The sequence below is a fragment of the Lactuca saligna genome, chromosome 7 (assembly GCF_052625555.1).
Source record: "Lactuca saligna cultivar CGN05327 chromosome 7, ASM5262555v1, whole genome shotgun sequence".
NCBI classification, from domain to species: domain Eukaryota; kingdom Viridiplantae; phylum Streptophyta; class Magnoliopsida; order Asterales; family Asteraceae; genus Lactuca; species Lactuca saligna.
Window position 1 is genome coordinate 176,779,241 of NC_136423.1, and position 60,948 is coordinate 176,840,188.

Here is a 60,948-nt window from a genome sequence, read left to right on the forward strand (position 1 = left end):
GACATTAAACCTGCTATAATGAGTTAACGTTTCAAAACAAACACATGAACGACCTTTTAAAACACAAATGCCCATAAAAAAACATTACTTTGACCTTTAGACTTTTTGGCTGACTTGGACTTATGGTTTTTAGGTAAAAACAAAGTCCATGTCCATAAAAAAAACAAACACATGAATGACCTTTTAAAACAAACATAAGAAATTTGTTGGGTTAATATGATATTTTTCCAAAAAAACAATACTTTGACCTTTAGAGTTTTTGGCCACTTGGATTTATGGTTTTTAAATATATATATTACATGAAACCAACCAACATGTTACTGTACCAAATAAGTTGGTAGTCAATATGTTTTATGTTGGTGATTTTAGTATTATCAACATATTTTACTGTAATTATTATTAATGATGAGATAAGCCGAGTTCATTTACTAACCGAGTTTAAAGGTGCACACTCGGTGTGATAATTGTGAACTCGGGAATACCGAGTCAGCCCCTGGCGGTGGTTCCGCTAACCGGTCAGCGGATGGGGTTCCAAACGGCAGCGCCCCAAAACCTAAACGGATTTCTATAACGAGTTAAGCTCCAACCATGCATTTCCCGCCAAATTATAAGTGTTGAAATCACTGTGATGTTAGAATCGATTATGTCTTATAACCATATATCCAACCACTTGTTTTGGCACCACCAACTACTTTTCCCTCTTGTATAAGAACATATTGTATGTTCTAGAAAACGGGTTACAAACTTACTCTAAAAAACGGGTTACAAACTTACTCTCAAAAATCGTACTTCTAGTTCTCTTTATCTCCGAAAAACACAAAACAAGGTATATTTTTCTGTGTTTTGAATTTGGAAGTGACTTGATTTCCAAATTGCATTTTTTTTGGATTATGCAAAATCAGATTCCGTGATATCCTAGGCGTAAGGGTCGAAATCACAGATTTTGGAAAGTGATTGCAATAACGGTCCTATAAATTATCCAAGTTAATTTATATTCTAAGACCCCAAAATCTTACATTTTATAATCAAAATTATACAAAATTTGAAATATAATGACACGGTAATATATAAGCAAAATCGTATTTTTCAATAGTCAACTATATTTATTAGCTACAACTTTAAGAGCATGTGTACAAGTCGTTTAGCCACATTAGTCACAGTCCTGCAAATCTAATTAAACCATAGCAAAAACCAAACACAAACCATCCATCATACCATTTCTAGGTCTTTATTGCTTAAATTTATATCATTTATAGGTTGCTTAAACTCAAACTTAAACAAATAACACATAATTCAAGAACAATTTCACCAACTTATTGCTTAAACTCAAGTGAATTCAAAAAACCATTTCACAGTCCTGCAAATCTAATTTGGGAACATCATATACATTAGATCTTATTTTCAAGACTTGAACATCAGATCTTGCCAAATCCTCCAACTCTAATTAGAGAACATCCAGTAGAAAATATACATGGAGTCTTTTTTCAACTTAACAATCGGTCATTAAACATATAGTCTTTGTTTCTGAATTCCCTGTTATTTATTATGCTCCAGCAATTCCAAGAAAACAACCATAGAAAACCAAAAACCATGTCTTATCATCATCTTCTTCATCCATTTAAATACGAGAAAACCACCATTAAGAGAGAATGATAAAAATATTGTAATGCCTGTAAAACTTTGATTTAAAAAAAATACATTCTCTTATATAAAATTTGACTAAAACTACATTCTTTATGTGAATAAACAAAACGAAACTTCATAGTTATATCTCAAACATATGCTAATAGTAAGTAAAAAAAAAAACATATTTCTAAATTCTAACTCCCCCCAGTGAGCAAACTGAAGAACAAGTCTTCTTTCTCACCATTGGCATTAACCCCATCATTTGGCTTAATCAGAACTCCCATGGTGTCATTAGTTTTAAGAGGTTCAGGTCTTTTCACTGATACAAAAGCCACTTTCTTCTTTAATTCGGGTTTAGGTTTAAAAGAATCTAAATTATTATCCAACAATTTCAAACTTGTAATTTGTTCTTGTTCTTTGTTGTTGCTTGAAGGCTCTGAATGATCTTTTTCAGCATTTTGATCGTTATCTTGTATGCAATCGTGAGTAAGAAGATTCTCTACTGAAGAAAGATTGTCCGCTTTAATGGTGGCAGGGTCTTCTTCAGAAGGATTGTCTTCTGTTATATCCACCGGTTTTTGGGCTAAATGCAAGAAATAGCAACATACTTTCGTTCATTTGTTTATTATATTTATAGCATATCATAATTTTGTTTCTTTATATTACACCATTGTAGTTTGAAAAATATATAAGGAAAAAAAAAACAAAGAGAGTTTTGTTTACCTCCAAGAATAGTTTCAATGCTTTGATATTCCACTGTTGATAAACCTTCTTCACATATGACATCAACATTTGTTGCCTCTGGATTTTTGTTATCCAATTCACTCTTCCTCTCAACTAAAACAAATTTATCTGTTTCCCATACACATTCCAAAAACACAACTTCTTGCTCATTTTTCGGGTAATATTCCCTAAAGACCTACATGTCACTCACACAAAAAGATTATATTAATCAAAAAATTAAATAAAATTACATTAAAACAGAAATACAACAAAGGAAATACCTCAATTCCTTCTTGGTTAAGTTTCACGGACTGCTGCTTTTGTGAAACAGAAGAAACCATGTTGAAGACTAAAACAACATCGAGTAATATCTGTCGAAACAAAATAAAAAAAACTAGTATGCATAAGGATTAAGGAATTAAGCCCAAAATATAAAAATATAAAAAAATAATAATAATCATTATAAAGTTTACTTGCTGAGTTAAAACTCGAAGACGTGCAAGTATAGCCAACACAGTCATGGAGAATCCCATAAAAAAGGATCGAGCAAGCAAAGTAGATATCTCTCTATTCCAATGTCAAGGAGATCAACAATAAAAAATGTATGAATAACAAAAAAAAAAAAAAGAGAAAAAAAAATCGTATTATGCAGTTTCCACTTAAAACACTTCATTTGGTCAAAATATAAGGTAGGATACATAGCTGCCTTCACCATTGGCTCAACCATCTGCAAAAAGAAAAAACAAAAACAGATATTGAATGTTAATGAATGGAGCTAAATTCTATTAAATGAAGAGCTTAAAACATATAAATTTTGTAAGAATTACCTGTGAAAGTAAACGTGCAGCACCCTGAAGTCGAACCAGAAAATTATGTTTAACACCATCACATTTTCTTCTCTTTAAACTATGAATTATAAAAGTATCAACTTGAATTCAAACAGATTGCAGTATATAATATATAGAGCAAAATAAGTTTTTCTTTAGTAATAATATTAATACCTTTCCAAGAGCTGAACTTTTTGCTTAGGTCGATTCCCATTGATGACAAGAAACGAAGAGTTAACAATTTCCTCCAAGTTAGTTGATTGAAGAAGCTTGCAATCTCTTCTCACCTACTTTGCAAAAGAACTCTGGTTACATAAACCAGATATAGCACACATAACATAAACTTATGTGCAGTTCACTGAAACTAGAGTTTATCCATGATCAGATAAGAACTAAAAGTGGTTTAGAAAACATGAAGCAATACCTTCAACAGGTATTGGAAATATGAGCTTCTGCGATGCTGGTTTTTATTTTTGTGGATGATTCTATCAAGAACACCTAATTCTGACTGGAATTGACTAAGGAAAGATTGCAATCGTGCTTCAATGGTTTCAGACTGAGCATCCATGTCCTCAGCTATTCATAGACATATGTTAGCAATATCATGTACCTAAGAAATGTGAAGGCAGATAGTTATCCCCTTTGCCAATGTAATACACAATTTCTACTTTATTTTCATGTAGAGAAACTCTAAATTGGTACATGTAAAAACATTGGCCCAAAACACACAAAACAACAAGAGAAAACAATTCAGCCAATACATGAATATATTAAACATGTAACTGATCAGTGAAAACATGCATATTACAAAAGTAATCCCTCTCAGGCATTTGATCGAACAACTTGCATGCAATCTGATTTCTAATCTTCTGATCATTCTGAGCAATCTGATTTCTATCCTTCAATTAACTTTGAGCGGTTTTTTCATCATCAAAACTTTGGTTCGGAAGAAATATAAGCCATAAGACTAAAGAACTCAAGACACTTCATAATCGAGAAATCTAGATGAACATGGATTATTGACATGAATCCATGAACCCAAACAACAAACAATTAGAAACATGAACAGCAAGTGAACAAACACGAGTTTTGTATACGAACAACCAAAATAAGCAATAGGCATCACATCATCACGAACGACATTGATAACCTTGCAGTCAGTATCAGTATTGTCGATTTCAAAAGAAAGCAGAAAAAAAGGAAGACAAATGGAACCTACGGTGGGGTGCGACGGTGTAGCTGTGGGGTGCAAAGGTCTCCGGCCGCTGGCTTCACAGGTGAGGCGATGGAATACGGCGGCGAGCAGGGGAGGAGTCGACGTGAGGAGCAGACGCGATGGAGTCGTAAGTATAAACGCTGTGGTTGAAGTCGAAGGTTTTATTATGTATGGGGTATGGCCAATTTTCAAATATGGAACTGATAATAAGTTTGAAAAAAACTTAGCCAAACACCCTCTTAGTAGGTTTTGGAGAAATGAAAAGCGCCATGTTGTTTCACAGCGAGCATGATCAAAATTTTGAAAATTCAACTCTAGCTTGCAGAGGGAAAGTGTCAAAAAGTAGGCCCTAACGCAAAAGATTTCAAACTATGAAGTTGTAAACTCATAAATGCGTGCGTGTACGAGAATCACAGAGAGGACGTACCTTGTCCATCTATCGGAGACGCCATTGGAGGTCTTGATCGGAGAAAATTCAGGGATGCGGGAAGCGACGGCGAGGGGGAGGGAAAGGAAGAGGGATGCAGGCGCGGGCCTTAAACGTTGTGATGTTCATATATTAATGGGCCTGAGTAAGTAACTGTTGGCCTATTGGGTATATACACTATATACGAAACTTCACATTATATTATATATACATTGATCAGAAAATGTTAATTTTGTGGGTCTGTAAAACGAAAAATCAAAAAAAAAAATTAATTATTATTTTCGTTATTTTATTTATCTAAAAATAAATAAAAATATTGTTTATTTTTAATATGTACTGTAAATATTAAAATGTGGATTTTAGAATTTTATAATATTTTAGTATTCTACTAAAACTTGTCAGATATGTAAAATATTCTAATATTCTACAAGAATATTTCATTGATATTTCAAAAAAAATGATAATTTATTTATTTATTTATTTTGGAAAATATAAATGATGCAAATAATATTTAAAAAAAAAAAGCAAAAATTTTAAATTATTTTGTATTTTAAAAATGTTTTTTATCTACAAAATGAGTGGTTGGGATTGCGTCTCACATCCTCACAAAATTAAGTCGAACCTAACTCTATATATATATATATATATATATATATATATATATATATATAGAGAGAGAGAGGGGGGGGGGGTGATCAACCTATAGTTTTTCGAGAACACAAAAACTAAAAGTGAAACGTTAGATCAAAACTTCTAATAACCTAGATCAAAAATGACATGTATGTAAATATGATCAACTTTAATGGTATATGAGGATTTTATAAAATTATCATATGGGCAAATCGGGTGTATGAAAATTTTATCCCAAAAATCATATAATACACTCTTTTAGGTACCAGTGATGGTCGCGGGAAGGCGTCGGCATGATTTGTACACACATCCGCGGAGTTTATTATGATTTGATCTTGGGAAATGTTTTGTGAACAATGATATGATACAATGAGATTTTATTAATGAACGTGTTTGGAAATGTGTTTTAAAATGTGAAAATTGTCTTAAATTTTACGGTGTTACAACCTCTCAGAATTGCACAAATTTTTCCATATTTCATTACTAAGTCCATGGCGAAGAACTCATTGTCCAATTTTTGTCATGACTGAAAGTTGAATGAATGATCTAAAACTCTCCTAAACACCTTCAGGGCCAAGTCCCACCCAGAATCCTATCTATTTTTAACCATAATACATGCAAATTTGATTTTCCAAGGTTCATATCCTATCTAGCATACATGGGGAACTTTTAACACGACAGCTAGTAAGAAATACATACCTTTTGTTGCTGGAATTCCTTTGAGAACCTTGTGAGCCTAGCACCCCAAATGTGATACCTCAAATGCTTCGCACAACACCAAGTACACTTGGAATAACTTGGAGAGAAATGCAACACACTTAGAAATTAGCTATGCCCTTTTGTTCTTCACTAGTGGCCGATTTTGGTAGCTAACACATCCAATTTATAGTGTGTCACAAGTAGGGTTACACCATGTAAACCTAAAATGACATGACTTTTCATTTCTTGGATCCATGGGTTCAAATCCACCATGGAGCATCTCATGGGTTTTAGCCCAACTCAATACACCATGGACTACAAGCCTACTATTTAAAGAAATGGATGATTACACAATTGGTCCATATATTTAATTAGTATTCTTTTGATCACAAAATTAATTCTAAATTAATTCTTGATCAATACTAATTAAATAATATTATTAATATATAATAACCTATAATATATTAATAAACCATAAGTGTGTTTTCTCTCATGTTAGTCTACCCAAGTGCATGATGCCATTCAACCCAAATGGACCATGTCAAACCGGGTCAAGTACATACCAGAAATAGTTATGGACTTAAACACCTTATCCAACAGTCTCCCACTTGGATAAGTCTAACAACTTGATGGGTTTTAGTCATAAGACATCCTATGTGCTCATACAAACCCTAATGCTTGGATCTAGGTTTCTCTATTGTACATGCTTTGAATCCAAGACTATAAACCCTAATTCTAACATACAAGTAATCATATTAATATGTAATTAGGTTTAAGATCATACCTTGATTGTTATGTAGCAATAACAATCCTAATTCCTCCTTGTATTGACTTTGGAAGGCTTAGAGTCACAAGTGTCACTCCTCTAATGGTTCAAAAACACCATAAGCAAGAGGATGAAGAGGAGAGAGGTTGGAGGCTGCCAAAACGTGTGTAAACCCTTACAAGAACATTAGCCACGTTTTTGAGCCTTAAGGGGTCTTTATATAGTTGGGCTATTAGGGTTATCTAACAAGGAAACCCTAATTTTGATGCTTAAGCCCTAAGCAACCCATAGACTCCTTTAATTAAGCCCATGGACGATTTCCTTATGGGTTTCCCATTAGAATTCGTCCATCCCTTAATACAAGGCAATCCATGGCCCAAATTGCAATTATCCTATAATTACAATTCCAGTCCCTTAAGTTTAATTAATCTCTTTTAGTCACAAAACTAATTACCAATTAATTATTGACTAATATTAATTAAACAATATGATTTCTCCTTTAATATATTATTCCCATAATATATTAATAAATCATATATAATCCTTACTCTCCATAATTCATCCTATCAAGTTGCTTTAGTGAAGGCAACCCAAAAGGACCATGCACCATCGGGTCAAGTACATACCAAAATAGTTATGGACTTAGACACTAATCCAACAGTCTCCCACTTGGATAAGTCTAACAACTATTCTACGTATGACTTCAGATCCCGATCTGCAATCGTAGCTTTCCAAAGCCGTTGTCAACTCTGATCATATCAGATACGCGTGTCCTTAGATAAGGGATCATATATTCCTCCATTCTAGATATCGTATGAGATATGATTTCAAATCATTCTCTTTGTACTATATCTCGATTTCCGATTTATGACAACAGACTAATTGAACAAATCAAATTAGCCCTAGCCCGGCCAAGCATTTACGTATGTCATCACTAAACCATCGAGGGGGCCAAAGATATCGCTTTTATTCTTAGAATAAAAGGAACAGATAAAATTTGATACAATGCTTGCTTGCACTCACTAACCAAATCACACACAACAATATGTTTTATAACACCAAGTTACTAGTGCGTTTACATATTATCAATGTGCAACCGATTAGCAAGATACAACTCACACATCTCGGTTTCAAGAATATAAGATGTTATCGTCTCACTAATCACTCGAGATAGTGATCCAAGTGAGCGTGGGTTTAATCCAATGCTCAAATCATATTCATAAGCACTCATGAACGTTGCAGCAAACATTTGCTTATGTCTAATACTTTTCTAGACAATCCACACACCAATTCATGACAGTCTTCATTCATATCTACTTCCAACATATGAATGACTGTGGCCCGTTTGAATAATTCGATTATTCTTAATAAACTCAATTATTCTGGAAGTCAAAACATGCAAGGTGAAACACAAGAATAATACTAATCCCATATGGCCTCAAACCTTTGAGTATAAACAAAACACGTTTTATTTATCACCATATCGATTACTCATTATCTGTCGTTTCGGGTAATCAACTTCTTACTTGAATTCCAACACTTGTCCCATGCTCCTAGCATGCACACAATGTTTACCTATGGTTCTTACTTTTGTGAAATAGACAAATTGAACACGTTTCTAATCCTTCTCATTTTACAACTCCAAATCCATTTTCTTAAGTGTAAGAATATCAAATTCTCGCTACTTATAGAATATGCTAGATTCTAACACTTTATGCAACGATCCTTTCGTAATGTCACTGCACCAAGGTCACAAAGACTATTACCAATGATATTACAAAGTCCTCTATCGGAGATTGTTACAAGACAATTCCTTAGATACGATGTCTTTCACTCAAAGTACATTCCTTTGAACATCCTTTTGCATAAAGGTTTCTAATCTAGACATAGATTTTCAATATTTACTTCCCAATATGGACACGCTTCCATATTTTCCATATGACAACTAATTTCTTAATAGAATCTTATCTATTCGTAATGATGTCGATATTGTCCATCCAATATGGAAACATTTCCATAATTTCCAATACTATACTTCCAACTACTCACAAGCGACCAATCCTCGTCGAACTTTGGATTGTCCTTTGATAGTTGTTTAATTATTTTAGTCAAAACCGATTCTAGTCCCTTTTCTCTCTAAATGCGCTAGACATTTGGAAAATTTTAGAATGGTAAAACATTAAATCATTTGCAATCGATCCTATACTCGAAGCGTATGGGACACGACGCATAATGTTTTATTTGCTATGTTCTCAAAATTCGAATTGTGAAGAAGAATGCCGTAATCATAATCGAAACTTTAAGAACACACTATGTACCCTTGACTAAATTTATTAACATTCCACAACCTAATCCTTTAGATTTGAAATGAAGCAGAATATTCTCTCCCTTAATTATAGCAAAACAACTATACAACCCTTACAACTTTGCAAAGTATGACTCTTGTTTTCTATAATTAATATTGCCAACTATGCAATACGTGCCTTAATAATCATACAATCATAACATTTACGCTCCCACTATCATGATGATTATTATAAAACATAACACTTATGCTCCCACTAGCTTCGACATGTATTCATAAACATCTTAACTTCCAGAAAAAACAATACTTATTGAATTTCTTAAGTTCATGTTTCTAATACTTAGTGCTTTGATAATCTTTTATCAAGGCTTCCTGAACTTATACACTTTTGTCTTAGATAGTTCATATGTGTGTCTTAACAATTAAGACTAATTGCCAAACCTCACAATTCAAATTATGGAAAGGGATGTCGTAACCATGATCGAATTCGAGAATGCAATTTTACAATCACTATCTTTTAAAATCTTTCGTAGTGAAAGCATTTTCTCAGAATCATTTTCATGAAGGAGGAAATCTTATGACACTTAGATTTAAACGGTGTATGTGTTCCTATCCATGTGAATTTGTTAAAACCAAAGTTTACGACAAATTCAAACTCATATGGATCGAACTTTCTTAATCTTGATTTCTTGCCTTATGGTAGCACAGCTGCCCACCACGTCTTCCAAGTAGTTAAGCATCTCACCTTTTTCCTATCAATGTACCTTTCATTGATCAAGGTGCCTTGCCTTTTATGCGTTCAAAATGAGAACTCATAGAACTCACATGCATAATTAACTCGGTTGGAAACAGCACAGAAACAAGATAACGTCAACACGATAGGTTGTAAACCTCAACTCGTGTGCTAGTGACTCCCACTGACTCCTTGACATATAATATTCTTTTGTCAATAAACATTTCTTGACAAATATTCAAGAGTTAGTGTAGTTTTTCATCAAAACACTTCATAAATTGGTCTTAGTTGGTCTTTGTCTTATCCAAGACATCACAACTTTCCACAATTGATGAATGTTATAAACCTTCTTAGTACTATTCACTCAATGTCACAATCTTGACTTTAAGACTTGTTTTGGAACGAAGTATGATTGACTTCTTGATTTGACCATTTCTTCAATCTTTGATTCCTCTTCTTGGACATACAATTATACCAAGACTCACTTAGAGGATCAATTGAGATATGGTTCTTAATCATTAAGACCTATCATAAAGCATAAAAGGTACTCTCCCTTCTTCTTAGAATGGAGAAACTCTTATCTTTCTGCCTACTTGATTCTTCTTATTCGTTTTGCTATTGATCTAAACCCTTTAATCAATTCAAAATTACACTTAATCTTGAAAGTGTAATCATATTTACTAAGCCTTTAGTAAATCATGACGAATATCTTTGTTACTCTTATGGTGAACTTGATCAACACACAACTTTGTGTACTCAATCTCCTAGTCCTTCACTTGACACTTTGTCAATGAATTAGTCTAATTTCCAAATATGAAATTTCTCAGTCATCATGCAACCAAGTTGCGTGATTCCAAGTTTCTGTCCAATTGAAACTTGGGCGATGAGAAACTCTCCCTATTTGGTAAATTCTTGACATTTCCATAAATAACATAACTAAGAATCATATCCATTCGCTGTAGAAATATGCAAACATCAATTTTCATAACAATTTCATTGCAAGGAAGTAAACAAATAAATAAGTTAAACAAAATTTGTTTTATTTATAAAAAAGCAGCGGAAAAACATTTTTCCTTACAATGCAAAATCTATTGAAAACTATGTAAAAGAAAATTTCTAACAACTCTATCATAACTATCTAAGCTCAAAATCCAATCTTCAAGTCCATGAGATCGAGATCCATCTCTTGTGATTAGATTCATCTTGCTCTCTTATCAAGCTTCCTTTCTTTTCACCGATCCTTCAAAACATTCAAATGCAATCTTATCACATCATGTATTAAGAATCAATGAATAGGAACTTAATGGAGTTAGATAGTGGATTCTTACCTAAAGCGTAGTCATACTTTTGACTCTCCCATCTCTTAGATCTTTTAGGTAAATAGGGCAACTTCGTCTCCAATGCCCCTTCTCTTGGCAATAAAAGCAAACTGACTCTTTTGGAACAACACATGGAACTACCTCAGACATCGCCTTTCTCTTATGATCAAACTTTTCGATCATTTCATGTCTTTCATTGCCATTGTCTATATCCATAGAGGTCTTGAAGGCAGATTCACCAATCAACTTTGCTTTTCTATTGCGCCAAACCATTGTTGATTCAGCAGCAATAAGCATATAGGTGAGATCCATAAGGGTCACATCGCGGTTCATCATATAGTACTCTCTTGCGAACTCACTATATGAGTTAGGAAGTGACTAAAGAACCCAATCAACAGCCATCACTTCACCGACAACGGATCCCATCATTCTTAATCTATCAATGTGTGACTTCATCCCTAAGACGTGTGCACACACCGACTTGCCCTCTTTATGTTTACTTGCCAAAAGGGCTTGAGTGATATTGAACCTTTCAATTTTACAATCTTGTGGGTTAGGGGGAATAACTGGAGGAGGAGGAGGAAGTGAAGCATGATTTCTTGTTCCTCGATCGAATCGTGGAATATCATCTTCATGTGGAATGCTTGTTCCACGGGATTTGAGAAGACCATAGTTGTCAAACTTTGACATCGGGAGAAAAACAAATTCAAGTTAGTTGATTGATTGAGTCCCTGGTAAATCACCCAAATGAAATTCCAAGGCTAGGACCCAACACAATATCCTACAACTCAGGAGAGGGATGCCGTAACCCAAATTGCAGAACATTTGAAGGTAAGTGAATGACGATTCACTAATTTCCACCATGAAAAACGAAAAAGAAATTTAAGTTTTAAATCTATGAAAACTCCTAGATCCTTTGAGATTCATTGAACATTTCAATGGCATGTTTAAATCTCGATATGCCCCTATTGTTTGTGACTGGGATGCCGAGGATCACAAAGCGGGTGTGAATAACCATGCAAACTACATGGTGCCCTCACATGTTACAATCACCTATTCGATGTGCCGGTAAACCACACACGCTCCACCGAACTATGACAAACATTGAGTCAGCCTTTGCTACCTTTGCTTAGAACCATTTAGTGTGCCGGTAAACCATACACGCTCCACTAACGTCTTCGCAAGGGCACAAAGTGTAATTTCATGGAATTGCATCAATTCACTTTTGCCTAAGTAACTAAGATTTTGAATTAGAAAAACATTTAGTTACTTTAGTAATTCATTATACTTATAATGGAAGGTTTCGTCCTATCCTACCCGTTCGGCTAACGACCCTCCACTAGTCAAGAGTGCGGTGGGTAAGAGTGGATACCCATTCAATCGCCATTTTATAGGTAATTTCCTTAAACACCCCTTATAGACCAGCTTCGTGAATGAGGCCTACTAACGGTAAGACTGACTTTTACTCATACATATATATAATGTTAGACTTTTAATGTTATATATAGTATAGGGTGTATTTTATAACTTTTAAAATACTGTGTGGTTAACTTTAATAATTACACCTTTAATTCTATTAAATATTTAACCTAAACTTTTATGGATTTATTAAACCTCTTTTAATTATACTCCTTAATTAATTAATAAAACCATAAGGGTGTGATTTGAACTTTTCAAAACATTACTAGGGTTTTAGAATTTAACATTTCTAATTAAACCTTTAATCAACTTTTAAATTCCAAAACTTGAGGGCAAGTTTTGAAACCTTTTTCAAAACATTATGGTTTTAACTATTTAAATTTCAAAACTCCAAAACTTTTGGGTTCAAATTTAAACTATAAAACCTAAAGGGGAAAATATGAAACCTTTCATAACAACAAGGATCAAATAACAAATAATTTTAAATTAACATTTAATCACATAATTATCCATATTTGATTTATTTAATGATTTCTTGCAAAACAGTTTATCAATTTACTCAAAATAATTAATCAATTATCTTATAAGGAAACAATTATCTTGTTAATTGATAATTATCTTTAATTAGATCAAGAATATAGTCATATATATCATAAAATCGGATTTATATTGATCTAACATGATAAGGTAACTATCCATATGCAAAAACAGCAAGAAATCCCGAGATAAGCATATCTTACGAGTTGACTCATCGAGTCTGCATGGACTCGGCGAGTTCAGCCTCCACAATCCAAAAAATCGAATTTTTTAGTTATACAATGCATCAATACAATTGAAACCAAGCTAGGATTTGATACCACTGATGGGTTTTAGTCATAAGACATCCTATGTGCTCATACAAACCCTAATGCTTGGATCTAGGTTTCTCTATTGTACATGATTTGAATCCAAGACTATAAACCCTAATTCTAACATACAAGTAATCATATTAATATGTAATTAGGTTTAAGATCATACCTTGATTGTTATGTAGCAATAACAATCCTAATTCTTCCTTGTATTGACTTTGGAAGGCTTAGAGTCACAAGTGTCACTCCTCTAATGGTTCACAAACACCATAAGCAAGAGGATGAAGAGGAGAGAGGTTGGAGGCTGCCAAAACGTGTGTAAACCCTTACAAGAACATTAGCCACGTTTTTGAGCCTTAAGGGGTCTTTATATAGTTGGGCTATTAGGGTTATCTAACAAGGAAACCTTAATTTTGATGCTTAAGCCCTAAGCAACCCATAGACTCCTTTAATTAAGCCATGGACGATTTCCTTATGGGTTTCCCATTAGAATTCGTCCATCCCTTAATACAAGGCAATCCATGGCCCAAATTGCAATTATCCTATAATTACAATTCCAGTCCCTTAAGTTTAATTAATCTCTTTTAGTCACAAAATTAATTACCAATTAATTATTGACTAATATTAATTAAACAATATGATTTCTCCTTTAATATATTATTCCCATAATATATTAATAAATCATATTTAATCCTTACTCTCCATAATTCATCCTATCAAGTTGCTTTGGTGAAGGCAACCCAAAAGGACCATGCACCATCGGGTCAAGTACATACCAAAATAGTTATGTACGTAGACACTAATCCAACACAACTATTACTGCAAGTATGACTTCAGGAACCGATTAGCAATCGTAGCTCGTTCAAGGTCTCTCGAAACTGAGATAATGATGTTACGCCATTTAAGACAAGTGATCATAGAATCCTCTGCTCTCATTATATCAGCCAAACAAATACATGGAACAATGTCGTACTTATTGTCCAGCAGATTGTTTCCCGATTTTCGATTTGTTTGACATAAAACTTAATCGAACACATCAATTTAGTTCTGACCGGGCCCGGTACATAGGTCAAAACAAAATCATCGAGGGGCCCATATATCGCTTCTAATCCAAGAAGGAACATACAAACTTCGACTCATATGCTTGTTCTACAACTTTTTGAATTATACACAAAGGCACATTTTATAACATCGAGTTACCAGTGTGTTTTCGTACAATCAATGTATAACCAACTCATAGTCAACAACTCATATCTCTAGGTTTGAAGATCTATATGATATTACCTTCTCACGATCACTCGAGATAAATTCCATGAAGTGATACAAGTGAGTGTGGGTTGAATCCGATACTCAGAACTTATTAGCACTCATGAGTGTCGTAGCAACTATTGTTATATCAAACTACTTAGACATCTACAAGCCAACTTCATGACAATCTTGATTCATATCTACTTCCAACATATGACCAACTATGGATATTTTGAATAAAGTAATTATTTTGGAAGTCAAAACATGCAAAATGAAATGATAGTAAATGATTGACAAAAGATAGCAACACGTATACTTATAAATAAACAATGACTTTTATTTATCATCAAATGTCAATTACATTTTATAAATTTCAGAGCTGTCTAAGTACTAAAACTAATATCATCCTTCAGCCCTATGCGCCTCGCATGCTGGAGATGCTTAACCCTACCCAGTCCCTTACTGAGGGGATCTGTTGGGTTCTCATCCGATGATACCCTCTTTGCCACGAGGAGTCCTTCTTCTATTCGATGTCTGATGAAATGATATTTTCTGTCAATGTGTCTGGATCTCTCGTGATCCCTTGGTTCCTTCGTTAAGACAACTGCACTTTCACTATCACATCAAATTTCCATGGGCTCCTGTATAGCTAGTACAACTTCAAGGTATCTGATGAAGTTCTTCAGCCATATAGCCTCCTTCGCTGCTTCACTCGCTACTATGTAATTTGATTCACAAGTCGAATAAGCTACCATATCCTGCTTGGAACTTTTCCAAGTAATTGATCCTCCGTTTAAGGTAAAGACCCAGTGTGACTGAGAGCGGAGATTATCCCTATTAGTTTGGAAGCTAGCATCACTATACCCAACCACTCTCAAGTCATCACTCCCACCGAAGGCAAGGACCCAATCCTTAGTCATCCAAAGATACTTGAGAGTATTCTTTACCGCAGTCCAGTGAGCCTTGCCAGGTTTCTGTGACATCCCTATTTTTCACAGCCAGAAAATACCGATTTATTTATGCTTGTTTAAAAATCAGAGTAATTGTTTACAGAAAACAGTTGCGGAATTTGTTCCCGAAACAAAATATGATAAGAATTTATCAAAGCATTTCTTTAAAGAAATGTATTTTCATTAAATAACAAAATCTCGGGATGCTATGTTCCGATACAGACCAAAAGCATAAACAATATAAAATAGACCTTACAACAGTTATTTATAACTACTGATCTATAATCCAAAATCTCTCGTCAAGTCCACCAACTTATACTCTTGTGCCATTACCTGTAATGCAAAGAAAACTGAGTGGGTCAGGCTTGGGAGCCTGGTGAGCATATAAGGTTTTCAACCCACAATAATATAATTATTATATTTAATCATCAAACAATCAACCCAATTACCCATCCCCATTATCTTCCTTACTCTTAAGGGTCTACCCTAAGAATCATCTATCCGTTCACTCCGTATTAGGTACTAAGACAATAACTGCTCGGATTCTTTATTAGGCACTAAGACAATAGTTGTCAGGATTATTTTTTTGGCACTAAGACAATAGCTGCCAGGGTTCTTTATTTGGCAATAAGACAATAGCTACTAGGATTCTTTATTTGGCACTAAGACAATAGCTGCCGAGATTCTTTATTTGGCACTAAGACAATAGATGTCGGGATTCTTTATTTAGCACTAAGACAATAGCTGCCAGGATTCTTTATTTGGCACTAAGACAATAGTTGTCGGGATTCTTTATTTGGAACTAAGACAACAGCTGTCGGGATTCTTTATCTAGCACTAAGACAATAGCTGTCGGGATTCTTTATCTGACACTAAGACAATAGCTGTCGGGATTCTTTATTTGGCACTAAGACGATAGCTGCCGGGATTCTTTATTAGGCACTAAGACAATAGCTGCCGGGATTCTTTATTAGGCACTAAGACAATAGCTTCCAGGGTTCTTTATTTGGCATTAAGACAATAGCTGTCATGGTTCATTCATCGGGTACTAAATCCATAACTACCGGTGTAGGTACTAGGTTCATAGCTATCATCGTCTGTCTAACAGTACTAAATCCATAGCTACCAGCGTTCATCTATACGGTACTAAATCCATAACTACCAAGGTTCACCTTTCGTCTCATCCTCAAACTCATCATCACACACCAACTATTTCGACTACCCATGTTCTACCCAACATATTTGTAGATATAAAATACATATATAGTTTAAATCATTTAAAAATCTGTATAAAACATTCATTCGACAACCATCTCAAGTAAACAAACAATGTATAAACACATAGCATGTATTTCATAGCAAATACTTCATATCTATGCGGTAGAAGAAAGTAATTACATACTCACACCAAACATATACTTAATACATTCAAACAATACTTTTATTAAAATCGTGTTTATGAAAGGGACTATACACTCACACATATAAACAACAATATATATACACATAGCTCGTATTTTATAAAATATTTCATATCTATGTGTAAGATGAAAGTGACTATACACTCACACATATAAACAACTTTATATTATACACATAACACGTATTTCAGAATAAATACTTAATATTTATGTGTTAGAAGAAAGTGACCACACACTCACTTGATTAGACGATGCTCGGACAACACTACGACTTGTAAAATTAGTATTCTTCGGTAGATCTCAAAGATCTTCACAAAAATTGGCTTCCCGCGGGCAGAGCTTCTGCTCGGGAATTTTACTTCTCGGGATCTTCGGGACTCGCTTCGGGTCTCGGGATGATACTGGGGCTTCGGTAGGTTAAAATAGGGCTTAAAGAGAGTATCGGGAGTGGGAGAGTAAGAGATGAGCAACCAAACTCGGCTGACCCTCGATTTCTATTTATAGGGTGAATTTTCTGAGTTCACCTCGTGAGTTTCTAATATTCACCTCGTGAGCTCGATACGTCATTGCATTCGTCATGGCAACTTTTCCTGGAAGACGTCCATCATCTGTTCACCTCGTGAGTCACTAATGCTCACCTCGTGAACTACATATGTTCACCTTGTGAGTTCTGACAGTTTTGGGGTTTCGCACCCCGAACTTCAGAAATTCATAACTTTCGCATACGAACTCCGTTTTTGACGTTCTTTAGATCCACGGTAGGTAAAAACAAGATCTACAACTTTCATTTAGACTTCGTCGGCTAATTTTGACTTTAATTTTAATATATTATTAAAATATTATTTTTAGTAGGCCGGAACAGGAAAACTTCGTTCAAAATCATAACTCCTTCGTCTGACGTCCATTTTCATCTATCTTTCCATCGTTGCACTACTATTGATGAGATCTTAAATTATCATTTAGAAAGTTTTGGCTAAATATCGCTTGATCTCATATTCGAATTTCGGGTTGTCTACTGCTAATGCTGAAACTTCGAAAAATCATAACTTCCTCATACGAAGTCAGATTTAGACGTTCTTTTTATGCACGCTCTCGGTTTAATGTATTCCAAGAATTTAATTTAGATCTATAAGGCCAAATATTGATCTAATGTAAATTCACGATTTACGTCGCGCTGTGTTGTGCCGGTTCTGTTGTGAAACTTCGACATGTCATAACTTCTTCGTTATAACTCGGATTTCGGCGTTCTTTATATGTATAGAATCCTTGTAGCATATACTAAAACATATTTAAGATTACCCCTTTTAAATAATCTTCCATCAAAAAGTCATTTTTGATGCTTATCATCTCTAATTTGAATAGCCCGGATCTATGGGCGTTACAGTTTCCCATGATATCTGTTGACCATGCTCAAAGCAAAAGCCACATCAGGACGAGTACAAGTCATAGCATACATGATCGAGCCTACAACAGAAGCATACAGTGCTCGACTCATTTCAGCTATCTCAACCTTTGTACTCAGACTCTGAGTCTTACTCGGCTTGGCGTTACTCTGGATCGGTAAATCTCCTTTCTTGGAGTCTTGCATGCGGAACCTATTCAACAACTTATCCAAGCATGTACTCTGATTAAGTCCAATTAGTATTTTACCCCTTTATCTTAATATCCTCATCCCTAGGATATATGCAGCTTCTCCAAGGTCCTTCATAGCAAAGCACTTCCTAAGCCAGTACTTCACTTCCTGCAAGGTTGGGATGTCATTTCCTATGAGAAGTATGTCATCCACATACAATACCAAAAAACTAACTATACTCCACTAGCTCTGACATATACGTAGGACTCATATTCGCTTATCAAGAAACCAAACTCTTTGACCTTTTCATCGAAACAAAGATTCCAGCTGCGAGATGCTTGTTTCAATGCATAAATGGATTTCTCAAGCTTGCATACTCTATTTGGGTATTCCGCATTGACAAAACCCTCTGGCCGACTCATGTAAACATCCTCAACCAAATTTCCATTAAGGAAAGCGGTTTTGACATCCATTTTCCATATTTCATAATCATGAAATGCAGTAATGGCTAGCATGACCCTAATACATTTTACCTTCGCTACTGGTGAGAAGGTTTTATCATAATCAATACCCTGAGTCTGAGTAAAACTCTTCGCAACTAGTCATGCCTTATAAGTATGCACTTTACCATCCATGTCGGTCTTCTTCTTGAAGATCCACTTGCACCCTACTGTCTTACGCCCGCGTACATTGTTAACCAAGTTCCAAACTTGATTGTCATACATGGAGTGTATCTCGCTGTCCATAGCCTCCTTCTATTTAGCAGACTCCGGGCGTGCCATGGCTTCCTTAAAGCTGTTAGGTTCATCCAAATTTACCAGTGTACTATCACTGATAAATGTATCACCTTCCGCAGTAATATGGAAACCATAGTAATGCTCAGGTGCTTTCCTAACCTTCGTGGAGCGCCTCAGAGGTACAGACTCATCAACCGAATCAACAGGAGTTTCCTCATCAGGTTGATTGCTAGGATTTGAGGTTCCTTCATCACTTGACTATTGAATTTCTTCAAGGTCAATTTGCCTCTCACTATTTCCTTTTCTTATGAACTCTCTCTCTCTCTCTCTCTCTCTCTCAAAAGACCCCTCTTCTTGCCACAAAGACCACATTCATATTGGGTTTGTAGAAGAGGTAACCAAAGGATTTATGTGGGTAACCAATGAAAATACACCTCTCACTTTGAGGTTCAAGCTTATCTTGAGTTTTGTGTCTCACGAAAGCCTCACAACCCCAAATCTTGACGTGGTCCAAATTGGGAACTTTCCCAGTCCACATCTCATGAAGTGTTTTGGTAACCTTCTTTGTAGGGACTAGAATAAGAATATGGACAACAATCTCTACGACATACCCCCAAGAAGAGATTGGTAGCGAAGCTCGACTTATCATGGAGCGAACCATGTCCAAAAAGGTTCGATTACGCCTCTCAGCCACACCATTCAACTATGGTCTCCTGGGAGGTGTCAATTGTGAGACAATCCCACACTCCTTAAGATGCTCACCACCTCGATCGAATCGAAGCATCTTAATATTCCTGTCCAATTGATTTTCTACTTCATGTTTAAACTCTTTAAACTTTTCAAAAGTATTTGACTTATGCTTGATTAAGTAGACATAACCATATCTACTAAAATAAACAGTAAAAGTCACATAATAGCGATTAGCATCCCTTGTGGTGGTTTTGAAGGGGCCACATACATCCGTATGTATAAGGTCCAACAAACCCTCACCCCTTGCACAAGAACCAGTGAAGGGTGATTTTGTCATTTTTTCAAGCAAACAAGACTCACAACTATCATCTGAATTTAGGTCAAGTGACTCCAAGACTCCTTCCTTTTGGAGTTGGCTTATGCGTTTCTTGCTTACATGACCAAGACGACAATGTCATGATGATGCTTTATCCAAGCTAGTAGAAGAATCAATACATAACACATTATTTCCTAGGCTATCTACAATCGACACAGTTTCATACACACCATCATAAGGTAATACTTTAAAATAAAGAACGTTATTAAAGAAAGCATTAATACTATCATATTCATTATTAAAAGAAAAGGTAAACCCTAGTTTATACAAGCATGAAAGAAAATAATATTTCTCGCCATTTCAGACGAGTAAACACATTTATTCAAATATAACTTTAACCCACTACTTAGCAAAAAAGTATAAACTCCAATCTTGGTAATAGGTGAAGTCTTCCTATTCCCCATGATTAGGTTTATCTTCACGTGCTCCACATCCTCACTTCTTCTTAGGCCCTGCAAATTAGAACATATATGAATACCACAACCTGTATCAAGGACCCAATAGTTAGAATATGGTGATTTATTAGACAATATAGTGTATATACCTGCATGGGATGGTTTTACTTTCCCATCCTTGACATCTTGCAAGTATTTTGGGCAGTTTCGCTTCCAGTGCCCCTTAGTCTGGCAATAGAAGCATTCAGCCTCTTTGGGGTTGGCAGAATGAGTGATAGAACCACTTTTGGTTCCAGACGACGAGCCTTCAAGAGACTTTCCCTTGGTACCCTTCGAAGGGGTCTTCCTCTTTTTCCCTTTGTCTTGCCCGATAGCCAAAACAGAGGTAGGTGTCAGAGTAGGAGTAGAAGTAACAACCGACTTACCTTTAAGACCACTTTCTGCGGTCTTCAAAAGTCCCTGCAGTTTGCTGAGAGTAACTTCCTCCTTGTTCATGTGGTAGGTAATTCGAAATTGGTCATAACAAGAAGGTAAGGAGTGCAAAATGATTACAATTGCTAACTCCTCAAGAAAGTTAACATTCAGTTTCAGCAAACGGTCCACATACCTTTGTATCTTTTGCATGTGGACCATGATGGGTTCACCATCCTTCATTCGGGTTGTGATCATGGAGGAGATTATTTCATAACGCTCTTGACGAGCACTTTGATGGTACCTTTCCATCAAATCTTGGTGTATCTCAAAAGGGTAATAGTCCTCATAGGACTTTTGGAGCTCGGTTGTCATTGTGGCCATCATGATGCATGCCACTTTAGTGGCATCTCTCTCATGTGTCCTGAATTCAGCGATCTCCTCATGAGTAGTCGGGGACTCATCGATTTCCTTAAGCTCCTTATCGAGGAAATATTCCTTGTCCTCGTAACGAGTGACCATCCTTATGTTACGGATCCAACCCATAAAGTTTGTGCCATCGAAGATGACTCTCCCACAAAGGTTCATGAGAGAGAAGGATCATGTAGGGTTGGAGACCGAAGCATTGTTGTTGGAAGACATCTAAAAAGAAGAAAACAAGTTTAGATTAGATATATAGAGTCCTTAATAAAACACCCAAATGTAATATTAAGGCTAGGATCCAATACAATATATTATAACTTAGAAAAGGGATGTCGTAATCTAAGCCATAACATATTTGAAGGTAGATGAATGACGATTCACCAATTTCCACCATGAAAACGAAATAAAAAATTAGGTTTTAATTGGTTTTGAAATTCCTAGGTTCTTTTGAGATTCATTAAACTTTTTCATGACATGTTTCAATATCGAATGTGCCCTTCAAGTTTTGTGATTGGGATGTCGATGATCACAAAACAAGGTGTGAATAACCATGCAAATTCACTTGGTATCCTTAATATTATCACCTAATCAATGTGTCGGTTACCCACACATGTTCCACCAATCTATGATAAATATTAAGTCACCCTTTGTTATCCTTACTAGTCCAAGTTAGTGTGTCGGTTACCCACACACGCTCCACCAACGACTTGGTAAGGTACAAAGTGTGAATTTCATGGGTTAACACCATATTCACATTTTCCTAAAGTAACTAAGATTGGGAATTATAAAACATTTAGTTACTTTATAACAATCATCATACTTATAATGATAATTAAATTCATTGTCCTACCCGTTCGGCTAACGACCCTCCACCGATCAAGGAAGCGGTGGGTGAGAGTGGACGCCCATTAAGCTGGCATTTTATAGGCAACAACCTTATACCCCCTGATAGACCGACTTCGTGGATGAGGCCTACTAACGGTAAAACGACTTGATTTTATACATATATATAATTATTAACCATTAATGTTATAATAGTATAAGGGTTGAATTTTAACTTTTAAAACTCTAAGGGCTTGGAACTAAAATATTCTTAAATGTGCAACTTTACAAATTCCAAAACTTGAGAGCAAGTTTTGAAACTATTCAAAACTCTTCATTTCATAACTTATGAGTTAATAGTTCATAAAAGTGGAGACTATTCATTTTTATGTAACTTATGTGTTTTAAATGAACATGAAAAGAAAGTGACTCTTGGTTATCCATAATTTGAGGACAATTTATGGATCCCATTAAACACATAATTCATCAAGAATTAATCATTAAACAATTTAGCAAGTAATTCCTATGATCTAACAATAATTCATAAGAACATGAACATGCATATCAAAACTTCAAGAATCATATGAACACATATAAACATGGAATTTTGATATTAGCCATTGTAAATGGATTAGAATAACAATTACACCATCTAAAACAAGTTTTATAACACCAAAACAGTTTAGGGTAATGTTTCTAGTCCATTTCCAGTAGCAAAACTCCAAACCCTGCTCACTGGATGAAAAACTCATCAAGTTCAGGCAATAACACATGAACTCGACGAGTTTTTGGCCAGATCTCGTTGAGTTTTCTTGTCTGGGCAGTTTTTAGCTTTTGAAAAAACAAGTTTGCATCAAGTATTAAGTAAACAAGCCTAGGCTCTGATACCACTGATGGGTTTTGAGCATTCTAACACTCCTATGGTGTACATGCAACCCTAGAAACCTTGGATCTATGTTTAACTATAATACATGCAAATTTGATTTTCCAAGGTTCATATCCTATCTAGCATACATGGGGAACTTTTAACATGAAATCTAGTAAGAAATACATACCCTTTGTTGTTGGAATTCCTTTGAGAACCTTGTGAGCCTAGCACCCCAAATTAGATGCCTCAAATGCTTCACACAACACCAAGTACACTTGGAATAACTTAGAGAGAAATGCAACACACTTAGAAATTGGCTATGCCCTATTGTTCATCACTAGTGTACGATTTTGGTAGCTAACACATCCATTTTATAGTGTGTCATAAGTAGGGTTACACCATGTAAACCCTAAATGACATGACTTTTTGGATCCATGGGTTCAAATCCACCATGGAGCATCGCATGGGTTTTAGCCTAACTCAATACACCATGGACTACAAGCCCACTATTAAAGAAATGGATGATTGCACAATTAGCCCATATATTTAATTAGTCTTCTTTTGATCACAAAATTAATTCTAAATTAATTCTTAATCAATATTAATTACATAATATTATTAATATATCATAATCTATAATATATTAATAAACCATAAGTGTCTTTTCTCTCATTTTAGTCTACCCAAGTGTATGATGCCATGCAACCCAAATGGACCATGCCAAACCGGGTCAAATACATACCAGAAATAGTTATGGACTTAGACACCTTATCCAACAGTCTGCATCCTTTTCCTCTTCATTTTGCAGGGTTGAACATGTATTCATTTCAAAATAGGACGTAGAGGCTACCAAACACCCTTGAAAAGGCAAATCATCGGTCTTTTGTTAACCCTAGTGTAATAACATCATGTGTTGCATATTATTAGATATCAAAAGTTCAAAACAAATAAAAACATGAAAATGACATATCACAACCCTTCTCATTAGAAGGTGTGTGGTGGCTTTCTAAGCCCTAGTTGCGTGTTGTAACATTCTAGTTAAGGCTAACTTTATCAAGGGATTGCACCATGTCCAACTGAGATTGTTGAAGCACCCATAACTTCACCAGGTTATAGAAAAAAACATCAGCTTGTGGATATATAAGAAACCATAATGTATATGTATCACATTTCGATTTTAAAAGTTAAATTACCTTTTCCTGCTTTGGCTCCAAGATTAGTCACCTCAACCTCCAACCTAGCCATCCCCCTGCAACAATACCAAATGAAATTTTTGAGGATTATTAACAAATAATTACTATAAGTTCTGAAATTTCAATATACCTTGAGAGGAACTTCAAAGATAAAAAGTTCATCCCATGTGGCATTACCAAGATCATAAGCTATGGAAATGCATGGATGAACGCATCTGGTCCTTGCACTCTGAGGCAATTGTCATTTTTTACCCATATAGTTTCAATATAAATTTTATCATGTTTCTTGTTATTTATATATTTAATCCAATTTGCTAGTCAATTGTTGGTTTGGTTGAAAATTATGCAGGATCCTAGAGCACTATACAAGGTGTTTTTGTTAGATGGGAGTAGCAGTGGACGACTTTCTACTAAAAGTCAACTTATGGTGAGTCGAATTGTAATCTCTTGACTTCTAATATCTTATTTAAAACTAGTTTATGACTTTGAAAGTAGATTTGAATCTTTTATCTCCATTTTCTTTTTTAATACAACTCATGGGCATGTTTCTTTTTTACTTAATGGGCTTAATGAGTTGAACACTTAAATCGGGATAACTATGGTTGTTTCTTTTTTACTTAGCTAAATTTATAAAAAGTTCAATGTTGTAATTACATGTGATTCACATGTAAATCACATATGAATTACATGTGATTCATATGTAAATCACATGTAAATTACATATGATTTACATGTGATTCAAATGTAATTCACACATGATTCACATGTAATTCACATATGAAGGGCATGATCAAAATTAAACATCAAATGAGATTGATAAGATTAGTTTGAATGAAAAAAAAAACCTATCCATATATAGCAACATTATCCAAGTATATATATATATATATATATATATATATATATATATATATATATATATATATGTTCAAATGAGAACCAAAAAAGATTAAGAACTGTAAGAACCTTTTACTAACATTAAAATAAAAAACACTCATCCAATCTATATTAATTTCAAATTATTATAAAACATAAAACAAATTATACTTAAGCATTTGAATCGTAAATACATAAAAATGAATAATTTGTTCAATTTTTTGTTTCTTATATTAGAAAAAGGTTAATGAACGTCATACTTGTTTATTTCCAGTAAGTAGAAGTTCCCCCTTTTATCCCTTAAACTCCCCCACCCTCAAGAACATATAAACCCTAACTCACCTATCACATCCTCCCACCTTCATTAGTGCTGCCGCAAACGACGACCATGAAATCTTCGGAAACCGTCTCTGTTGAAGCTCCGGTGAATCAATCTCGTCGACGACGTTAAACCATGACCAAATATGTATGCATCGTTTTTGGCTATCACCTGTACCATCGACGTCGACTTTATACACCTTCTGATCTTTTATTAGTACTTCGTCTCCGACCAAATTCCAACCGTTGACCTCGCCAAAACTCCATAAACATTGTGTCACATTTATCTCTAATATGCGGTTCTTAACACAAACGAGCTCCTTTATCTGTACCAACAAATTCAGTGAGTGGCGTAGATCCACCACAGGTCCACAACTTGCTCCTTTAGATCTTCTTTATTTACAACTACCTGAAGCCACCTTTTTCATCTCTGACCACTGAAGTCCTTCAGATCGATGCATTCCTCATTGTCTCTGCCGTTTCCTGTGTTTAGATATACTCCTTCTTCACTCTTCTATGTATGTTCTCTAACCCTCTCACTGTATCTTGATCTTAAGTTTTATCTTTCTTGATAAGAATTTTGTAAAAATCAAGTGGAGTTTCAATCAAATCGAGATAGTATAACTACATATCTGATTTTATGCTTGAAGATTTTATGTTCTAATGCATTTTTTTTACTAAGCATTTATATTAGTTATAATCTTTATGACTTGTGTAGATGTTTTTTTGTATTTGCTCTTTAAATATGGAGAATTTCATATATGCCCTTCTTAAACATCAAATATCATATTTACCCAACTTAATTTCTAAATATCATATTTACCCTTCATAAAATTTCTAAGTATTTGTGACATCCCCAATTTCACGGCCAGAAAAGACCGATTTTGTTTATACTTGTTTGAAAATTAGAGTAACATTTTACATAAAAGTGTTTGCGGAATTTGTTCCCAAAATAAAAATATGATAAAGATTTATCAAAGCATTTCCGTAGAAATGTATTTCATTAAAAAGACTCGGGATGTCATGTTCGATATAGATTAAAAGCATAAACAATACATTATAATCCTTACAACAGTTATTTACAACTACTGGCCTATAATCCAAAAATTCCCTCATCATCATCCAAATTATGCTCTGGGTCCACTACCTGTAAAACAGAAAGCTGAGTGGGTCAGACTTGGGAGCATGGTGAGCATATAAGGTTTTCAACCCATAAATATTAATAAATTTATTAATTACATCGACCAATAATAAATTTATTAATTTCATCAAACAAATAATAACCCTGATTACCTATTCCCGTTATCCTCACTTTACGTTCCTAAACACCTATATAAGGAACCTAGTCTAAGGATTTTATCATCGGGATGGACTTTACTGCTAAGGGGATTCCTCAGCCATATATGTTCGTAAGGCAACCAATAGGGGGATGGAGTACACCGGTGAACATCAAGCCCACGAACACCTACAGGTTGCGAGCCTGGTAGCGTTCCACTATACTGTCTAGAAGAGTCTGTGGTCGTCATCAATACTCCGCTAGATGACTGGAACAACAACGACATCGAGGCCTCTCATCAATTTATCACACACCAACTATTTCATCTACCCATGTTATACCCAACATATTTGTAGATAACATATATATACAGTTTAAATCATTTTAAAACTTGTATAAAACATTCATTCAACAATTATCTCAAATAAACAATGAATATATATACACATAGCACGTATTTATATAAAATACTTCATATCTGTGTGTAAGATGAAAGTGGCTATACACTCACTTGATTTGATGATAATCAGGGAGCACTTCATTTCTTAAAATGATCGTTTCTGATAAAGCCGGGAGTTTTATTGAGAAACCAGGCTCTGCGAGGGTCGGAGCTTCAAAACCGAAAAGATAAAATTTTCCGGGTCTTCGGGCACTTCGGGACGTGTTTCGGGTGTTGGAAATGATACCGGGGCTTCTGGGGAAGTCAAAATATAAGTTTAGGGGTGAAAAATGACATTTTTCTAATTCTAGCCAGGAGATCTCGCATCCCTCCTATTTATAGGGTGCGAGACCGAAGACGGGTGGCTAAGGAGGCTCCACGTAGTAGCTGAGAGGATTGGACACGGAGGGGAGACGTGGATTGTGCGAGCTTCGAACACGCGGATGGCAGGTGGCAGCAGGTGCGAAGGCCACGCTGCTCGTGCGAGGCTCGGATGCGAAGGGCGCGTCGGAGGCTGGTAGGCGAGACGTGGCCGCTTCGGACTCTTCCACAGATGCGACACGCACCTGATCTCGGTTGGACCTCCCTTCAGTCATATCACAATCCGACACGCGTCATGCATGCGAGGCTCGTACGTAGCCAATTCCGAGCCATGCATGCGAAATTCCTCTGATTTTGTGCCCAAACTTCCAAAATCCATAACTTTTGCATATGGACTTCTTTTTTGACGTTCTTTATATGCACACATAGGTAAAATTATGCTCTACAACTTTTTTTTAGACATCGTCGGCTAATTTTGAATTTAATTTTTATATTACTATTTTTAACAGACCGGAACAGGAAAATCTGTTAAAAATTAATAAGCTCTTCATCCGACGTTGGTTTTCGTCAGTCTTTTTACCGTTGTACTACTATTGACGGGACCTTCGATTCTCGTTTAGGTTGTGTCGGCTAAATATCGCTCGATCTTAAATTCGAGTTTTTAGCTATCTATTACTAAGTTAAAACTTAGAAAAATAATAACTTCGTCATACAAAATCAGATTTGGGCGTTCTTTTTATGTACAATGTCGGTTTAAAGAACAGTATGACTTTTGTTTAGATTTCTAAGGCTAAAAAGCACTTTATCGTAAATTCACTTTTTACGCTTCCCGGTGTCATGCCGGTTCCATCGCGAAACTTCGACATGTCATAACTTCTTTGTTATAACTCGGATTTCGTCGTTCTTTATATCTCCAGAATCCTTGTTTCGACCACTACAATATTCTTAAAAGATATCGGCTTTTTATAATATTTATTTTCAATGCTTATTTTTATTATTAATTAATTAAATCATAATAATTAAATAAATAAGCACATAATTCACATAATATTCACATAATTCCTCTTTATTACTTCCAAATGAGTTATAAAGGTTGACCTATAATATTACACCATAATTAATGCTTTTAGCTCAGAAAAACGAGCGTTACAATTCTCTCCCACTTATGATGATTCCATCCCCGGAATCACACATCAGCAAACAAATGTGGGTAGCGACTCGTCATGTCACTCTCTGTTTCCCAGGTGAGATTTTGCCCATTCGTATGTTTCCATTGCACAAGCACTAAATCGACCATCTTGCGTCGCAACTTTTTAGTCTTACGGTCAACGATTGCCTCTGGTTCTGCGATTAGCCTCTTGCTTTCATCCAACCTTAACTCAGAAATTGGAATTATGTCGGGAACATCTCCCGTGAACTTCCTTAAACAACACACATGGAAAGTGTTATGAATACCATCTATATCATTTGGTAGTTCTAGCTTTTAAGCTTGATTCCCAATTCTTTGAAGAACTTTATGTTGAATTAGTTTCTAAGTCCATAACTATTTTGGTATGTACTTGACCCGATGGTGCATGGTCATTTTGGGTTGCCTTCATCAAAACAACTTGATAGGATGAAATATGGAGAGAGAGAGGAGTAATTATGATTTATTAATATATTATAAGAATAATATATTAAAGGAGAAATCATATTGTTTAATTAATATTATTCAATAGTTAATAAGAATTAATTTTGTGGCTAAAAGACATTAATTAAACTTAAGGGACTAGAACTGTCAACTGTATGATAGTTGAATATTGGGCTAATGGACTCCACATTAGAGGGGTGGACAAATTCTTTGGGCAAACCCATTAGAAATCGTCCAAGGCCTCTAAGGAGGGAGTCAATGGGTTGCTTAGGGCCTAAGCAGTCAAATTAGGGTTTCCTTGTTAGATAACCCTAATAACCTCACTATTTAAGGATCCTTAGAACACCAAAAACGTGGTGGAGAGTTTTCTTAGGGTTTCTACACGTTTTTGGATGCCTCCTCTCTTATCATTCTTCGTCCTCTTGCTCTTGGTGTTTGTGAGCCATTAGAGGAGTGACACTTGTGACTCTAAGCTTTCTAAAGCCATTACAAAGGATGATTTGAGATTGTTATTGCTACATAACAATAAAGGTAAGATCTAAACCCCAATCTTATGTTAATATGATTAATTGTATGGTAGATCTAGGGTTTATAACTTTGGACATTCAATTGCATGTTCATTAGATAAACTAGATCCAAAAGCTATTAGGGTTAGCTTGTACACCATAGGAATGATGTTTTGCTCAAAACCCATCAATGGTATCAGAGCCATGGCTGTTTGTTTGATGTATTTGATGCTATTGTGAATTATCCTTGCTTAAAATTCGAAATTTAAGGTTTCTGGGGGCTGAATTCGCCGAGTCAATAGATGAACTCGCCGAGTTAGCTGGTCAGAAAGAGGGAAAATCGGGATTTTGTGCTATTTTGGCTTAGGATTATTAACAAAAAAGTTTTTGATGAATAAAATCCGATTTTTATTGATTTTGGGTGAATATCCTTACCAAAATAGAAGATAATTACCAATTAATCAAATATTTGTTTACTTATATGATTAGATTTAATTATTTGAATTATTTGGTGAATTATCTTGTAAGAATTTGGACTAGGTCAAATTAGATAACCACCAATTAATTGTTAATTGCCCTATTTGAATTTTGTGATCTAGAATATTCTTGACAAAGTTTGGAAAAGTTTAAAATTAATCCCTTTAGGATTTATAGTTTAGATTTGAACTTAAAAGTTTTTGTTTTTGAAATTTAAATAAGTTAAACCCTAATGTTTTGAAATGTTTCAAAACTTTCCCTCAAGTTTTGGAATCTAAAAGTTGATTAAAAGTTTAATTTAGAAATTTTAAATTCTAAAACCCTAGTATTGTTTTGAAAAGTTCAAATCACACCCTTATGGTTTTATTAATTAATTAAGGTGTATAATTAAAAGAGATTTAATAAATCCATAAAGTTTTGGTTCACATTTAGTTAAATTAAAAGTATAATTTATTAAATTAGACCACTTAGTATTTTAAAAGCGTAAAATACACCATATACTATATATAACATTAAAAGTCTAGTATTATATATGAATGAGTAAACAGTCAGTCTTACCGTTAGTAGGCCTCATTCACGAAGCTGGTCTATAAGGGGTGTTTAAGGAAATTGCTAATAAAATGGCGATTGAATGGGTATCCACTCTTACCCACCGCACTCTTGACTAGTGGAGGGTCGTTAGCCAAACGGGTAGGATAGGACGGAAACCTTCCATTATAACTATAACGAAATACAAAAGTAACTAAATGCTTTTACAAAATTCCCAATCTTAGTTACTTTAGGCAAAAGTGAATTTATGCAATTCCATGAAATTACACTTTGTGCCCTTGCGAAGACGTTAGTGAAGCGTGTGTGGTTAACCGACACACTAAATGGTTCTAAGAAAAGGTAGCAAAGGGTGACTCATTGTTTGTCATAGTTCGGTGGAGCGTGTATGGTTAACCGGCACATCGAATAGGTGACTGTAACATTGGGGGCACAATGTAAGTTTGCATGGTTATTCACACCCTGTTTTGTGATCCTTGGCATCCCAGTCACAAATCGAGGGACATATCGAGATTTAAACATGCCATTGAAATGTTCAATGAATCTCAAAAGATCTAGGAATTTTCAATAGATTTAAAACTTAAATTTCTTTTTCGTTTTTCATGGTGGAAATTGGTAAATCGTCATTTACCTACCTTCAAATATTCTGCAACTAGAATACGACATCCCTCTTCTAGGTTGTAGAGTATTGTGTTGGGTCCTAGCCTTAATATCTCATTTGGATGATTTATTAAGGACTCGATCAATCAACTAACTTGAATTTTTCTCCTGTTTTGTAGATGTCAAAGTATGACAACTATGGTCTTCCTAAATCCCGTGGAACAAGCTTTTCACATGAAGATGATATTCCACGATTCGATCGAGGAACACGAGATCATGCTTCACTTCATCCACCTCCTCCTATTGTTCTCCCTAACCCACAAGTTCAAAAGATTGAAAATTTCAAACTCACTCAATCCCTTTTGACAAGTAAACATGAAGAAGGAAAGTCAGTGTGTGCACACGTCCTAGAGATGAAGTCATACATTGATAGGTTAAGAATGTTGGGATCTGTTGTTTGTAAGGAGTTGGCTGTTGATTGGGTTCTTCAGTCACTTCCTGACTCATATAGTGAGTTTGTAAGAGAGTACTATATGATGAACCACGACGTAACCCTCATCGATCTCACCTATATGCTTATTGCTGCTGAATCAACAATGATTTGGCGCACTGGAAAAGCAAAGTTGATTGGTGGATCTACCTTCCATACCTCTATGGATATAGGCAATGGCAACGAAAGGCATGCCATGATCGAAAAGTTTGATCATAAGAGAAAGGAAAAGTCAAAAGTAGTTTCGTGTGTTGTTTCAAAATAGTCAATTTGCTTTTATTGCCAAGAGAAGGGGCATTGGAGACGAAGCTGCCCTATTTACCTAAGAGATCTAAGAGATGGGAGAGTCAAAATGTATGGCTCTACTTTAGGTAAAATCCATTAACTAACTCTTTTAAGTTCCTATTCTAGATTCTTAATACATGATGTGATAAGATTACATTTAATGTAGGATCGAAGAAAAGAAAGGAAGCTTAAGGAAGAAGTGAGCTGAATCTAATCGTGAAGAAATGGATTTCGATCGCATTACTTGAAGATTAGATTCTTAAGCTACTACTTGGAGTTAGAATAGATTGATTAGAAATATGTAACAACATAGTTTTTCAATTGAATTGCATTGTAAGGACAAATTTTTCTGCAATAAAATAAATTTTGATTGTATATTATTTATTTATCCTTGCAATGGTGTGTATGAAAAATTGATGTTTGTAAGTTTCTATTATTAGCAATAATGGATTTGATTCTTAATTATGTTATTTGTGGAAAAGTAAAGAATTTACCAAATAGGGAAAGTTTCTCATTGCCCAAGTTTCAATTGGACAGAAACTTTGAATCATACAACTTGGTTGCATGATGAATGAGAAATTTCATATTTGGAAATTAGACTAATTCGTTGACAAAGTGTCAAGTGAAGGACTAGAAGATTGAGTACACAAGGTTGTGTATTGATCAAGTCCACCACAAGAGTGACAAAGATATACATCATGATTTACTAAAGGTTTAGTAAATATGATTATACTTATAAAATTAAGTGTAATTCCGAGTTGATTGAAAGAGTTTAAATCAATAGCAGAACGAATAAGAAGAATCAAGTAGGCAGAAAGATAAAAGTTTGTCTATTCTAAGAATAAGGCAGAGTACCTTTTATTATGTTTTATGATAGTTCTTAATGATTAAGAACCATATCTCAATTGATTCTCTAGGTGAGTCTTAGTGCAATTGTATGTTTGAGAAGAGGAATCAAGAATTAAAGAAATGGTTAAATCAAGAAGTCAATCATACTTCGTTCCAATATCAAGTCTTAGAGTTAAGATTGTGAGTTGAGTGACAAATCTTAAGAAGGTTTATAACATTCATCAAATGTGGAATTTGAAAAAGGTTTTCTTATTCTTTCACATTTGAAATTGGAAAGTTGTGATGTCTTGACAAAGACCAACTAGAACCAATTTTGTGAAGTGTTTTGTCTTGATAAAGTCTGCACTAACTCTTGAATCTTTGTTTGTCAAGAAATGTTTATTGAGAAAAGAGTCTTATATGTCAAGGAACTAGTGGGAGTCTTAATGGTCTTGAAAAGTTTCAAGAACTAATCAAGAATAAACCTTATCGATCATCACTAGCACACGACTTGAGGTTTACAACCTATCGTGTTGACACTATCTTGTTTCTGTGCGGTTCCATTTGAGTTAATTATGCATGTGAGTTCTATGAGTTCTCATTTGAACGCATAAAAGGCAAGAACTTTGATCAATGAAAAGTACATTGATAGGAAATGGTGAGCTGCTTAACTACTTGGAAGATATGGTGGGTATCCGTGTTACCATAAGGCAAGAGATCAAGATCGAGAAGGTTCGGTCCATATGAGTTTGGATTTGTCACAAAATTTGGTTTTGACAAATCCACATGGATAGGAACACATACACCATTAAAATCTAAGTGTCATAAGATTCCCTCCTTCATGAAGATGACTGTGAGGAAAAGGTTTCACTAAGAGAGATTTTAAGAAGACAATGATTGTGAAATTGTATTCTCGAATTCGATTGTGATTACGGTATCCCTTTCCATAATTCGAATTGTGAGATTTGGCAATTAGTATGAATTGTTTAAGACACACATATGAGCTATATAAGGCAAAGGTGTATAAGTTTAAGAAGCTTAGATAAAGGATTATCAAAGCATTAGGTATTAGAAATATGAACTTCAGAAATTCAATAAGTATTATTTTTTGGAAGTTCAGTTGTTTTCTAAAACATGTCAAAGCTAGTGGGAGCATAAGTGTTATGCTTATATGATAATAATCATCATGATAGTGGGAGCATAAATGTTGTGCTTGTATGATTATTAAGGCAAGTATTGCAAGTTAGCAATATTAATTATAGAAACAAGAGTTATACTTTGCAAAGTCGTAAGGATTGAATAGTTGTTTTGCTATAATTAAGGGAGAAAATATTATGCTTCATTTCAAATCTAAAGGATTAGGTTGTGGAATGTTAATAAATTTAGTTAAGGATACATAGCATGTAAGACATTATGCATCGTATCCCATACGCTTCGGGTAAAGGATCGATTGCAGGTGCTATAAAATTTGACCATTCTAAAATTTTCCAAATGTCTAGCGCATTAAGAGGGAAAAATGACAAGAATCGGTTTTTGACTAAGACAATTAAACAACTATCAAAGGATGATCCAAAGCTCGCTGAGGATTGGTTGCTTGTGAGTAGTTGTAAGTGTGGTATTGGATGGACCATATCGACATTATTATGAATAGATAAGATTCTATTGAGAATGAATTGTCATATGGCAAATATGGAAATGTTTCCATATTGGGAGTTGGATATTGAGAATCTATATCTAGATTAGAAACTTTTATGCAAGAAGGATGTTCAAAGGAATGTACTTTGAGTGAGATACATCATATATATAGAATTGTTTCTGATAGAGATTAGCCAAGTCTTGATGATTTTGAGCTATGACTTTACGAAAGAATCATTGCATAAAATGTAAGAATCTAGAATAAGTAACAAGAATTTGATATTCTCATACTTATGATAAGGATTGGGAGTTGTGAAATGAGTATGATTGGAAATGTGTGCATTTGATCTATTTCACAAAGTATGGACCGTAGGTAAACATTGTGTGCATGGGACAAGTGTAGTAATAATTCAAGTAAGAAGTTGATTACTCGAAACAACAAATAATGAGTAATCAATATGGTGATTAATTAAAATGTTTTATTTATACCCATAGTTTGGGGTCATATGGGATTAGTATTATTCTTGTATTTCACTTTGCATGTTTTGACTTCCTGAATAATTAAATTGGTTCAGAACAATCAAATTATTCGAACGGACCACAGTCGTTCATATGTTGGAAGTAGGTATGAATGAAGATTGTCGTGAATTGGTGTGTGGATTGTCTAAAGTGTATTAGACATAAGCAAACGTTCGCTGCAACGTTCATGAGTGCTTATGAATATGATTTGAGCATTGGATTAAACCTACGCTCACTTGGATCACTTCATGGATTTTATCACGAGTGATTGGTGAGACGATAATATCTTATTTTCTTGAAACCGAGATGTGTGAGTTGTATCTTGCGAGTCGGTTATACATTGATAATATGCAAACGCACCAGTAACTTGGTGTCATAAAACATGTTGTTGTGTGTGATTCGGTGAGTGAGTGAAAGCAAGCATTGAATCAAAGTTTATCCATTCCTTTTATCCAAAGTGGGATGAAAGCGATATATATGGGTCCCTCTATGATTTAGTGATGGCACCTAAGCGCTTGGCCAAGCCTTGACTAATTTGATGTGTTCAATTGTAGTCTGTTGTCAGTCGTCATAAATCGGAAATCGGGAAACAGTATAGAGAGAATGATTTAAATCCATGTCTCAGTCTATACGATATCTAGAATGGAGGAATATATGATCCCTTATCTAAAGGACAGGCTTCTGATAGGATCAGAGTTGACAACGGTTTTTGAAAGCTGTGATTGCAGATCAGGATCTGAAGTCATATGCATAATAGTTATTAGAATTATCCAAGTGGGAGACTGTTGGATTAGTGTCTAAGTCCATAACTATTTTGGTATGCACTTGACCCGATGGTGCATGGTCCTTTTGGATTGCCTTCATCAAAGCAACTTGATAGGATGAATTATGGAGAGAGAGGAGTAATTATGATTTATTAATATATTATGAGGATAATATATTAAAGGAGAAATCATATTGTTTTATTAATATTAGTCAATAGTTAATAAGAATTAATTTTGTGGCTAAAAGATATTAATTAAACTTAAGGGACTAGAACTGTCAATTGTATGATAGTTGAATATTGGGCTAATGGACTCCATATTAGAGGGGTGGACAAATTCTTTGGGGAAACCCATTAGAAATCGTCCAAGGCCTCTAAGGAGGGAGTCCATGGGTTGCTTAGGGCCTAAGCAGTCAAATTAGGGTTTCCTTGTTAGATAACCCTAATAGCCTCACTATTTAAGGATCCCTAGAGCACCAAAAACGTGGTGGAGAGTTTTCTTAGGGTTTCTACACGTTTTTGGGTGCCTCCTCTCTTATCATTCTTCATCCTCTTGCTCTTGGTGTTTGTGAGCCATTAGAGGAGTGACACTTGTGACTCTAAGCTTTCTAAAGCCATTACAAAGGAGGATTTGAGATTGTTATTGCTACATAACAATCAAGGTAAGATCTAAACCCCAATCTTATGTTAATATGATTAGTTGTATGCTAGATCTAGGGTTTATAGCTTTGGATATCCAATTGCATGTTCATTAGACAAACTAGATCCAAAGGCTATTAGGGTTTGCACGTACACCATACGAATGATGTTTTGCTCAAAACCCATCACTTTAAACGGTCCAATAAACCTTGGACTCAACTTTCCCCTTTTACCAAATCGTATAAGTCCCTTCCACGATGAGACTTTAAGCAAAACCGAATCACCAACTTCGAATGTTATCCGTTTTCTTTTCTTGTCAGCATAGCTCTTTTGACGATCATGAGTTGCTAACATCCTTTCCCTAATCACTTTCAACTTTTCAGCAGTCTGATGGACTATCTCAGGTCCCATAAACTGCTTTTCTCCAGCTTCAAGCCAACATAACGACGTTCGACACTTCTATCCATACAAAGCGTGATAAGGTGCCATCGTGATAAACTGCTTTTTTGCCAATGTATGCACCTACTGCCAATTTCAACTGGTTGAACATGTTTCTGGCAAATTGCTGCACATTTTTGGTCCTATAATAAAATGTGGTTGCATATTTCATCTAAAAAACAAATTTGTTGCATAAATTGGGAAAAGAGTGAAATGTCGTTGCATAAGAGCGATTTAACCCTAGAATAAATGTAAAATATAGGTATCAAAGTAATTTTACTGAGGTATTTGACAAACACAATGATTGCAACTGGTATGAAACTGATCATTTGATCCTAAACAATGAATGATATAACCATAAGCAAAAGTAGAAGCTGGGTACCCAATCATTGATCACTTGCAAGACGGTGCATCCATACATACATAATTTTTGTAAGAAAATGTGTGCAATATATTATATTACTAAAAATCAGCGATTTGTGGTGATTTATGGAATAAATTATGGAAGTGCCGAAGGAATTAAATGGTATATTAAGGAGCTATGTTTGGAGCGAGAGACCTCTACTTTTTGCAAAACGGCTTACAGAGTATTATCAAGGTCCGAATGGTGAAGGTTCATAAATCTATCTTAAAAGGGAAGGTATTAACCCTGGAAACTTACATAAGACCAACAACGCTGTTGCCCAAGCTTTGTTGGCCAATAGATTAGGGAAAAAAACGAATCATTGCTGAAATGGGTGATGGGAATGGGGAACATGGAGTAGCAACAACAACTGTATGTGCACAATATGGCATGCAATGCGTTATTTACATTGCTGCTCAAGATATGGAAAGGCAAGCCATTAATCTACGCAGAATGAAGAGCAATGGAGCCGAGGTTCTTTGCTGAAGATAAAGAAGTCAGATTGATTGGAATCAAATGCCATGGGCCTGTTTAATGAATTTGTTGGTGGTGAATCAAGTGCCATGGGCCTGTTTAATGAATTTGCTGAAGATAAAGAAGTCAGATTGATTGGAATTGAGGCTTCAGGCTCTTTGCTTGATATTGCCAAACATAAACGTGCAACCACTTTGACAGAAGAAGGAGAGGTTGGGGTTGGACCCATGACCTACTACTTGTTACAAGATGACGGTCAAATTGTTGACCTTCTTTCCTTTATTACGGGGTAATGCAACAAATAGCTATGTACTTCACAACTTTTTTTCTTGCTAAAGTTTTTCTAAACCCACACCACCCACCACACCTTTAATCAAACATCTTGAAAAAACAAACGAAAAAAAAAAAAACTCATTTTTTGATTCTTAAGGTGCAGGGTGATGTGATTTTGTAAAAAAAGTACTACAAATTAGTCCATTGGTTGGATTTTCAACCTTTTTTGTTCCTAAATTTTGTCCTTGGGTCGTTTAGGTTAACACCATTACTGTTAAGTCTGTTTAAAATAACCTTTTTGCCCATGTGTTCTTTCATCTCATCCATCTTCATCCAGTAACAATTTAGGGTTCATGAACATAAAGAAGAAGAAGATTAAAAAGGGGTACAAACGGCCCATCTCCGTATTTTGTGTTATTTTATTGATTGTTTTGTGTTGTGCAGAAAATCGGAATTAATTTATAAAAATAATTTAATTAGTCAATGATACAATAATTAACCAAGATCTTCTCTTGATTCTGACGAAATTTACTATGTTCCTTCATTGAATGTGGAATACGAAATTATATGAGGAATTTTTGTGTGGTTTTTTCGAACCCAAAATCTGGTCTTTGGTGATCTATTTATAGATATACATTGATTGTTTTTCCCTCCAAAAACTGTTAACCAAAAATAACTATTAACACAGTTCAAACGAATTTAACATATTTTTAATAAAATTAAAAAAGTGAAAATCGGAATTAATATATAAAAATAATTTAATTAGTTAAGGAGACCCCAAAAGCCAATATTTTGACCATTAAATATATATATTAATCTAAATTTTATAAAAGTAATTTGATTAGTCCAATCACCAAATCCAATCCTTTTAATCCAAACCTTTGATCTAATTAACAAACAACTAATTTGAAGCTTTTAAAAGGAATATAAGTTTTATCTATTAATTAGGGACAAGTCTCATAGAAAAATTTAACAAAGTTTCAACACACAATATATAAATCGTTACCACTCCTTTAATTTATTTAATCGCATCTATCTATTTTGTTGTGGCTTAGGATGTGTTGAATGTCGTGTTTCGATATTTTGGGTCCTATTTGGGCCGACATACATGATTGTTCGTGTTTTCTTTTCTATAATATTTTCACTCGATTCGTATCTATCCCGTTCCCGTATCAGTGAACAACACCATAGTTTTTATCAGTTTCCCACCACAAGAGCTCACAAATACAAACCCTTATAAATTCCAAAGACGATAATGGCTTTCTCACTAACAACCCCAGCTCACGGAACCACCGCCACTGCCGCCCTCTACAGCTCGTCCTCTTCGGCGTTTCTCAATCCATACCCCTCACAACTATCCCTTCGGTTCAACAAATTTGGGTCCTGCTCGCCCAAATCGTTTGCCGTTTCTTGTGTCCTTGCTAAACAACCCACCGGTCAAATGGAGCTGGAGAAAGTGGTGGTTCAGGATGAGTTGTCGGTTCTTCAGCGCCCCGATTCGCTTGGCCGTTTTGGTAAGTATGGTGGGAAATATGTTCCTGAAACCCTAATGTTCGCTCTCTCCGAGCTTGAATCAGCTTTTAAAGCCTTAGCTACCGATCATGAATTCCAGGTATTGATTGCGAGCTACTTCATCCCGTTTCTGTGAATGCCACAATTTTACAGGACCACTTGCCGATTGATATACCAAGCGTTGGGTGGATGTGCATTTCTATGATTGAAAGTGATAAGATTGTGTACTTATGCATTGTTTTACCAATTGAAACATCTCTCTAATTTTTTTTTGCTTCTTTATAGTAATTGATACAAAAGATGTCCTATTGTATAGTCAGAATCAAACAATTCTTCGATAAACATCTACAACTAAACTTGTGTGTTTAAAGATTTGCATGCTATGGCGTTCAAAAAATTGGCAAATAAGTATAAAGAGTTAAACGCGGTTTCACTGTTTTCTCATTTCATCCAACAAAGTGTTGTTTAGACTAAATATGCAACATTGTGACTAGTAATCATTATAAAAATCCATGTAGTACTACTACAAAAACCTCTCTTTTGGTTCAATTTATGGAGGAATTACTAACTTATGTAATAAACTATGCGAGTGCAGAAGGAATTAGCTGGAATATTGAAGGACTATGTTGGTAGGGAAAGCCCATTATACTTTGCAGAAAGACTTACAGAGCATTATAAACGTCCCAATGGTGAAGGGCCAGAAATTTATCTTAAAAGGGAAGATCTTAACCACACTGGTGCACATAAGATCAATAATGCAGTTGCTCAAGCTTTGTTGGCCAAGAAATTAGGGAAAGAGAGAATTATTGCTGAAACAGGTGCTGGACAACATGGAGTAGCAACTGCAACTGTATGTGCAAGATTTGGTTTGCAGTGTATTATTTATATGGGTGCTCAGGATATGGAAAGACAAGCTCTTAATGTCTTTAGAATGAAGCTGCTTGGAGCTGAGGTTTGTTAAGTTTTTTCAACCTTCCCTTTTATTTATTTTCACAATACATTGCTGTAATAGGATTATAAATGGAGGTTTGTTTCTGATTTGATGATTTCCCATACATAATTACTACTACATGATTTAGGTAAGAGCAGTTCATTCAGGAACAGCCACACTAAAAGATGCCACATCAGAGGCCATAAGGGATTGGGTAACCAATGTGGAGACAACTCACTACATCTTAGGTTCGGTTGCGGGCCCACATCCTTACCCGATGATGGTGCGTGAATTCCATGCAGTAATTGGTAAAGAAACGCGCAAACAAGCAATGGAAAAATGGGGTGGAAAACCAGATGTTTTGGTTGCTTGTGTTGGTGGTGGATCGAATGCCATGGGACTTTTTCATGAGTTTGTTGAAGATAAAGAAGTCAGATTGATTGGAGTTGAGGCTGCAGGTTTTGGGATTGATAGTGGAAAACATGCAGCCACTCTAACAAAAGGAGAAGTTGGGGTGCTTCATGGAGCTATGAGTTACTTGTTACAAGATGATGATGGTCAAATCATTGAGCCTCATTCCATTAGTGCAGGGTAAGTAAGACTGCAAGAAATAGCAATTATTTGTTTTTTCTTTGTATTATGGCACTGCATCAAATGTCTTCATGGATTTTGAATATAATAAGTACACGCATCCAATTACTATTTTTAGTACCTTTTTATTCAATTGGAAAATTCGAACAGGTTTGGTTTGGTTTGGTTTGTTTTTTTTAGGGCTAAAAATGGAATTTTCCCTTTGACCGTTTTGTTTTCCTTAATCTCAAATCATTATTATGGCTTATTGTAGGCTGGACTACCCGGGAGTGGGACCCGAGCACAGCTTTCTGAAAGACTTAGGGCGGGCTGAATATTATAGCATCACTGACGAGGAAGCGTTGGAAGGTACATATTTTATTTTGGGTGAATTACAAGTTTCCACCTTGTGGTTTGTCAAAAGTTACGGATTGGGTCCTTTGCGATCCGTAAAAGATGCATTGGGTCGTTTAAGTATTAATGTTAACACTTATGTCCATGTAAAATGACCTATTTGCCCTTTTTCGTTTTATCTTTCATGTAAAATGAACCTTTTCTTGTTACCTTTGTTCATGAAGATGAATATAGGGGCAAAATGGTCATTTAAACGGAACAGAGTCTAAAATGGTTAAAAAGTTGAATCGTTCAAGGACAGAAAAGGTTAAAAAAAAAAAAAAAAACTTGGTTAATTTTATTAATTGTTTGTGTGCAGCTTTTAAGAGACTTTCAAGATTAGAGGGAATAATTCCGGCTCTAGAGACATCTCATGCATTGGCTTATCTAGAGAAACTGTGCCCTACTTTACCTAATGGCACCAAGCTTGTCCTTAACTGCAGTGGTAGAGGAGATAAGGACGTTCATACTGCCATTAAGCATTTGCAGGTTTGATAACAGTTGTTGTTTATGAGTTGTCATATGTTGAGAAATAATATTATGTTATATATGTTTTGATTTCTTGTTTTGGATATAAACTTCAGCTGTTGGATTTTTCACAAAGTTTCGCTTTGTTCATGTCTTGTTATCCTTCTTTATTCTTCATGTTACTAGTTTGATTTCTTTACCTTTCATGTCAACATGAAAATCCCAACTGAGATCTCAGGTTCTTTGTAGTAATATGGGGTGTTTGAGAAGTGCTTAGTGATTGACTTGTTAGTTTTTCAAAAGTCAAAACATTATTTAAAAAAAATCCTTTATCACCAAATAAGCTAAAAAAACAATTACTTTTATAAGAAATAATTTATTGAGTTAAATAAGCGAATCCCAATCACCCCTTATGTATGTGTAATGATATAAAATTCTTAATTGCATAAAAGATACAAGTCTTTTTGTATTTGGTAAGGAGTAAATTTGAGAAAAATAATTGAGAATGCATCTAAGGTTTTGAAGAAACGAGCTCACACAGTGACTTTCTCGAAGAAATTTGTAAAAATGGGTTGCTTTCTAAAAAGCCTTGCAAAAATTGGGCTTTGGACCCGCATGGGAGATATGATTAATATGAAAGTTACATAAGTGATACTTCTCATTTTACAACTTTAACCTTTTTATTTTTATAATATATTATAATTATATCCTTTACATTTTCAATGTTTAATTTATACCTTCACCATATATATACATATATTATCTTATAATAAAATTAAATTATTAAAACTTTTAGTTTATACCACTAAAATCATGGTGTTAAAAACTTCAAATCAATACCAATATTAAATATAATTAAAATTATATATAACAAATAAATGTAGAATTCATTAGAAATGTATTAATATTAAATGAATTTACAACTATTGCATGTGATTTGTAAAATCCAAAGGTAAGTTATATGCAAAACTACTTCAATGGCAGAAGTCAAAACAAAAATGTCACTGACTCACTCTTTATCTCAAAACTCTTAAAAACTTTTTGTTTATATTATTATAAAATTTTACATTTATTTCTAACATTCCTTGAATATTATTCTCTTCACATTTGCATCATCAACGTTCCATATTTCTCTCATGTTTGAATCATTACTTATTTCATACGTTAAACATAAGGTACATATTTTTATCTAAATATTTTGCATATGTTAATATGTTTGATGTAATGTTAAATTTTGTATAGTAGTTTGCATCGTTTATCCTATGGTTCGTATTGTAGCTACATTCAATAGAATTTTATAACTTTGTAGAAAAACACAGTGATATTGCAATGAATTACAATATACACACCATAACTATATTACAATTTCGCAGTACATATATACCGTGTATGTGGTGTCTCTTTGTTAAATGTGATACTCATATACAAAGTCGTACTTTATTTGAGTTTGACTATAATGAAGGTGTATATAAAATTGTTACAATGTCACAAATAAATAAAACATGTGGAATTATGCATATTGTCGGTATTATCAGCATACGTGCGCATATGGTAAGTGGAAAATGAAAATATTTTAATGTTTGCATGCTCATGCAATTTGTCAAGGGATAACCCTACTTTCATTATAAACATTACACTAGTGATAGCCTGATAGGTATAAACAACGATATGTGCACCTGAGATGTATGGCACATGTACATGATGTAAGCATGAAAACCAAATGAGTTTTTCATACCAATAATATAAACAATAATAAGAAAAAGGGAAAACGGAATACACACTTGTAACGAAAGTGTGTGAAGGCATATATATATAAACCCTGTTTCAACAACATCCGTTATGGACATACATCCCATCCTTTTATGTTTAACAACCAACAATTGACACATTCAAAACTTCAAATAATCACTGAAATAGTATCACTTTGTAACGGTAGGTACTTTTCATTTATGGTGATTAATCAAAGAGTTTAGCTCATTATTAACTAGGGGTAAAATGAAGATGTTTTGGGTAAAAAGGCTAATTTGAGGGGAATTAGCATACTGAAATTTAATTAAGTCGTTAATATTGTTGTTTAGGGATAAGTTCTGAACTTGAAAGAAATAAGACTAATGATTATTTTGAAGAACAAGAAAGGGTTAGGGTGCATTTGGAGTTTTCCATAAAAAATTTGAAAAAGTTTTGGTTGACTCATTTTTCAAAAAATTTATGTTTTCCAAATTGTTTGTAAATTAGAAAAATAATTGTTACGTATTCCAAAGTTTTCTAAATTTCTAAAATAAAAAATAAAAACTCCACAAGTTTTAACCAAACGTATTTTTAAAAATTTTCATTGAAAACTGAAAACTCAACTCAACTCCATTTTTTTAAAACGTTTCTACAAAAATAAAATAACAATTTTCTACAACCAAACACACCCTCAGTCTAGTAGAAAATGTTTAAATTATACAAATTTAACCTTTAATATCCAGTTTTACCGGTTTTCTGACAACTAGGCAACCAATGTGGCAATACGATAATATAGACATATGAAATTCAAACCAGCAAACAAATAATGAAATGAAATGAAATGTTTACCCAAACCTTCAAATCAATGATTTATGAAATCCTAATGCATATGAAAATCCAAAGGAGCAACGCACATCAAATCCCAATTTATTGGGAAATACTAAAAAAGAAATAAAAGCACATAAAAGTTGTTGATATTTCATGTGAACCTGACAACAAAGGCTGCAGAGCTACTTTCGATCTTATCGAATTCCTTTATGACATCTGTTTCCTTCTTTCGTTCTCCTACCTGAGTCTTAGACCAACAGATATTCATCCTCTCCAAAACAGTTGCATACTTCAAAACACGTTTGAGAAAACATATTTCTGAATCAGTAGCATGAAAGTTCTTGAAAGTCACAATCTTGAGGCAATTCGTCATGCATATAGGTACTAATAACCAGACTCTATCTTCCTCACCAAGGTCCATGGAGTTCTCGAAACCCTGTACAAAATTTTAGAAAACCTTATGTTACTATCATATAATCATTGGCATGATAATATAGATTAATCCACCTCGGAGAGACCAAAAAATTGTAGATTTGGACAGAAGTAAAGCAAATTCATCACTGCTCCAAAAGTATAATTCTCGATCTCCTTAGTCAACGTTAAATTGATCAAATTTGGGAAAACCGGTAAATGGAGCGGCATGTCTGTAAATATAAGAGACTTTTTACATGGAAAACAAACAGAACACACAAACACAAAAGTCAGTAATCATAATCATAATCACACAGTCGTAGTATTGTAGAAAGAGGTGAGGTGAGGTGAGTTGTGATATATTCAACTTAAGATGTAGATTAGGTTGTCAATTACCTCCATAGTGACATTAGATAACCCCAAAGCCATAACATTTCGTAGTTGTTTGAGTAGATCAACAGCTCGACATGTGACTTCATTTTGCCTCTCCTCAGGGAGAGAAATGTGAATGTATGCTCTGACAAGGGAAGGTATATCACTCAAGAGAATTTCGTTTGATAGATGTCCGATATATTCAAAACATGCAAGATTTGCTGCAACAATCTTGATCTTACAACCAATATCATCATCTTCTGGCTCAAAGTCCGAGTCATCGAATATGGTCAGGCTTTTTAAGGTGGAAATGGAAATCACAATGTTATTCAAGTGAATCCATTGGCAATATGATAAAACCAATTTTTCTAGAACATGACAGCCTGAGAAAAGTCGTTCTGCATCACCATCATTCAGGAACCCAACATAATCTAGGTGCAGGTTTTTCAGGCATGGAAAAGAAACGTGAGATGGGATTTTAATCCATTCTACTTCTAATTTCAAGCTACTCAATGACATGCTACAAAACATAGACTTAGGAAGCACAGATGAAATCATATCCACTATACAAAGATCAAGCTCCCGAACATTGTGCGAGATTGCATCAGAAATCCATAGTTTTATTTGTGATGCATCAGAGGAAATACGACATATTAGACTGAACTTTTCTAAATTCGATGCATCTCGCATCCGGAGGACCCTTTCTACAAAGTTCATGAAGGAAGTGACCTTAGATGGATGCTTGTCATCAATCTCTCTAGGATACAACACTGCATCATCAATATCAAGTTTAGGAATGGAAACCCAGAGGTACTTCCATCGTGTACATAATATGGAAGTCTTTACAGCTTCTTTTGTATGCATAAATGACAGAATCTGGTGAAGAATACAATCTGGTAGATTGCTAATATGATCCACCATATCACATGAATCTTCAATTTCATGTTGCTTGTTGCCTCTGTATTTACTCATTGGTAGCTTCTTTGGTTTCATAATCACAGCCTACAAGGTGAAATATCAAGTTTAATCTTCTTTAAAATCAACTAAACTGAAAACATTCAAGAAAAGCAAGTTAACTAGATCAGAATGGCTCAAGAAAAAACAATTTAACTAAATCATAACGGTTTAACTGAGCCATAGACCATATCCATTAACTTAAAGTAGGAACATTTCATCACTTAAATGGCCAAGCCAGGCCCTTTTAGGACTCAAAATCGATCTAATGTACCTTCAATTAAGCAAATGAACTTATGAAGAGTAGTCTTTGAGTTGTGCCCTAATTATAAGCTTATCCATGAATGGAAATTATAATTCCTAGACACAACTGAATTTTAATTGACTACAGATTGCAAATCGACAGAAAAGGTGCATAACATACAATATATTGTTAACCTAAATTGATATCTCTACTATAAAAGAAAAAGAAAAAAATATAAACCCTAGAGCAATTGCGCAGGTAAAGCTTACTGAAATCGACACTCTTTATCGACGAATGGTCGAAGTTTGAAATCCACACTCTTTATCGACGAATGGTCAAAGTTTTGAGGGAGGTGTGCCGGAAATTGACATGGCTATTGAGAATTTGAGACCAGATGACATGAAAATGTAATCGAGTTGAAGGGCTTGTTTTATTTCTCCCGCTCCCACACTCTCGCTTTTACACTTGTTTTAGATATAATATTAAAAAGAAAAAGAAAAAAAAAAGATTAATTTATTAAATTTAGTTTATAGAAAAATCGGCAATTAAAACTACCAACAATAAATAGTAATTTAACCATTTTTTTGTGACATCAAACGTACTAACAAATACAGCATAATTTTTTTAAGAATATTTTTGTTATGAGAAATTAAATGACAAAACTGCACAAATGGTCCCTGTAGTTTGCTCAAAATTGCCACTTTGGTCCAAAAAGGTTTTCACTAGCACCACAAATCCAAAATTTTCATTTTGTTGCGAGTTTGATCCATTTTTCTATAAACCTTTTCATAATGACTATTTTGCCATTATATTTTTCTTTTTCAGTTTTTTTATTATTTAAATATTTATTTTGATTAAAAGAAAAAAGAAAATTTTCATTTTCTATTTTATTTTTATAATATTTTATAACAAAATAAAAAAATAAAAATGATCTCTCTCTCTCTCTCTCTCTCTCTCTCTTTCTCTGTGTGTGTGTGTGTGTGTCAAAATGCTTCACCCTATGATACCATTTGAAGAACCCAAACCACCACCAGTGGAGGTGACGACTGAGGAACTCCTCCTCTGAATCTGGAATCGGATCTGGTTCCCACACCACCATTCTCTATATCTATTATATCTCAAATCACAATTCATACACCATCATCGTTGATTTGCTTCACACATCACCATCACCAATTTTGTTTCAAATGCCACTTTTATGAAACCCTAGCACTGCCACCCTTCTCACTGGTCTCTTTTTTGAACATCGATGTCATCGGGAACCCTAGTGTTCACCCCATTCAGAGAAAGAGGAGAAGAGAAGAACACCCATATACAAATCGATTTTTTGGTGATGAATACCCACACACAAATCAAATTCCATAAATGAAAAAACACACACAAACATTGTGATTTCTGTAAACTAAAACATAAAAATGGTTCCAGCTAACTGAAGCTTTAAAATCCATCACAACGTCCTTCAACTGTTGTTCATCCACATGAAAAAGATCGAGATAGAAGAAAATGAAAAGAGATACACATTTGGAGACGAAGATCGAACATATATTGAATAGATTTAGTGCTGTCAGATAACCCTTCTTCTCCGACGATATAAGATCTATGAAAGTGATGAGCTAGGGTTTTCAACAATGATTCTTCTTCTTCGTCGTTGATGTAGAATCCTTCTTCCTCGACACTAGGGTTTCGTAAAGAGGTGGCGGTCCGATTGCAGGAGCAGGGAGGCGCATAACAATGGCGGTGATGGTTTTGCTGCTTCATCCTTGTTTCCAATCTATCTCCCCTCCGATTGAAGATGAAGTATGGTGGAAGATTATGAAGGCAAGCGATGGTGAAATGGTTATGTTGATGAAGGTCAGGGCCTGAAGATGGGGGTGTATTGTCGGCATTCTCAAAGAGAGAGGGAAGAAGGATCGATTGTGAAGAGGGATCGATTTTTGAGAAAAAAGGGGCACACACATGAGAGAGAGGGGGTTTCTTTTTTATTTTATTTTTAATCAGAAAAACATTTAAATAAATAAAAAAACAGAAAAGGGAAATACCAAGGGTAAATCCATCATTTTAAATATTTTTAAATCAAATTGGACCAAAGTCGCAACAAAATGAAAACTTTGGACCTGTGGTGCTAGTCAAAACTTTTTTAGACCAAAATGACAATTTTGAGCAAACCATAGGGACCATTTGTGCAGTTTAGTCAAATTAAATTGCCTCTTATTTTTATGCCTACAAATGATTTTACCTAATCAAATTATGATACGTGTCATTATTTCATATTTTTTTAACTAACTCATTAATGTTATATTAGAAATATATCAAATACAATTAAATTGAATGTTGATTTGTTATAATTTTAATAGATATGAATAATTATAGACATAAAAGGTAAGAAATAATTTAATTTCTCTTTTGTTACACATTATCTTTTACAATTTTTTTTTATCGAATTTGCATCATAAATTTTTGTTTGCAAAACACATTCTGTATTATGTTTAATTCAATTTTCATATGAAACATAAAATACTATTAAAAAAAATATTACTCCCTCCGTCTCAAAATTATAATCTATCTTTTCTTTTTGGTTTATCTCAAAATAATAGTCAACTTTTAAAAATAAATAACATTTTTACCAAAATAATCTTTCATAATTACTTAACCAACTAAACATTTAATATATCTGCTTGATCTTTCAATTTGTGAAAGTTTTGCAAGTCTTATATATTAATATTTTATTGAATCTTATGATTGTTTTACAGGAAATATAGATTATACCTTTTATAATCAATATAATAAATATTTAACCATTCCTTATATCGGGACATGGTAGTATATTAATTTTTTAATTAAATAATCATATTTGATATTTACATGACATTTGAAATGGCTTGCAATCACCACCAACAATGTGGATGTGCTAATTGATTGGGAATTAAAATTCAATCGATTCAACTAAAATACAATCAAATAGAAATTGAAGTTCCTTATCAAATTAACTAGAATACAATCAAATGCTTTTATACATAAAAACATTATATATTCGTAAAAGCTAACAACAAAAGTAATTTGAAATATGTTAGAGGTATATATATTTATATAATAAATCAGTTATACAACAAAGTATAATGTTTTATAATATCAAAAGATCACACACATTATACAACTTAGCATAACTTCTAACAACATAAAAAAATCACTTTAAATTATACCAACTAATAAGTTTGCTTATGTAGTTTTGTATCTTCCAAAGTCGCACCTTTCATCTTTCTCATCTATATCTATACTTATACATACTATATTATAATAGAAACTATTTTCCTCGTACCAACTTCCACTACAACTGAAAAGTCTTTTTAATTAACTAAAAATTAAATACCGATTACAACTTATGAGTTTGGAATTGAACTTATATGTATTTATGATTAGTTATGTATACGTATGATTTCAACATTAAACTAATTAATCATTACAAAACTCAAGAGTTTTTTTACCATATATATAGTTCACAAACACAGTTGAGGTTGTTAGAGTTTAGAAAATTAAATTGAGAAAAAGACGACTTCAATTAGCTAGAGAAAAGAATAATATAAGAACACCAGATGTAAATTTATCTCAAATTCATATGTAAATTTACTTCCATCCACACATATCAATATCGTATAACTAAAGTTACATTGTAAATATCAATAATTTAATTATATATAGTTCAAGATTCACATTGTAAATCTGAAATTGAATTTGAACAGACTGTAAGGTTAAAAAAATTATGTATAAATATTGATGTCTATTGATAGAAAACAAAAAACTTATGAATTTTGTTCTATTTAGTTTTTTCATCAATAAAAAATAATGCCTAAAAATTAACAAAAATGCCAAAAGAAGTGTAGCATAATCGGTCGGGTTGTTCAACTGTATGCTTATTAATCATACGTACTTATAAAGCTAGCATTTTTTTCTTGAATCTCATGCATTTGAAACCCCCATTCTTTTTTCCTTTCACCACATTCATTTGAAACTCCCATGACTTTTCAATTTCTTTATAATAATAATTATAATTTGATAATTAGGTTAAATAAATATCAAATCTAAAGTGTATTCATATATAAACTAAATATCTTTAATTCTACTTATAAGATTATGTTTTTTAACTTTTAACATATTATACTTAATTTGTTAGTTTTAATATATTGTTGGATGTAAACCATTATCATTTTAAAGGTATAATTTTTGAGCAATTTGTATAAAATACTCAAATTATTAATTAAAATATAACATTATAGGCTCAACTTAAATATAAATTTTATTTAACTTAAACAACCCAAAGATTTTTTTTATAAATAGTTAAAAGTGATAAATTATAGTGTCTTTCTAATAATGATTGTAAGTTGGTTAATAAGGTTAAATAAATATCAAACCTAAAGTGTAATCATAAATAGACTAAATTTCAATTTTAAAATAATATATTTACTTCTATTTATAAAGTTATGTCTTTAAATTTTAACATATTATATTTAATTTATTAGATTTAAAATGTTGTTGCATGTAAACCATTATCAGTTTAAAGCTACAATTTTTGAACAGTTTGGACAAAATACTTAAATTGTTAATTTAAATATAACATTACAGTGTCAACTTAAATATAAAGTTCAGTTCCACTAAAAAACCAAATAATATTTTGTAAATAGTTAAAAGGGATAAATTATAATGATAAATGCAAAAACTAAATTGTAATATCAGTTTAACTAAAATATTTCCTAAATATATTTATATAATCGTGAAAAATTTTCAAATAAGTATCTTAAAATAACTTATAATAACAATAGTTAAAAATAACTCTATATAAATGATTATATTGTTACCTTTAAAATCAAAAAATAATGTTTGATGTTTTAAATAATTATAATGATAGAAATTAAAACATTAAGCAAATAAATTTTAAAAAATTAGTTAAAAATAACAGCTATAAATAATATTAAACCATATATAATATTTAATTTTATTGATGTGTAACTCGCGAGTAGAAGACATTCAAACGATTGAGATTATGACGTTATAATAAATTTATATATTATCATATAATTCAAAATAATCAATATATTATATCAAATTAATATACGAATTATTATATCAAATTTAACAACAATGTTAGTGTTATATTTTAAAAAAAATATATGTTTGTAAAGACTTTAACTATATAGGTGTTTCTGCGCATTACAATGTCAACTCAAATATAAATTTCAGTTCCATTTAAAAAAACTAAAGAATATTTTGTAAATAGTTAAAATTGATAAATTGTAGTGATAAAAGCAAAAACTAAATAGTAATCTCAATTTAACTAAAATATTTCTAAAATATATTTTTATAATCATTAAAAGTTTCCAAATAAGTAGCTTAAAATAACTTACAATAACAATAGTTAAAAACAACTCTATATAAATGATTATATTGTTAGCTTTAAAATAAAAAACAATGTTTGATGTTTAAAATAATTATAATGATAGAAATTAAAACATTAAGCAAATAAATTTAAAAAAATAAATAATTAACAATAAAAACAACTATAAATAACATCAAATCATATATTATATTTAATTTTATTCATGTGTAACTCGCGGAAAGAAGTCATTCAAACGATTGAGATTATAAATTTATAATAAATGTATCTATTATTATATATTTCAAAATAATTAATATATTATATCAATTTAGTATATACAAATTATTATATCAAATTTAACAACAACGTTATTGTTATATTTAAAAAACCATATATTTGTAAAGACTTCAACTATATAGGTGTTTCTGCGCACGCGGACATTCGCCTAGTTTAGTATGTTAGCTGTTGTTATTTGTTTGTATAAATGAGGCAAGTGGTGTATCAATTTGTAGATATAATTAATGAAATTGTGGTAATGCTTGATATAAGTTCAAAATATCATTTTATTAGTTATGTCGATACTGATATTGACAGATAGAAGTTCGAGAGATATGTTCGTTTATGGAAGTAACATGTTTAATTAAAGCCATTCGAACTGAACAATATTAATATGGTTTTAATGGATGAAAATATATCAACTTGTGGTAGCTAAGTTTTTCATTTTTGTTTGCATTGGTATATGTTTGCTTTTATTATTATTATTATTATTATTATTATTATTATTATTATTATTTCATTTTTGTTTGCATTGGTATATGTTTTTTTTTATATTTCTTTAGTTTATAATAGACACCATCCCATTCTAGTCATATTTGATTAGCACCACGTGAAAGTTAGATTCCTTATTCTTTTTGTTGCATAAACCAATTTATTTGAACCATTTACGTCTTTAGATTAGTGTATGTTAATAGCCCATGCATTGAAGTTGTAAAAATTTTGTTGAGAAGCAAACCAAATTTTAGTTGAATAGTGGTCATGGAATCATATTTTGGTGTGAACTCAACAATATAGGTTTTGGAGGTCTAAACCGATACTGATGGTTCCAGCTGGGGTTAGGGAACGGATTCAATTTGGGAATCAGTTTACAGGAAAATAATGAGGCATTTGAGGAAAATGTGAAGGTTGGTTCCACTAGGAAAATGACTATTGCGGGGGCGGAAAAGCATTACCAAATTCCAAGTGAGATGGTGAAAAAAAAAAAGAATTTTAGGTGGTGTTATGTGAGATATTGTTTGGATCCATTGTTGGTGATTCTAACAAGAAAATATCGGTAAAAATAAGGGAAAATTGATTAAATGGTTGTGTGAAAAATTGAAGATTAAAAGGATATTTTTAGAAGGTAAAAACCTTTTTTTTTTGGAAAAAAGTGGCCGATAATCACATATGGACATACTGGTGTCCTATATACGCTTAATTAGTTCAACAAAGACTCCCTTTCTTTATTTCCACTACTTCATTCAAATACCATCAATTGAAAAGAAATGCAATAAAGTTATAAGCTTGAACAACATCATATCTAGACATAATATCAAGTGATATCCACAGCAGATTCTGAAAACATCCCAAAAATACAACCTAAAAATTTTTGTTTTTATCGATACCAAAAACCACATCATCCAATTTTATATAATAAAACTATGAATGTATGTTCCAAAATACCATAGTAAATGTATCACATAAAAACCGAGTCAATATCATATCAAAATATCTGAATAAAACTCCCAGGATAAATCTGTAACTGTGGTGTGTGCCATGCCATCAACCCAAGCTCTTCCCCTTGCTAGCGGGAATACCTGAAACCAAAACTGAAACTGTAAGCACAAAGCTTAGTGAGCTCCCCTAAACTACCACATACCATACAATACATATAAAGCACATACTGGGCCTCGCCCACTGCATCGGACCGTAGTCCGGAAACTGCCTCAGACCGAAGTCCGGAAACTGCATCAGACCGAAGTCCGGAACTAACCAGGGCCTTGCCCTCTGCATCAGACCGTAGTTCGGAAACTGCATCGGACCGAAGTCCAGAAACTACATCGGACCAAAGTCCGGAACTAACCAGGACCTTGTCCTCTGCATCGGACCGAAGTCCGGAAACTGACCGAACATAGCATAGTATAAACATAACAACTAGCATAAACACATATACTGCATACTGCATCGAACCAAGGTCCGGAACACATAACAAAAAGACATGCTTGAATCACAAAGACATCAAGCGCGCTGAACTACTACATCGGACCGAAGTCCGAAACTACTGCTAACTAACGAGCCGGCATTGTGGCCTAAGACCCGTTCCTACTGGAAGGAAACTCACCTCGTACTGCTGACTGCTGAGATGCTAAATTTGGAACCAACTGACTACTGCTCCGGAACTCCCCGGCTACAAATCCCATAAACACTAAGGGGATGTTTGGATTGGTGTAATGCTAAGGAATGTAATTGAATTCTATTGTAATTGAATTCTGAAGGAATTGAATTCTGTTGCGCGTTTGACTGCCAGATTTTGAGTTGTAATTGAAATCCATTCTCATGTTTTTTTATGTTTGGATTGATGATTTTTTGAAGGAATTGGAATGAAATTCTATCAAATGACAATAATACCCTTTATTTGTTTTTTTTTTTTAAATTGCTTTATAATTTACATAAAAAAAAACTTCTAAATAAACCAACAATCAAATTTAATACCGATTATAAACATATATAACCTAACAATCAAATATAACTTCCATTCTAGAGCGTTTTTCATACATCTTCCAAAATGATAAACCAAAATAAATACATGTTAGATAAGTTTGGAACATAGATGATATCCATGATATCACAATTTACAAAAATAAGCAAAGTATCTCAAAATGATACATCGAAATACTATGTGGTACATACCATTCTTCCAACATGAGCTTCACAAAAGTTTCACGTTCTTCACCTTCCAAGTTCCAAAAAGTCAACACTGCTTCCGGCTCGCGCATTATCTTTCGACTTGCTTTAAACTTATCCTTTTGATCCATTGATGGAATCTTCAAAATTTCAGCAGTCACCATAGAAGTTTTCTTTTGTAACTCCACTTCAGCATTTAAAGATTGAGACATGGTGGTCGATGCTTCCCAAAGATCTTTGCTAAGTAACGCAGTGGCTTTAGATATTCCCTCAATGAAAGAATCAAATTTATTTTTCCTTTTCTTAGTACTAGCACTTGAAGTTTCCTCACTTTGCCCATTTTTTGTAGGTGAAATTTCCACACTTTGCTCATTGAAATCATCTTCCATTTGCAATAATTCTTCTTCCACATTTTCATTATGTGTCATATCCTCACAATTTTCGGCTCTATTCCCTTGAGCCTTATCTTTTCCAAAAATAATGCACAAGTCATCATAATGAGGAAGCGATTTATTTCTCCATTTTTCAGCTCCTTTATGCACCTATCACATGCAACAACAAATTATTATTTTGAACAAGAATAATAACATATCAAAGATATATATTAAACATACCTTTACATAAGAATCCCAAACCTCAGGTGATTCAACTGTTCCACATCGATTAACACTATCATAACCAAACCCACTTGTGTTATTACCGGTGATCATGTCATAAACAACCTGTCACTCTTTCTTCATAGTTCTGATTCGTGACTCAATATGAGGTTTCGCCAGAATACCCGCATTCGGGAGTGAATCTTTCAATGCTTGTCCCAAATGTTGTAAATAACCAGATTTAAAACCATTATCGACTTTAAACCCACCCGCATTTACCATATTTAACATCGCCTCCACAAGCTTAGCATCTTCATGTGTTGTCCACGTCCTATAATTTCGACTTTTTTCAACCATACCTACAAATAAACTACAATTATAATATACAAAAAACCAAAAAAAACACCAACTTACTAAAACAAGTATCACGAGACTTTTGTACCATACACACAAAAAAAAACCCATCATCACAGTCAACTAAATACAATACAAATAGCAAATTGATAAGGTTCAAATAAACTACAATATAATAGTAATAACGTACAAATAAACGACAAATAAAATACAAATAACAGAGTAATAAGGTGCAAATAAACTACAAATAACATCAGTTTGTTGTATTCCAAGAATCAAACATTGTTTGTGTTAAATTATCTCTAAACGTAGTCCATTCGTCTGAAGTCCCGATGGTTGTGACATTATCATCATTTCCACCCTCATTGTTGCCGGTTCCCTCATCTGGTGAAGCATTGTCTTCAAAAGGATCAATTGCCATTTCTTGCCTTATATAATTATGAAGAAGATAACATGCCATTATGATTCTATTCTTTATTGTAACCGGATAATACAAGTTATCTCTTAAAACTCCCCATCTTGCCTTTAAAATACCGAAACATCTTTCTATAACATTTCGTGCAGAAGAATGCCTCATATTATATAATTCTTTTGGAGTGGTTGGTTGATGTCCATCACGCCAATCATTCAAGTGATACCTTTGACCTCTATAAGGGGCAAGGAAACCTTCTCCGTCAGCATCTACTAAGTAATAGCCTAAACATACATTATAGTTAATATAAAATGGATGTGTAATTGATAGTTAATTCATTATTGATAAGTACCTGGTCTTCGAATTTTTAATCCACTTGGTCTTAGAAAGGCATTTCTAAGCACTTTACTATCAGCAGTTGATCCTTCCCATCCCGGTAACACATAGATAAATTGCATGTCTTGTGAACAAACCCCCAACACATTTTATATCATTTTTTTCTTGTTCTATACCTAGGTTTATCTTCAAGTGGCACTAAACACTTTATATGTGTTCCATCTGAAGCCCCTAGACAGTTCTTAAACCACTTGCATCTTTGATCCGTAGAGTCTTCAGTAATAGTTTCGGGTCTCTTAAGCAAATAAGGATGCGATCTTATCACCGCATGACATACTCGACTGACAAGTCTACTAATTGTTTCTCCCGAACGATGAAAACGACAAGGACTTGATTGTTAACATTATGTGCAATCATGTGAAGGAATATGGCAACTTGTTCATCAACATTCATATATCTAGTTGCTTTTAACCCACTTAATGTTTCTAGCATGCAACACAATCTTGCAAAACATCTCCTATTCATCCTAAGTTGTGATAAACACATGCTGTGGCTCGCATAAGCATATCTATGCAATATGGTGTATCAATCGGTATGTGATGATATACCCCGAATACATACTCTACCGCTTTTGTATTTGGCTATCAAATTGCATAAGGTAATAAAAAACCATACAACCGATACCATAACTTGGTTCCAATATGCCACAACAACTTTCCTTCTCCCTAACCTACGTCTACATGTTAAACTAAGTCGAGACATAACCTGTAACAAATTCAAGTAAAAATATAAAAAAAAAAGTTCATTAACCGGAATTCAAAACCCATTTTGTAATCAGATAAAAAACAAAAACTAACAAGGTCGACAATTTCCCATGGACTTTTTCCAAGAGTTGGCGTCGCCGGCTTTTTTCCAAGATGAAACGACCCAAAAATATGACCCAAAAATTTCGTTTTTCAATATAACCAAAACCATAATCTGAGTGTCATATCATAAAACCATACGTGATGTATCCCAAATATAATAAAAACACTGTGCGGAAAGCTGTATCATACTATGTCAAATCAAAACAAACTAAATCAATTCCCAGGATAAAAGCTAAAGCTGTGGTGTGTGCGATGCTATCACCCCGAGCTCTTCCCTTTGCTTGCGGGAGTACCTGAAACCAAAACTGAAACTGTAAGCACGAAGCTTAGTGAGCTCCCCCAAAATACCACATACCATACAACATATATATAAAGCACATACTGGGCCTTGCCCGCTGCATCAGACCGAAGTCTGGAACTAGCTGCATCGGATCGAAGTCCGGAACTGACTGGGACCTTGTCCCCTGCATCGGACCCGAGTCCGGAACTATCTGCATCGGATTGAAATCCGGAACTAACTGCATCGGATCGAAGTCCGGAACTGACTGCATCGGACCGAAGTCCGGAACTAACCGATCATGGCATAGCATAACACATAACACTATCATAATCACATATACTGCACACTGCATCGGAACAGAGTCCGGAACTCATAACACAAACATGCTTGTATCACAAAGACCTCAAGCACCCTAACTACGGGAAGGAAACTCACCTCGTAAACTGGCTGCTGAGTGTAAGACTCTGGAATCTAACTGCTGCTGCTCCGGTATCTCCCCGGCTACAAGTCCATAAACACACTCAATCAAATACTAAACATTGCACTTGGGTAAAATGACTCTTTTACCCTTGGTCACAGTCAACTCTCATTTGACCTGACTCGCCGAGTTGGGCCGCCAACTCGCCGAGTCTCTACTCTCCCACCTCAACCCTACTCGTTGCTACTCGTCGCGTATGGCATCGACTCGACGAGTACCCTCTCGATCCAAGAACTCAGACAATCTTCATCCGACTCGCCGAGTCATATGAACAACTCGACGAGTTGTTCTTGAACTTAAGAAGATTGCCTTGGACTCGCCGAGTTGTATGAACAACTCGCCGAGTCCCTTCATTACTGAGTCTACCCTCGACTCGCTGAGTCCACCCTACTACTCACTGGTCCCACACGACAGACACCGCTCAAAAGGAAGGAATCGGGGACTCGCGACTCGACTCGCCGAGTCACCGCCATGCAACTATTCTACACTCGTTTCTGCTCGAATCCAGAACATACAAATGATAGATCTGAGTCCAATAAGCTGGTTTACCACGTAAAGTTTCCAACTTTACGTGCACAAACACATGAATAAGGGAATAAAGGCTAAAAGATGCCTAAAGGAGGTAGATCTAGGTCTAATATGCAAAATGGCTCCAAAAAGGCAATAGATCTGGGCTCTACAACTCCTAAATATACAGATCTAAAGATATCTCGGCATAAGAAGGCTTCCATATCAACACAAAGCTTGAGAAAAGGCACCGACTAGATCTCAAAAGGGCTTTTAAGCATAAAAAGGGAAAGAAACTAGAAGAATACCTCAAAGAGCTCTTGCTTTCCCTTGAATCTCTGCTCTACAATCCTTCTTCTTGCTCCTTTCTTCTTCTCCTTCTTCAAACCTTCACAAATGCACACAAAAATCACTTACAAACACTCAAGGACGAATTAGGGTTTTTCTCACAGCTTCTGAGGGTGAAGGAGGCGAGAATGAGGGCCATAAGGTGGCTTAAATAGTGGGCAACCCGGGGATTTAGGGTTTCTCCCAGACGGACAAACTCGCCGAGTCCGGAATATGGATTCGCCGAGTCTCCAGCTAACACGTGCTCGAAATCCCGACCCTACTCGGCGAGTCAGGCTATGAACTCGCCGAGTCCCTCTTGCAAAACTTCAAAACAAATACCAAGGAATTAACATACCGGAAACGGGTCGTTACACAAGAGGCATCAATTTTCCCGCCAACAGAGAAGATGACGAAGAAATAGAAAACATGAAGAAGAAATCAGAATGAACATTGTGATGGAGATTGGAACGATTTGAAGGAACCAATTTGAAGGAGCCGATTGGAAGGATCTAATTACCGAATCAGACTGAATGAAGATGGCGAAGAAATTAATAGAAAACATGATGAAGAAATCAGATTAACATACCTATATGATGAATGAAGATGACGAAGATGGCAAGGATCAGTTCGTTCGCTGGAGTTCGGTCGCTGGATTGGAAGTTGTCCTTCACAGAAGGAAGAAAAGAAAGCGAGCAATAAACTGGAATTAGGGCTGCGTTCTTTTTTTTTTTTTGATGAAAGGAAAGGGGTATTTTTGTCTCAATAAAATATGGAACACGCCTTGTATTTGAAATCTTCTCTCATATCCAAGGAATCTTATTACACTAGAGAAGGGCATGTTATTTTCATTTAGTAATTCAATTCCTTATAAAAACCTAGCCAAACACACTTTGTAATCGGAATTCAATTCCAATTACAAAGGAATACAGCCAAATACGTCACAACAAACACGCCCTAAGTCAAAATACTGGTAAATACTCTCAGGGTAAAATGACTCTCTTACCCCTACTCAAATTCAGAGTCAAAGTCAAGGTCAACCATTTCCAGTTGATCCTACTCGTCGAGTCCTCCTACTGACTCGCCGAGTTCTCAAGCTCTTAACAAATTCTACTCACGATCCGACTCGCTGAGTCACCTCCTGACTCGTCGAGTCTCTTGATACCGAAAGGTGACTCGACGAGTCTCCTGATACCGAAAGGTGACTCGACGAGTCTCCTGATACCGAAAGGTGACTTGACGAGTCTCTTGACACCGAAATCTGATGCTAGTCACGACTCGACTCGCCGAGTCATGCCATGACTCGCCGAGTCTCCCTATTTCCAAATCCTGTCTTGTTCTACTCACCGAGTCCTTCCTAGACTCGATGGTTTAACCCAGTAACTCGACGTAACCCTAAATTCAGGATTCACGACCAGAGTCGCCGAGTCATATGAACGACTCACCGAGTCCTAACATGCAATCACCATACAATCGATTCTAGACCGATTCAGCGCATCCAATTCATAGATCTGTGTTTCTAGGACTAACATAACACGTAAAGTTGCTAACTTTACATGTACTCATGATGTAATGAAGCAAGAACACTAAAACTTGGCTATTATGGAGGTTACTTGACTAGAACAAGGTTATGGCTGCCAAAAGATGGTTCTACTGAGCTTCTGGAGCACAAGAGAGACTAGATCTGAGACA

General features: G+C 34.4%; 3 protein-coding genes across 7 annotated transcripts; 1 reads left to right on the forward strand and 2 right to left on the reverse strand.

Moving 5' to 3' along the window:
• Positions 1-1,653: 1,653 nt before the first annotated feature.
• Positions 1,654-4,947, reverse strand: LOC145007567 (uncharacterized). 5 transcript variants are annotated; one of them, XM_078966483.1, is made up of 10 exons: positions 4,820-4,936; positions 4,396-4,741; positions 3,601-3,752; positions 3,351-3,463; positions 3,177-3,255; positions 3,048-3,076; positions 2,823-2,916; positions 2,631-2,720; positions 2,350-2,545; positions 1,654-2,209 (listed from the first exon to the last, which is right to left on the reverse strand). In XM_078966483.1, exons 3-10 carry the CDS (start codon positions 3,742-3,744, stop codon positions 1,821-1,823), a joined length of 1,134 nt encoding a protein of 377 aa, XP_078822609.1. In that variant the 5' UTR covers positions 3,745-3,752; positions 4,396-4,741; positions 4,820-4,936; the 3' UTR covers positions 1,654-1,820. The 5 variants fall into 5 exon arrangements, with proteins under 5 accessions (XP_078822609.1, XP_078822607.1, XP_078822608.1 ...); XM_078966481.1 differs by having other exon boundaries at positions 3,601-3,786; positions 4,820-4,935; XM_078966482.1 differs by having other exon boundaries at positions 3,601-3,786; positions 4,396-4,532; positions 4,820-4,881.
• A 34,572-nt stretch (positions 4,948-39,519) lies between these two features.
• LOC145004612 (tryptophan synthase beta chain 1) lies at positions 39,520-42,405 on the forward strand. The gene is made up of 5 exons (XM_078963568.1): positions 39,520-39,993; positions 40,489-40,845; positions 40,973-41,415; positions 41,669-41,763; positions 42,107-42,405. Exons 1-5 carry the CDS (start codon positions 39,637-39,639, stop codon positions 42,280-42,282), a joined length of 1,428 nt encoding a protein of 475 aa, XP_078819694.1. The 5' UTR covers positions 39,520-39,636; the 3' UTR covers positions 42,283-42,405.
• A 2,405-nt stretch (positions 42,406-44,810) lies between these two features.
• LOC145006294 (F-box/LRR-repeat protein At3g59190-like) lies at positions 44,811-47,244 on the reverse strand. The gene is made up of 4 exons (XM_078965386.1): positions 47,062-47,244; positions 45,619-46,596; positions 45,319-45,471; positions 44,811-45,247 (listed from the first exon to the last, which is right to left on the reverse strand). The coding sequence occupies exons 2-4, from the start codon at positions 46,585-46,587 to the stop codon at positions 44,963-44,965; spliced, it is 1,407 nt and encodes a 468-aa protein (XP_078821512.1). The 5' UTR covers positions 46,588-46,596; positions 47,062-47,244; the 3' UTR covers positions 44,811-44,962.
• Positions 47,245-60,948: the final 13,704 nt, after the last annotated feature.

Coding starts and splice junctions, on each gene's coding strand:
- LOC145007567 (XM_078966479.1), bottom strand. CDS start 4,844: ATGGCGTCTCCGATAGATGGACAAG. Junction 2,721..2,822: donor TTCGAGTTTTAACTCAGCAA/GTAAACTTTATA, acceptor TTGTTTCGACAG/ATATTACTCGATGTTGTTTT. Junction 2,210..2,349: donor CATTGAAACTATTCTTGGAG/GTAAACAAAACT, acceptor TCTTGCATTTAG/CCCAAAAACCGGTGGATATA.
- LOC145004612 (XM_078963568.1), top strand. CDS start 39,637: ATGGCTTTCTCACTAACAACCCCAGCTCACGGAACCACCGCCACTGCC. Junction 39,994..40,488: donor CTACCGATCATGAATTCCAG/GTATTGATTGCG, acceptor ATGCGAGTGCAG/AAGGAATTAGCTGGAATATT. Junction 41,764..42,106: donor TGACGAGGAAGCGTTGGAAG/GTACATATTTTA, acceptor GTTTGTGTGCAG/CTTTTAAGAGACTTTCAAGA.
- LOC145006294 (XM_078965386.1), bottom strand. CDS start 46,587: ATGAAACCAAAGAAGCTACCAATGAGTAAATACAGAGGCAACAAGCAA. Junction 45,472..45,618: donor TATCTAATGTCACTATGGAG/GTAATTGACAAC, acceptor CCATGTAAAAAG/TCTCTTATATTTACAGACAT. Junction 45,248..45,318: donor AATTTTTTGGTCTCTCCGAG/GTGGATTAATCT, acceptor AATTTTGTACAG/GGTTTCGAGAACTCCATGGA.